This window comes from Lycium ferocissimum, chromosome 1 (genome assembly GCF_029784015.1).
Source record: "Lycium ferocissimum isolate CSIRO_LF1 chromosome 1, AGI_CSIRO_Lferr_CH_V1, whole genome shotgun sequence".
NCBI classification, from domain to species: domain Eukaryota; kingdom Viridiplantae; phylum Streptophyta; class Magnoliopsida; order Solanales; family Solanaceae; genus Lycium; species Lycium ferocissimum.
Genome location: NC_081342.1, coordinates 12443813 through 12508298, shown reverse-complemented (window position 1 = coordinate 12508298; position 64486 = coordinate 12443813). Strand labels below are relative to the sequence as shown.

The 64486-nt window shown below is 33.9% G+C and overlaps 5 protein-coding genes across 6 annotated transcripts; 3 read left to right on the top strand and 2 right to left on the bottom strand.

Annotated features, from left to right (window-relative positions):
* Positions 1-19786: 19786 nt before the first annotated feature.
* LOC132068718 (monothiol glutaredoxin-S2-like) lies at positions 19787-20428 on the top strand. The gene has a single exon (XM_059462399.1). It carries the CDS (start codon positions 19853-19855, stop codon positions 20159-20161), a length of 309 nt encoding a protein of 102 aa, XP_059318382.1. The 5' UTR covers positions 19787-19852; the 3' UTR covers positions 20162-20428.
* Positions 20429-23486: 3058 nt separating this feature from the next.
* Positions 23487-24676, top strand: LOC132048584 (NAD(P)H-quinone oxidoreductase subunit T, chloroplastic). The gene is made up of 2 exons (XM_059439334.1): positions 23487-23916; positions 24193-24676. The coding sequence occupies exons 1-2, from the start codon at positions 23585-23587 to the stop codon at positions 24611-24613; spliced, it is 753 nt and encodes a 250-aa protein (XP_059295317.1). The 5' UTR covers positions 23487-23584; the 3' UTR covers positions 24614-24676.
* A 162-nt stretch (positions 24677-24838) lies between these two features.
* On the bottom strand, positions 24839-27980 carry LOC132048600 (uncharacterized). Its single transcript, XM_059439335.1, has 2 exons — positions 27907-27980; positions 24839-25196 (listed from the first exon to the last, which is right to left on the bottom strand). Exons 1-2 carry the CDS (start codon positions 27960-27962, stop codon positions 25004-25006), a joined length of 249 nt encoding a protein of 82 aa, XP_059295318.1. The 5' UTR covers positions 27963-27980; the 3' UTR covers positions 24839-25003.
* A 9370-nt stretch (positions 27981-37350) lies between these two features.
* On the top strand, positions 37351-41829 carry LOC132048558 (BTB/POZ domain-containing protein At1g03010-like). 2 transcript variants are annotated; one of them, XM_059439331.1, is made up of 4 exons: positions 37351-37709; positions 39104-39170; positions 39510-40709; positions 41109-41829. In XM_059439331.1, the coding sequence occupies exons 1-4, from the start codon at positions 37618-37620 to the stop codon at positions 41643-41645; spliced, it is 1896 nt and encodes a 631-aa protein (XP_059295314.1). In that variant the 5' UTR covers positions 37351-37617; the 3' UTR covers positions 41646-41829. The 2 variants fall into 2 exon arrangements, with proteins under 2 accessions (XP_059295314.1, XP_059295315.1); XM_059439332.1 differs by lacking the exon at positions 37351-37709 and adding an exon at positions 37817-39020.
* A 1681-nt stretch (positions 41830-43510) lies between these two features.
* Positions 43511-49060, bottom strand: LOC132048542 (zinc finger CCCH domain-containing protein 32). Its single transcript, XM_059439330.1, is given in 8 exon segments — positions 43511-43789; positions 43792-44035; positions 45875-46192; positions 46641-46931; positions 47012-47131; positions 47279-47341; positions 48402-48550; positions 48703-49060. Coding segments are annotated over 8 exon segments (1335 nt in total). The 5' UTR covers positions 48779-49060; the 3' UTR covers positions 43511-43715.
* Positions 49061-64486: the final 15426 nt, after the last annotated feature.

Sequence of the window (64486 nt, the reverse complement as noted above, 5' to 3'; positions counted from 1 at the left end):
GAAGGTGATTTATCTATTTTGCCCGACACACGTTGCACTAAATGCTGGCCCTATGACATATTCTCTACTAATTCAGAATCATAGGAGAATTACGATCTAATAATTCACATTAAACAATGGAATGAATAGTATTATATTTGCTCTTATCATCATGTTATTCTTTTGATCGTTTCAATATGCTTACATAGGCATTTCATTAGGTCGGTTATTTTGTCGAGAAAAAGATATCCACCATTCTTTTCATTATAAAGCTTCATATTACTTAATTATATTTTAATAACTAATAGTTGCAAGATTAAAGATTCTTTACCTCTTTCAGAGGTTATGACTCAAGAGATGGAGACTTGAAATTTCTTTATTGCTTGGAAGGTGCCCCTTGTTTTGCTTTTAGCATATGAAAATGGCTAATTAAAATTGTAATATATTGTTATGATTGAAATTAAGGGATATATCTTATTTTTAGGGTAGAAAGGTAGTCGGTAATCAGGCGCCTTCCATTTCCGTTTTCAGAGTTTTAGCATTATTCTTGTATTTTCTTATTTTTAGATTCTTTACATTTTGTTGCTTTTTAACTGCGGTTATCTTATTATCTTGCTATTGTTTCTGCTTGTTGTTAATGCGGTGCCTGCTTTTTGTATTATCTATGGGCCGAGGATCTCCTGGAAATAACCTCTACCTTCCCAAAGTAGAGGTAAGGTCTGCGTACATTGTACCCTCCCCAGATCCCACTTATAGGATTACATCGGGTATCCTTCTTGTCTCTTAAATTGCTATATTTGTTTCCTTTATTATGCCTTTTATAACATGTCAAACAAAAGAAACGTCACTTTAAAAGTATTTTGACAAGATTTCTTATGGGTCAATTTGGACTACATACCAGCCCAACTTTCAAATGAGCTGAATTTTGGATGGGTCAAAACATTTTTTTGCATGGATTGGCCTTCAAAGGCGCTGGTCTTTAATTTTTGCCCCTCAAATTGCTTGTAACACCCCGTACCTTTAACCTAAACTTTGACCATGATTCCAGACTTAGAAAACCCGATAAAGAATGTGGGAATTGAAAATTTCCTCTTCAGTTGTAAGATGGTCGTTTACGCCCATGAACAAGGACCGTATTTCAGTATACGGCCCGTATTTCAAGTCGTAAATCGGTACCAAAGATTTCGAGCATTTGGAATTTGACACTTAGAGGTTACATCGTTAAAAACAGACCATATTTCAAAATACGGCCCGTATTTCAAAACGTATTTGGAATTTGGGAAAACTTCCTTGATGAAAGTTGTAGAGCTTTGAAATACCTTTCCAACGGTATATTATAGGGGTAAAACAGACATATCAGGCAAAGAGTTATGGCCATTTTACTGAAGAGACGCAGCTGCAGTCCATTCGGAATACGGACCGTATTTCAAAATACGGCCGATTTCAAAATACGCGCATCGTGGCCGGATATAAACTACAATTTCCCGAACATATATATTCATCCATATCGCTCAAAATCATTATTTTTCATTCCTTCAAGCCCTAGAACAACCTCCTACCCTCTTCCATCATCAAGAATACCAAGGTAAGCCTACTCTAATTATTCCAACTCAATTCTAACATATACTCTAATGATCTAAATAAGAAATCATCATTCCTAAAACTAGGGTTTTCAAGAAACCCATCTCAAGGTTCAAGAATTCAAGATTTTGGAAATCTCTTCAAAGCTCAAGTCTTTAATTCAAGTTTTGGAGTGACTAAGGTAATGTAGAACTTCCATCCACGTGTGGGAATCTCTACGTTCTTCCCCATGCTCCGTTTCTTGATATCCATGAAGTTCAAACCCTAGGGCATTAAACCCAACATATTAGTTGCCCATAGTTATGTATTTATGTATATAAATTTTGTATCTACATTCGTTATTGTATTCCTAATCTTCCATTACGGTTATTAGGAACCCTAGCTTAATTCATGAATCATGAATTCTTCCTCATGTGTTCTCATTATGTTTATATGAAATTTTATGATTTTATGTAGCAAGTTACAAGCATGTTTTCAAGTCAATTATATATATAATTATGAACTATTGCTATTACTCATGAATCAAGAACATGTTTGCAATACTATGACAAGTTATCTTATGAAACCATATTACAAGATATTTTATGAAACCATGTTACAAGTTATTTCATGAAATCATGATTACAAGTTATTTCAAGAAAATCATGGGCTTCTTAACCAACTATATCATGTTCATGTTTTTGGGATTGCTTAGTTAACCGAGAATGCTCGTATAGCTCGAAACTACGTAGCCACCGTAGGATAAGGGTTGTCGCAAAGCGAGGCAACACCTTCATTATGCATTGATCCTTACATGCTTATTATTACTTAAATCTCATATCCCCGGCAAGGTGCGAGTGTTCTCCGGGTAGACGCAAGTACCGATCATGTTTGCCTGTTACACTATAGCATTCCCCACGTTACAAGAAGTTTTATATACATGTATTTTTATTGATTTACTGTTTTCGAACTTTACTCACGTTTCATGCTCATGTTCTAGTTACATTATCCGCCCGTTCATGTCCCTATACCTATGTTGTGCCATGTTCTTCATTTCGGCAGGTTTTACATACTAGTACTATTCACCATGTACTAACGTCCCTTTTGCCCGGGCTCGTACTTCGCGGTGCGTATACCGATTTTTCGTAGCATACGCCCTCGCGCAAAGAGATCACCTCGCTATCGCCTTATCGGTGAGCCCCACTCCTCTCGGGGTTCAACATGGAGTTTGCATTAGTATTCGCTTATGGTAGTCCGTGGCCATGTCCCGGTAGTTAGTATTCGTACATGTTTTAGAGGTTTCATAGACTAGACAAGTCGGTATGTCATGTCACACTTTCGGAGTCGTATAGCCATTTTGGCTCATTCATGTTATTTCCACACTCACGTTTAAACAAGTATTTTGATTAAGTATTATGACTTATTGCATTTTATAAAGGCTCATCATGCATTCACGTTGTATTTCGCTCATGTTACGCCTCATGATGATTCAAGAAGTCAGCGTGGTTCGCTCGGTCACACGCAAAGAAGCACCGAGTGCCGTGTTACGTCCGAGCCGTGGTTCGGGCGTGACAAAGCTTGGTATCGAGCCCTAGGTTCGTGTGTCTTAGGAGTCTATGAAATCGTGTCCAAGCAAGGTCACTTTTATATGTGTGTGGCGCCCACACATATAAACAACACCACCAAGACATTTAAGATTGTCTCACTTCTTTCAACTCTAGATCGTGCAATAAAGCTATGTTCTCAGAAACTCGGACTCGTGTGTTGTTTCCCGTTCTACCGAATACGCCACGTCTCAATGGATGAGAAAGATATAAATCTAATCGTTATCGATGTGTTGCTTTCAGATGGGGTTATCATGAATTATTCTAACTCGTGCCATGAAGCTTAGAGCAGTAACATTCTTTTTCCATCGAATCGAACGTATCAAATGTGTAAGCGGCAAGAAGAAAATTCGAGGCTCAAGACTAGCTAAATAACGGGTGTGTTTATCGTGTGATAGTACCATTTGAAAGGAAAGTTTCGATATGGTAGTACACGTAGGTTATATACCCTATAGAATAAGTTTATTTGGACTCTTTGACCATAGAACTATAATATAAGGATGATAGTTCAGATTTAAGATCCCACGAGGTAACATGTTATGAAGTTAACCACGAAAGCAGTATAAACTTCCACGTAGTTTTTGAGCAGAAATAGCCTAAGAGCCAACCACTTGTAATACTAGAAAGTCTCGACTTTTTCTCAAGGATATATATATATATATATATTTTGCCATATGATCTATGCACATCACTAGGAAGGGACTGATGCGATAAGAAAACCAGGAGCAGACGATATTGAATTTTTTTAGGGTTAGTTTTAAATTATTTCAGCTTATTCAGATCAGACCTAGAGAGTATGACGTTAGTAATCTACTAAAAGAAGCAGATATTACTATGAGATAAAAGATATGACAATTCTCTCTTAGGTTATGTGATTAAATATTTATCCCCGATGTGTATAGTATGATATAAATTTTGAAAGTGTATAGGGAGTTTGGGGTTAGTTGTTCCAATTCCTTGTTTGAGACAGATGAAATTTCCCTAAGTGTGATCTATGTCTATAGTTTAGAAAGATAGTCTACAACCCTTAATAGAGTCGATAAGGAGGAAAAGTTAGAAATAACCTTATGCTTCACTTTAGTACTCGAGAAGAATTAGAGAATATGATGCTAGCAAGTGGTTAATGTAAGCATAGTAAGTAAGTTTGAATAGATACGAATTAGAAATTTTCAGCAGAGTTAGTAGAAGTATGATTTGAGTTACTTAGTCAAGTTAGCACTACTAAGTGGGTAACTGTCTGAATATACCGAAGGCGTGTTAGAACCCAAAGGGTTTAAGTTAAATTTGAGGTATAGAAATTGGTGAAAGAAGAAAATCATCTAAGCAGTAAGAGAGCAAGCTACAGAAGAAAAGCCTTTAAGTGTTATCAGAAAAGAGTTTTCCTCAAGACTGACAAAGCTAGTATGCCAGTTATGTACATTAGAAACCAGTTCATTTAAGTAATCTAGTTTTCCCAGTAAGTAAGACTTGCTTGAAGTAAGCCAAAGAAATGAGTCGTCAATATGTTAGAAGAAATTAGCGAAACCACTAGATGACCACTTATCGCTAACTCAAGGGATCCACAAAGCTTTAAACGTCACTTTGAACTAAGAGGAGATCGCGCGATAAGGTGCCGATATAGATTATGTGTTTTTTAAGTTGCTAGGTTAAGGAGATTATGTCAGAGGATCACAATTTCATATAGCCAAGATAAGGTGCGTAGAATGCGATTTTTGTCATGCCCGTTGAGATCGAGTACTAGGTAATTATGTTATGAGATAAAGTTCTAGATCGAATAGCGGGTTTCAAAGGTATAACGGTTCCAATTCCAGAGTAATTCATGTACTATGTGGTATTAATTCCCAGACGTACTCTACTCGTGCCTTTCGTGCCCATGTTAGAGCTTAACACTCCACGTTTAAGATACAAGAATTAAGACTACACACGATAGTAAGCTATGCAAAGGAATGTCCTTTCATGTTCCGCACATCAGGTTGTGCTCATGTCTAAAGTTACCACACTCATGTCCCACGTATTTATCGTGTTTTTATACTCATGTCCATGTTCTGGCATCTAAGTGCTTTTCAAATCTGATGATGATCTTGACCCCTATGATTATGTTATCCATGTTACCACATACTCGTGCCCTAATTCATTTCGCTATGCATCCCACTTATAGCGGTATCGTAACAATGATTTTGTTAGATAATAATGAAGGTGAACCAAGATGGATGTCCTACCCATGATTCTATGTAATTTGCGCTTATGTTTCTTGGGCTAATGTTTTAAACCATCTCGTAGCTTGGCACAAAGGATGCCCTTATCTTTTCCGAAGTACCTATGCCATTTTTATGTTCAAAGTGACTTTCTACCCATGTCTTAGATGCTCGAGGAACGAATTATTCATGCCTATAATCTATTTTTTTTCATGAGCCTTATTTATAACAAGGGCAATTACTCACAGTGATAAGAGTAAGCTATGTTGAATCATGTCCCATCATTTCAAAGTATCTAAGTTCTAAAGGTAATACTTTATCCATGCCTTACGTCTATGAGTACCCAAGAGTTAGCCTACAATTGTACTCCACGCAAGTCACAATTATGCCTTATTATTAGCTCAATACTCATGAAATCAGGTCCAGATGCCACGATATGCATTGATGATGTACTCATGGAAATGTCAGGTTGCTCATGGTCCCATGCCCCATGTCATGCTATTCACGTTTTATGCCATATGAATCACGTTCCCATGTACGCATGTTCCACGTTACGTCCTCCATGTACAATGCACCATGTCATGTGTTCTCTAAAGCAATGTATCTCATGTGAATAGTACCAATAGTTCCTTTTCTCTCAATCCTCTATAATTCGCTCACGAGAATGAGCAAAATGAAATAAGGTATTCATAATCATGATTAACAGCTAACAAGATAATCAGAAGTAAGGTGCATTCCTATATTCAAATGGATAACTTTTCATATAACTTGTGGTACTTATCTCAAGAGTATTCTACTCAGATTCAACGTATTCATGTCATGCCTATGCTAGAGATTTATGAATACCTATGTTAGGATCATATTCTTGTTATACGACTCAAGTCTGTCGCATTCGCATCGAGTTGCGCTTACATTCAAAGCCTAAGTCATATTCAAAGCTTAAAGCATGTCCCTATCTTATATTACCATGGTGATAAATGAACGTCTATGATTAAGTCTCTAAGTATCCAAATCCTACCCGCGCTTAGTATTCAACCCTTATGTTGTAACAATCATGTTTTCGATATTCAGATCCCATGTTACGATATCCATGTTTACACGTATTCGTATTTCTCGACGCTTAGCACTCATGTATTCATGTCATCCGCCTTCGTGTATTTATGTCCCACGTCATGCATCTCACGCCCGCATAATCATGTCATGTCCGTGCCTATTTTCAGTACTCATGTCATTCGTGCCTACGCATTTCTTCCAAACCCCATATATAGTAATCATGTAATCATTCAACCAATTTTCGTGTGTTCAAGCCACTCGATTTTATGTTAGCTACATTCAAGATTCGATAATCACGTTATGTCACATCACGCGTATTAAGATGCTATGTGAGTTGTGTGTTGGTACTTTAGTTAGTGACGTGCGTTTGAGAAATGTCGTGAGGGTCCGACCATGAAGGAAGTCCCGCCATAAATTTTGTAGATTCCGAGTTAGTAGCGATTCTTAACCACTAGTCATAAATCGAGGACAAATGTTTCATGATTCTCATTCATGTAGCGCTACTCGCTTTTACGTTGTTCCCCATGTACATGTTTCCATGTAATCACGTATTCGCTCATGATCCATGACCATGTTCCCACGTAACCATGTCAAGCTCTTATGTTTTACGTCATGTTTCTTTCATGTTCATGTATTCATGCCATGTCCAGCCATGTTCTTAACCATGACCCATCATTCGAGGACGAATGATACCAAGGGGGAGATGTTGTAACACCCCATACCTTTAACCTAAACTTTGACCATGATTCCAGACTTAGAAAACCCGATAAAGAATGTGGAATTGAAAATTTCCTCTTCAGTTGTAAGATGGTGGTTTACGCCCATGAACAGTGACCGTATTTCAGTATACAGCCCGTATTTCAAGTCGTAAACTAGTACCAAAGATTTCTGAGCATTCTGGAATTTGACACTTAGAGGTTACATCGTTAAAAACGGACCGTATTTCAAAATATGGCCCGTATTTCAAAACGTATTTGGAATTTTGGAAAACTTCTTTGATGAAAGTTGTAGAGCTTTGAAATATCTTTCCAACGGTATATTATGGGGGTCAAACGGACATATCCGTGCAAAGAGTTATGGCCATTTTACTGAAGAGACGCAGTGGTCCATTCGGAATACGGACCGTATTTCAAAATACGCGCATCGTGCCGGACGTAAACTGCAATTTCCTAGAACAAAGATATATTCGTCCATATCAGTCAAATCATTATTTTTCATTCCTTCAAGCCCTAGAACGACCTCCTACCCTCTCCCATCATCAAGAACACCAAGGTAAGCCTACTCTAATTATTCCAACTCAATTCTAACATATACTCTAATGATCTAAATAAGAAATCATCATTCCTAAAACTAGGGTTTCAAGAAAACCCATCTCAAGGTTCAAGAATTCAAGATTTTGGAAATCCTCTTCAAAGCTCAAGTCTTTAATTCAAGTTTTGGAGCGACTAAGGTATGTAGAACTTCCATCCACGTGCGGGAATCTCTACGTTCTTCCCCATGTCCGTTTCTTGATATCCATGAAGTTAAACCCTAGGGCATTAAACCCAACATATTGGTAGCCCATAGTTATGTATTTATGTATATAAATTTTGTATCTACATTCGTTATTGTATTCTAATCTTCCATTACGTTATTAGGAACCCTAGCTTAATCCATGAATCATGAATTCTTCCTCATGCGTGTTCTCATTATGTTTATATGAAATTTTATGATTTTATGTAGCAAGTTACAAGCATGTTTTCAAGTCAATTATATATATAATTATGAACTATTGCTATTACTCATGAATCAAGAACATGTTTGCAATACTATGACAAGTTATCTTATGAAACCATATTACAAGATATTTTATGAAACCATGTTACAAGTTATTTCGTGAAATCATGATTACAAGTTATTTACAAGTTATTTCACGAAAATCATGGGCTTCTTAGCCAACTATATCATGTTCATATTTTTGGGATTGCTTAGTTAACCGAGAAGGCTCAGATAGCCTGAAACTACGTAGCCACCGTAGGATAAGGGTTGTCGAAGGAGGCAACACCTTCATTATGCGCTTGATCCTTACATGCTTATTATTACTTAAATCTCATATCCCCCGGCAAGGTGTGAGTGTTCTCCTCGGCAGGACGCAAGGTACGATCATGTTGTCGGTTACACTATAGCATTCCCCACGTTACAAGAAGTTTTATATACATGTATTTTCATTGATTTATTGTTTTCGGACTTTACTCACGTTTCATGCTTATGTTCAAGTTACATTCGGTTTCGGTCATGTCCTATACCTATGTTGTGCCATGTTCTTCATTTCGAATAGGTTTTACATACTAGTACTATTCACCATGTATACTAACGTCCCTTTTGCCGGGGCACACTTCGCGGTTGCGTATACCAATTTTCGGGAGCATACGCTCGCGCAATGAGATCACCTCGGGTTATCGCTTATTGGTGAGCCCCACTCCTCTCGGGGTTCAACATAGAGTTTGCATTAGTATTCAGTTATGGTAGTCCAGGGCCATGTCCTGGTAGTTAGTATTCAAACATGTTTTAGAGGTTTCATAGACTAGACAAGTCAGTTATGTCATGTCACACTTTCGGAGTCGTATAGCCATTTTGGCTCATTCATGTTATTTCTACACTCACGTTTAAACAAGTATTTTGATTAAGTATTATGACTTATTGCATTTTATAAAGGCTCATCATGCATTCACGTTGTATTTCGCTCATGTTACGCCTCATGATGATTCAGCAAGTCATGTGGTTCGCTCGGTCACATACGAAGGCACCGAGTGCCGTGTTACGCCCAGGCCATGGTTCGGGGCGTGACATTGCTGGTCTTTAATTTGTGTCCTTCGCTTAAAAAAGTGGCTGAAAATACCCCAAGGTTCTGGGTACTAATCGCCGCTCAGTCAAAAAAAAAAAAATTGCAAGGTAAGGCTTCGCAAAAATTTTGCCTTAAGACAAAAGTTTGTCTTGCGGGATTTTTTTTTTTTTTTTTTTTTTTTTTTACTCTGCTAGAATTCTACAAAAGTTAGACCTTATCCGAATAGGCCTAATTTCCTATGAAATTATGCCTTTCAATTTATTTTTTTTTAACTGAGCACAGATTTGAACCCAGAACCTCGGGGGCGAAAGGCAAAAATGAAAGATCATCCCCAAATAAGGACAATCATGCAAATTGCTCGGATCAAAATGAGTCAAGTTAAAAATAGGCCAGTTGGGCAGGTCATGCTTTCATGGGATAATTTTGCAACCCCTATCTAGATCCACCACTAGTTGAATCAAGTTAAACGCAATTCCTTAACAAGGTTTCACACAGTGATGGGAATAACAACTTGTGTTGTTGATTGTTTCGGCTTCACAACTTTAGTCCCATTTTATAATTTATAGCCAAAAAATATATGGTCTTTTGTTAAATAGACCATCAAGGATCAATGAGTTTTTTCGCTTATCCGTTTGTGAAGCAATAAAAAGAACTGGCAAGCAAACTATCTGTAAACGTTATTTCAGTTGTATACCATAAGAACTAGGACAGGTGAATCTATGTATGAGCATGGGGGTGCTAAATTAAACGCGTAGGACATACAATATCACCTTCTTCTAGTCATTATTGAAGATTGTAGATACTTACTGAAAGTGAACAAAGTCATGATCATACACATTTGGAGGAGGCAAATCAATGTACGAATTTTCTGATGAAAGAAGACCACAACATGATGAGAACATTTACTAATTTGGGAAGATGCACTCAAAGAATTGGAGTTTATTCTCCTAGCAGACTTAAGTCATATAGCTTATGAAAGATATTAAGCATTTTTAAAATTATTCCATTAATGTACCATAAAAAAATAAGGGCTGATAAATATAAAAGTTAGATACAATAAGGTTAATACATGTGATGTATGAACCATAAAAATATCCCGAAAATTCAGTTTAGAAAAAACCCAAATTGTGATTGATGTCATAAAGTCTGGTAGAGGATCCAATTTAAACGTGAAATATTCCCGTTTTCCAATTGAAATTATCACCAGAGAATTAAAAGGATGCATCAATACCCCTAGATGCGATTACTGACATACAATTCTACAAGGCTAAAATAAGTTGACTTTCAGTATGTATTCAATTCCCTTGAGATGCCAATTCCTGACATATATAGAGCTCTAGAAGACCTAAGAGAACTTCACTTTTATCTATCTACTCTATTTTTCTTCCTAAAGATATGAGTACTAGTTTATTTTTTATTTTTTAATATTCGACTTCACTCACCTGGCTGAGCCTTAAATTTAATCTTACTTAAAGTAGATGTGAAAGGAAGTTAACTACAGTTCACCAGTGACTTAGGAAAGACTCAAATTGATCCTAAACGCTCGAATTATGCCATGTGGCACGTTAAGTCAAATAAAAAAATATTGAAACAACTCAGGTTGAATACTGACGTGGAACGATTAGTCAATTTGACACCAATCAAAACCTTAAACTTCAAGTGCTCTAATAATTTATCGATATGTGTATTATGATTAGTACGATGACTTTAGCAAACCAATTACCAATAAAGGAGGTTCAAGAAAATTTGAAAGTGCTACTATCGTGACGAAATTCGAGAATCTAAGTTCAGAATCAAGCTACGTTTCAAGAGGATAGACCACTTATTGAAAAAATTGGCATTCGCTCAATCTGGGAGTACAACATATAGGGAGCTCCAAGGGGATGAGTTTGTTATATTATTAACTCACAAGCTTTTAAAAAAATTTATATTAATTTCTTGATAAAAAGGAAATATTTAATGTAAGTATAGACGGTGGCGGAGCTAGCATAGGATTTGGGGGTTCGGCCAAGCTCGGTAACTTAGGTTCAAACCCTGTATTTATCTTGAAAAAAATCATTAAATATATATAAAGTGTTACTTTAGAACTCAATAACTTTTTTGAATTAGAATCTCGAACCCACAAACTTCAAATCATAATTCTGTCTCTCACTATAGAAGTGACTAAACACTACTTAAGTTGTAAGTTTTGAATTCTACGCATGTGCGGAAGGGTTTTTTTCAAACCCCTTAGCGGAAGAATCAAACCATAAATATAAGGTAATTTTTTTTTTTTTGGAATAATATAGTAAATAATGAAATTTTTAGTGAAAATTCTATCTTCACTATAAGTATAGTATTTTGGTTTTTAAAAAAAAAAATTGGGAGTAGGGAAAGGAAAAATAAAGAGGAGATTACAAAGTAGAAAATTGAACCATCACTAATAAAGTAAAAATCAAGATAGTCAAGCAATTAAACTATCAAGACTCCCCTTAGTTGAAAAGAAAAAAAAGTATTTTGGTTTTTAAATTAGCGCAGTCAAACCTCAATCATAAAATCTAAATACAAGGTTAACACGTGTTATTTGATGTAAAGTAGTGCTGTTTGACACGAAAGTGCAATAGAGTATCCAAACTAAAGATGAAACATTCCTTAATTCCATTCGATCAGTAGGTGGTCACATAAATCTGAAGTTATCACCAAGACAAAAAGATACGATGCATCAATACCCTGAGATGCCAATTGCTGACATAGAACTCCTTTAAGGCTAAGAAAAGAAAGATTGACTTTTGTCTACCTCTTCGTTTTTTTTGTTTTTTTTTTTTCTTCCTTAAACTACTCATTTCTGTGCTTTCCTTGAAAACTCTCAACTTCATAATAGTGAGGCTTTGATTGTCATTCTGGATATTGAATGATTAAGATGTATAAGAAAGTTTTAATATAATTAAGATATTATACATGCAAGAATTTTAGTAAAGATGATATTTTACCATTATCTATTCGCTTTCATCGCTTGTCATTATCGACGCTATTCGTCACTATTATTGATTACCACCATGCATAATCGTCATCCTTAGTCACAACTATAGTTGCTGACTTGCTATCAAATGTCAATTACTGCAATCAGTCGAAACCACTAGCCACGTTTATAATCATCGCCACTAACCACCGTCATTCCCATAACAACCATCAATCACTATTGATGACCACATCATCAAACACTACTATATATCACTAACCATCGCAATTAATCATCACCACCACTATTAGCAATCAATGTCATTCACCACAATTATCAATGTCCACAATCCACTACTGCCATCAACCACCATTGTTGGCTACTACCGTCAACCATCATTGTCACAAATTTAGCATTCACAACCACCACTGTTAGGCATAACCACCACCATCCGACATATAAACTTTTTTAGAAAAAAATTATTGATAGAGTATTAGATTAATTAGTATTTTATATTTATTAATTTTAAGTAAAGACTTAAAGATAAGTTCTATGCATTCAAATGCTAATAAAATAAGTTACTTCATTATTTAGTATTCGGATCTTAATGCAACATCTTAATATGTAATTCATATGTCTATTCAAATTTAGATGTATATTTAAATTTAGATATCTTTTCTAATAAAAATAAATAAGGCTCATGCTTGAAGCTCCTTAGCAGAAAAATTTAAACTATGTATATTACTACTATATAGAAACTTGTAGTAAAAACTGGATCGTCGTCCGTTCCGAAAAAAAAAGGGTGGGTCCCATACTAAACACCAAGCAATTAAAAAAAAAAAAGTGCATCCCATATTAAAAAATTAAACAATATTCATGTAATTTTTAAAGTATCCCAAAAAAATAATGATGGATTCATTGCCACGTACGTATCAAAAAAAGCAAATGAAATTATCAAAAAAAAATATGGACCCCATATTATTGCTTTTAAAATATTTATATTTTAAAATAAGATAGAATTTAATTACTTTTTCATTTTTATTCTTAATCTAATAAATGTGAAAAAAGATTAATGTCGTAAAAGAAAAAATAATATCAAATGGAGATCAAATAATGAATAAGGTAAATTAGTCAAATTCTAATTCTAATTGACGTTTCCTTAAAAAACCATGCAAAAGACAACATGACAAGTAAAATGAGCTAAACCGAGAATATTTACCAAAAATTAAAAAATAATAGTTCTTCGTTTAAATAGAAAATCAAATTTCTACTTTGTTTCGTTTTAAACATGTAAAATTAATTTAACAATTTGAATTAGAATTATCCAAATTAAAATTTGATAAAAAATAATAAGTATTTTACATCTTTAAATTAATCGAATTAAAATTTAAAGTTTTTAAATATTGCATAAGAGGGAAAAATAGTTTCTTTTTAAACAAGTATTCTCTTTTAAAAAAGTATTAACTTTTTCATTTTGTATTCTTAATCTAATATAATAAAGTTTTAGATACGAAAGAGATTAAAAATGTTATATTAATCGTATTTTGAGCATAGTATATATAAATATATTATCACTATCCAAACACAATTACATACACATAGATATATTATAATTCAAAGTGTTGGGTCCGTGCTGCCGTCTAGTGTGTGTGTATATATATATATATATATATATAGGGGTGTACAAAGTAAACCGACGTTTCAAACCGATAAACCGAGTCAAAAAAAAAAAACCCGATGCAATAATTGGTTTGGTTTGACAAGTTTTAACTAAAAAAGTCAAATGAGCTAACCAACCCGACATTACATGTATTCAATTTTTAAAATATTTTATACATAAAAATATTTATTTGTAAAAATTTATAAATATTTCTTTTTTTCGTAATTTTTTTATCTATTATCATATTATTCAAGTTCGAACTTAGAATTTTGAATTCAATAAGTTTTATATCCTATAGACGTTAGTAACTCAAATAAAGAAATAATTTAAATGACAATTTTGAATATCTATTCTTTAGTTTTGCGAATTGATTTAGAGAGTAAAAATACATAACTTAAGTTTTATTTTCTTTGTCATGTAAAAATTTTAGCATGACTTAGTATTTTTAGATTATGGTCATTTTCTTTTATGGCTTGTTAATTATATTTATTTTAACCGATTATATTAGATTTTATTGAATATTTTAATACAATGTCATCTCTTCTCACATTTTTGTGTTATTTTCTTAAGAAACACCTTAATTATATAATTATATCTTACTAGGACATATTTGAAGTAAAAGTTAATGTTTTGTATCAAGACTATTCCGAAAAAAAAACCCGAAAAACCTAAGAAAATCGAAATAAAAAACCGAGGTTTTTTATTGGTTTGGTTTGGTGTATAAATTTTAAAAAACCCGACGCAATTGGTTTGGTTTGGTGTTTAAAAATCCGAAAGCCGCAATGTTGGACGTATATATATATATATATATATACACTACTATACTATAAGTGGGGATAAGTTAGCACCTCTGGGTCAACATGCTTGCCGACCAGAGGGTAACTGTGGAATTTCATGAAAATTATGTTGCTCTATGACGCACATAGCCGCAGAGAAATTAAGTTGGACTGTTGCCAAAGTTTGACACAAAAACCAACTGCCTTTTCATTTATGCCAGATGAATCCCCATTTTTAGGCAGCTTTTTGCTCCTGGTTCTTCATTTTATTGCATCATTGGGGTTCATGCTTTTTAGTAAATACTGCCAAGGTTGATGGCTTTTAAATGTTAGTAAAAGGTTATGACGTCAGGAGCACAGCTAATCAATGCAATACAATAGTTAATTCTAGTCCTGCTTTATTGCTTTGTTACTTTAGTTATCCTCATGCATTTTAGAAAATTTGTTCAACTTTGAAGAACTTTTTAAACTCCAACTGTATAAATTGATGATGTAAAGATAAGATTATTTGTCAATAGAGTTATGCCGTACGGGGAGTTAAGCACGCGAAGCCTTACGAATTTAATAAATTTATCGGTTTTCTGTTAACAAAGTTATTGATTCCTTGTATTACCTATATTAACTATTGTTATTTAATTTACTTTTTATGTGAATTGGTAGTATATTTTTGTTTGTGGATTATGTCGGTTCGTAAGTTGAACAGATGCATAGTTTTTTATGTTATCAAAGTTGAAGTTATTTTTCTCGAGATCAATTTGTTAATACTCCGGTCTCTTTATAACAATAAATTTTTAAACTAATATTTCATTAAAATGAACAAGTTTTCCTTGAAGCTGATTTTTTTATGTTATATTTTACCACTTTATAAATATACTTTTTATTTATTACAATAATATTCATCATTATAACAGCATACTCTTTGTAAAATTATATTTCTATAATAATTTAATTCAAATATTTATATCTTTATTAATTATTTCATGACGACTAAAAAATAATTCATTAATTATATTTTTGAATACATAACTATAATAGATTTGTACATATCTAAAATGTCGAAAACTACTGTGAATTTGAAATAAGAGAAATTAAAAAGACGAAACTAAGGACCTTTTGTATTCTACAATAAAACATGAATATCTTTGGAGATTTTTAATTTTAAAAATCTTTTATATCATAAAAATTTGAGAAAAATATTTTTCTCAATCATTTTTATCTACAACAAGCAAATAAAATCGAAATGTCAAATGTCGTTTCAGGTGTAGCAGCTGTCGTTCCAAAAAACTATGGTATTATAAAGAGGTTTGACAATATTAGAATTCATAATTTTGTCGTACCGTGTAGTATATGCTTTTATAGTACATTACTTTTTAATCTCATAATATGATAAATTATATCCCTTCAACACAAATTAGTAATGGACTTCGAAGTAGATTCAAGCAGTCTAATTTTTATTATAACTTCGGCATGAATTTTTAAATTTTAAAAAATAAGATTTATATAAAAAAAATACATAAAATAAACATGAATTGTTCTAAACGAATTAGAAACACGGAGATAAATATTTTTCATGTCTTTGAATATCAAAATATTTTTGTCAAAGAAAAACTTCCGTAAAGGTTTAACCAGTGTTATATTTAGCATGGGATAAATTGGATATACTAATTACAAACAATTAAAGCTTTACTTGGGTTCGAGGAAGTCCTTTCAGTGTAAACTTCAGAGCATTGGTTCCAATTTTTCCAGTAAGAAGAGAAAGATGTGTGGAGTGCCTTTTTCTTTCTTTATAAAAAGGAAAAGGAAAGTCAAAAGTAAGGAAAAAAAACGTCTTCAACTTTTCAAAATATAATTTGTATATATGGCATCTGGAAAAATTACTACCTTCCTCAGACCCCACTTTGTGGGATTTCACTGAGTATGTTGTTATTGTTTTGTTTGTTGATATGGTAATTATTCATGACGGTTACCAAAAGAAATTACTATGCATTATCAAAAGTTTAATGTTGTAACATACAATATTTTGATTTTTTTTTTTTTTGGTTTGGTAGATACTTTTATTTATAGATTAAGGTGGAACGTACACCATAGATACATTTGCACTATCAGTGATAGTGACAATGCTAAGGTTACCTAAAGTAGCTAGGCAATTACCAAGGGCGGATTAGATCATTAGATGGGGGTTCTCGGGAACCACCATACATTCGCGCGGATTAGGTGTTTGTATTAAAAAAATCCAGTAAATATATAAGAAATACAAGTTGGGAAACCATTAACAAAGTGTGTTGTTGGTGTAGTGGCAGAGAATGGACCCTTTTAACCCTTCTCCTCTTGATCAAGGGTTCAAATCCCCTTGATCACTGTAGGCCTTTGTTTTTGTCTCTTTTTATTTTTTAATTTGAGATTGTTTTTGTCTCTTTTTATTTTTTAATTTGAGATGGGTGGGAACCCACAAACTTTAAATCCTGAATCCGTCTCTGGCTATTATTGCATACAGAACTAGAAACCAATATATAGTTGGTTTCTAATATTGATGTTTTCTACTGTGCATTTCTATAAAAGAAAAGAAAAGTTTAAGTAAGATAAGAATAGTAACTTTCTTCAACTTCCTATATATCATAAGAATTTAATTTACGCTGGAGCACTATACCTTTGAGTACCATGAAATGTAACGAGTATAATATTTGTTTTGCATACCAAAATATAAAGTAGAATGAATACGATTTTATATTTTAAGAAATAGTGGTCCACATATGACAAAAGTTAAATTAATCTTTTCCCTAACTTAACATAATATTGCAATTCAATAGAGTATGGGTGGAGGGAAAATCCGATTTTTGAATGATTGTCCTTCAATGCCACCATTTTAAATTTTGACCCCATTAAGAAAAACTTTGCAAATATAGGGTTTGCGACCAACACCAGGGAGAAAAATCCGGACAAATTATTAGATTTTATATTGATAGATAAAATTTATCTTGTCACAAAAATCGTCAAGATCTATAGACAAATCCAGACGGATTGCTAGAATTTTAGCAACAAAGTCTGACAATTTTCAAACTAATGGCGAAACTTGTTTTATCCCAAATCCTGACGGATCATTGGGATTTGTAATCAAGTTCTAATGAATCGCCGGGGATCGATAATACTAACTCAATTGCGTACTCAATTTCAACCATAAATAAGTAACGAGTCTTTAATTTTCTACAACACATTGAAGGAAAAGAAGAAGAGAAAGAAGAACGGAGAAGGAAGATGATAAATTCTGGCAGAATGCTATTGTTGCACAAATTTTCTTAATATGATTGAAAAAATATATACCCGTATTTATTACGATCCCGTAAAACACACTCAAACGTTTGTATAACTTATGGACGTTTGACTGGTTATTTTTCTACTATTTTAATGAAATATTGTCACATAAAACATATATAATATAACATAACATGAAAACTCGATTTCAAAAAAAATTAGTGAAATGTTATTACATAAAATCACTGTTATAGAAAGGTCTAACTGCATTTGTCTAGTATGTGAACATTGGGCCCGTACTGAGTTGATGAAATTTATGCCTTCGACACTATTTTAGTTTTAAGATATACATTAGCAGCTATTCTTTTTCAAAATTTTCAGCTGCACCTAAAGTTGCAGGGCTAGAATCTAATCACCGTCCACTTATACAAGTCCAGCCTTTTCTTTTTCGTTGACTTATCTAGGGATGGAATTTAATTAGCTTTATTAATATGCTAAAAGCAAAACAATGGGCTCCTTCCAACCCAAAAAAGAAATCTCGAGTCCCTATCTCATAAGTCATAGTCTCTGATTGAGGTGAAGAATCTTTAATCTTGCAACTACTAATTGGTATTAAAATATAATTAATAATTAAGTAATATGACGCTTTATAACGAAAAGAATGGACATCTTTTTCTCGACAAAATAACCGACCAAATGAATTGCCTAATTAAGCATCTTAAGACGATCAAAAGAATCACATGATGATAAGAGCAAATATAATATTATTCATTCAATTTTTATTGTGAATTATTAGATCTTAATTCTCCTATGATTCTGAATTAGTGGAGAATACGTCATAGGGACAGCATTTAGTGCAACGCGTGTTAGGCGAAATAGATAAATCACCTTCTTATAACGAATAACGACCATTTGCCTTAAAAGGGTACATCACTTTTTTTGATCGTTATTTCAAAAAATTGAGATGGAGTTTGACGAGAATACCATTAGAGGATAAAATCAAACATCCTTTTCCTCATCACTAATTACACCGACATGGGTCTATCACAAACATTATCAATTTTATCATATATACTTACACATTTGTTCTACAACAATTTAAGTATATTGATTGCAAAACCCATTTGTTTTTGAACAGGAATTTAAATGTTATTACGTTATTTAAGTTGTGCACCTCAATGAAAATATGTGTGATAATGAAAAATGTACTATGAGCCTGTTTGGATTGGCTTATTTTAGGTGTTTTTAAGCCAAAATAACTTTTAAGCACTTTTAGAGCGTTTGAGTAAAATAAAAAAATGTTTTTAAACACTTGTTTTTAAGCCAAAATGACAAAAATAAACCAAAAGATGACTTTTTTTTATAAGTCGTCAAGCGTACCATCCAAATCCAATGTGCTCTATGTCTCATATTCTCCTCAGAAAGAGCTGTCTTCGGTGGAGAATTCAGAAATTCTAACAAAGGAATTCAAAAAATTTAAATATGTTATATTTGATTGGGGATTTCGCTTATACTAAAGGGATTCAATGACTTATATAATTCAAATCTTGGCTCCACCTCTGCTTCCATAACTTTAGCACCACCCTTGCCCTCACTAAGTGCATAAAACTTAAACTCTTCCCCATATAACATATTCCTAATTGAGAAAAAACATCTAGATATTGTAACAAAGTTCACATACTAACCTACTTCCATACTTTAAAGTGGATTGCATTTTTATGGACACTTTAAGAACAGTATCAAGAACCTTGAGTGCCAGAGTACACGTAACAGTGTCAACGCCTTATCTTAAAACCTAAAAATTATTCTTACCTTTCTCTTTCTTTTAATTAATTAATTGCTGAGGGTACAAAAGAAGCATATTGAATCTACACTAGTCCCTTTCACTATGATCAGTACATAAATAGCTTCAAGGGGGGTTTCAAATTCATCATCACTTCAAGAACTGATCAACTCACATCATCAATTCATCACTCTTCCTCTTATTGTATTCATCAATTTTTCATTAATTATAATGGAGTCAGTGAAGAAATTGGTAGCAGAAAAGCCAGTGGTTATGTTCAGCAAAAGCAAGTGTTGTATGTGCCACACCATAAAGTCACTCATATCAAGTTTTGGTGCTAATTTAACTGTTTATGAAATTGATGAACTTCCCAATGGCCTACAAGTGGAGAGAGCATTGCTGGTACTAGGCCGAAGGCCTAGTGTTCCAGCAGTGTTCATTGGACAAGAATTAATTGGTGGTGCTAATGAAATCATGAGCCTGCATTTAGAAGGAGAGCTTATTCCTTTGCTCAAGAAAGCTAAAGCTCTTTGGTTATAACTTATGTATATAGTACTTTGTAAAACTTTTTTTCTTTTTCTTGCTTTAGGTATCTGGTACTCGAAATCTACTGGCATGACTAGTTCGGACTCATGTCGAATATGCTGGTAAAATTACAATCCACGATGTTGAAAGTTCGTATAGTCAATTGAGCATATTTTATGTAACATGCTCAATGAAGACTGTTTCTTAAATCTCAACACAAGTCCTTGATGTTTCTTAAGCATTGTAATAAAAAAATTATATATAACGTCATTGACTCTTGTCTATTGTGACTTCAACTAGACTCATCGTTCCTAACATCACGCTCCTTTAGTTTTCCCTTTTTAAAATTACTTATTGTGAAGCCATCTAATTGGGGAAAGGAGGTTGGACTCTGACCCCCACTCTGTATTAAAAGCAAATAAACCAAAAAATAACAAGATCGGGGAGGGGGTTATTGGCGTCGTATATATAACAGAAAAGGGCCAAATATACCCTGTACTATTAGAAAAGGGTCATATATACCCTTCGTCATAGAAAAGGGTCATATATACCCTTCGTCATACTTTAGGTCCAAATATACCTCTACAGTTATACTATTGGTTCAAATATACCGCTCCACTGTTAAGTTTGTCCAAGGTGGAAATCCAATCCTATGTGACATTGACATTTGATGAGGTGTATGCCACATGGCATGCCACATCATCGCCCTAACCCATTTTACCCCTTCTCTCTATTTATTCTTCCACCACTAAAATTTTCTTCCTCTCCACCGCCATTACCGCCACTATAACCATCTCCATCTCTAAAAAATAAAATGAGTTCGTACAACTAAGACAAATGAAATTTTAGTGCTACCTAAGATATCCACTATGAACAAGCTTTAACCCGTACCCCTCAATCATAATTGCAAGATATTAACGAGTTCAATTTTAGTTTCTATTGAATCCATACTTTTTAAGAATTTGAATTTAGAATTTAATTGTATCAAAAAATTATTAGATTTAATCGGATCAATCAATAAAGTCAATCCATCCTCCATCGAATGTAAACAGTAATAGGAAAAAACATGAATGCACAACTTCCATTTTTTCATTTCCTCTAGTTTCCTTTTTTTTTTTGTCCATACTTTCTCATTGGCTCGCCTTCATCTACCACCCATCGTTGTTTCCCCTCTATCAATTCCTATATCTTGATAAAATTTCATAAACGTGGTGCTTAACCTAAATCGGATAAAACTTCTACAAAAACAGTTCACAATGTTTAGCTAAGCTATTCACAATAGCAAGTAAATGTTACTAGGCTTAAAAGTTTCATCTTTCAAGTTAGATGTCATGGTGGCGGCCGGCGGTAATGGTGATGGAGGGGTAGAGAATTTTAGTGGTGGAAGAATAAATAGAGGGGAGGGTAAAATGGGTTAGGGGCAATGAGGTGGCATGCCACGTGGCATCCACCTCATCAAATATGTCGCTTAGCATAGGATTAGATGTCCACCTGACAAACTTAACGAGGAGGTATATTTGAACCAATAATATAACTAGGTAGATATTTGGGCCAAAGTATAATGAAGGGTATATATAACCCTTTTCTGATAGTACAGGGGTATATTTAGCCCTTTTCCGTATATATAACTCCTACTATGTCATTATATATAACTTCTAAATTCAGTATAATTTAACGGATATCTATAGCCTTTACATTGCGGTTTGTGAGCTATGAACTAAACAAGTTTCACAAGAGTTTCAAAAGCGACCAAGATCTGATTTTTTTAGCCTCTTGCATAGTACTCCTATAGTCCTATTAGATTTGATTGTGACAATTAATGTTGTTTCCGCACTTTAATGCATTCGTTTTTAGAAGGAATTCGAACACTTCTTTTTCCTTCCTCTTGTCAAAGGCAGTGAACAAATTCTTCCTCGAAACCTGGAGTTTATTAGTCAAACCCATCTTAACCACATGCGTCCTGTATTCTTGCACATATTCCACTTCTTGATTCTTCACCACCTCTTCCAGTTGATCAGTTTCCCAGTTCCCATTTGTTTGAACTTTGAATGCCTAGTTTCTGCTGTGGTGATATTTTACTTGAGTACGAACCAAAGCCGAAATCACATTTTTTAGTTTATGGGTTCTGAATCATAATTTTTTGTTTTTTTACTGAGTTTTGAATATATTATTTATACATATCAAACAAACGAATCCCTTATCATAGATATAGGATTTAAACTAAAGCTTTTGGGTTCTGCCAAATTCATAGCTAAAGAGCGGGTTCTGCCCCTGGTTTGCACTTGAGACTCCATCGGCCCTCGTCATGCTACATATGCCACTCTGTAAGGACACTAACGTCTACACACAAAGGCGAATTCAGGATTTGAAGTCTGTAGATTTAGGATTTAAACTATATGTAGTTCAAACCAAAAGTAATTATTTTGGTTGAATCCGCTGAATTCACTCTATATCCATCTCTGCTAATACAAAAGCTATGTTTTGATCGTTTCTTGAACTGAATCACCTTCCTAATAATGGTGCATTAACATGTAAATATGTAATATGTGTATAAAGATCCTGCCTTAGGAATTGAAAGCAAGTCAGATTAAAAAGGGTCATACAAATACTTTTTTTTTTTTGGTAGAGAGAAGAACTTGGCTCTCTTTTACCTGCTACATAAAGATCTTAAATTACATCATCCGCCTGTCCTGCTGTTTAAAACCAAGTGAGTATGTGAAAAGATTTTCATTCCAAGTACTAACATATAGGAGTATTTCTTTTTTTGGCCATCCAATCCCTAAGGAGTGAAATTGTATTACTTATCCCCTAAGATTTAGTAAGAAATAGAAGTATAGAGACCACACAACTCATTATATGTGGGCCAGATGGCTTTGCACTCAATATTTTGGACCTTCTGAAACTTGATAGAGACAAACCACAACTAGAGTGCCTTCACATAGGTGTTCTCAAAACTTAATATCGGAGTAATTAATTTTATTTGCTAACTTGACTGGGTCTTATTTATAGGTTTTAACTTAAAAGATTTCTCTCTCCAGTCTTTCTAGAGGTACAAGATACACGGAAAAATATTTTACACTATTGATGTATTTTGACTTATTTTAGCAAGATTCCTACTTTTATTTTCCAAGTTACTAATCCCACTTTTTATACCCTTCCCGTTGATTGTTGAGTCAACTTTGATTTCATGCTTGAGACAGACCCTAAAACCGAAGGACGCCAACGAGAGGACTTTAATGTATTTCAATTTCTGGCATATAAAAAGTCTCTTAAACTATTAGTGTCCAGAAGTTAAATTCCAACATTATTGATATTTCACAATGTAGACAAAACCGAAAAAAAAAATGCTCAGTTAATTCCTCAGCCACAGAAAAACAAGGTGGGGAGAACCCCCCTCCTCTAAACTCCTCAAGTTGGACACAAACAACTTTCTGTTCCATGGCCTCTGCAACAGCTCCACCAGCTCCATTCACCTTCCTTTGCAGGAACCAAAGCACTCATGAGCACAGAAATGATGGCAGATGGTTGACAACAAAACAGAGAAGCCACCGTGTTGTCTTCCAGGTTTATGCAACCCAAGAAGGTCCAAGTGGGCGAAAACGTGCTCCTCCTGGTGTTGACACAAGAATTCACTGGGAGAACGACGATGAAGGATGGGTAGGAGGAAGTAAATCACAGTCAACTCAAGGACGAATCAAAACAGACGAAAAAAATCTCCTTGATGAAAAATTCTCGGAGCTGCTCAACAGTTCAGCTGATTCTCACTACCAGTTAGTCTTCATTTTCTAGTTTCTATCTTCAGAAAATCTGCTATCATCTTATCTCTTAATGTGTGGCTCTCATTTTCAGTGGAGAGTTTCAGTTTGTTGGAGTTTCAGTTTGTTTCTTCTACTTTCCTTCAATATCTGGATAAGACAGGGATATATATACATGTAGTCGCCTGTTCTAAGAAAATGTACACATGATATGTCACAAGAGATAAACAGCCATAAAATTCCTTTTATAACAAGGAAATACCAGTGATCATTCTAAGTTTGTCAATTCAGGTTCTTGGGAGTATCTGCAACAGCTGACCTGGAGGAAATTAAATCTGCTTATAGGAGGCTATCAAAGGAGTATCATCCAGACACTACTACCCTTCCCATAAGAGTGGCATCAGAGAAATTCATGAAACTAAGAGAAATTTATGATGTCCTGAGCGATGAGGAACAACGTCGATTCTATGACTGGACACTAGCTCAGGAGGCAGCAAGCCGTGAAGCAGAGAAAATGAGAATGAAGCTGCAAGATCCACGCACGCTAGAAGTAGAAAACTGGGAATCCGTCCCAGACATGGTGGATCGACTTGGTGGAAGGAACATGGAGCTGAGTGATCAGGCAAAAACTGCCCTCACATTCGATATCTTGATTATTATCTTTTCGTTTTGTTGCATTATATATGCCGTATTCTTCAAGGAACAATATTAGCAGGAACACCTATCCATACAATTGCGTAATGCATTATACAACAACAACATTCTATACTGTCAATACGCTACATGACTTTCTTCGAGTTTCTCGATTAAGTACTGTGCAAACATGTCAAGAAACTGAGAATTCATGTATAAGTCAAAGCATGTATTAAGTAAAATATTTGCTACCCCTTTCAATTGTATTCAAACATAAGGTTACCATAGTGGTGTTAAAACAGAATGGCAACAAAATAACACAGTTCATATTGCAACGGAAATGGGTCGGCAAACAGAACAACTGTAGCTTTAGTCATAAACATAACTATAGTTTATTTTTATTGAGCTTACAAATTTACATTATTGTCTTTTCATCAGATTATTGAAAGAAAATGAAGAAACAATTCTCTCATACATCGATAAAATCTTTCATGATGGGGCTATGTTTCGCAATGTCAGCCTGCCTTCGCCAATTACTCACTGCCTGCTTAACAGTATCACTGGCTTTCTGTATTTCCTCAGCAGAAAATTTGTGTTCCACAATGCCCAGTGGACCAGGTTGTAGTACCTTAACTACAGTTTCCATATCCAGCTCCAGTTGCCTGTTAAAACAAGCACCAAAATGTGAAAGACTTAAAGAAATGCTGAAGTCTTAGAAACTCATAGTCAACAATTTGAGCTCTGCGCCTCATTCTCATCTACAAGAGCAAATTATGACAATCCAATTGAAGAGTGCTTTAAGGCGCATGCTCCTGTCAGTCTGCAGTCAGATACCTACTCTTCAATCAATAATTTAGTAACAAAGAACCGAAAAAAACTGCAAAGATCATGCTAAATAAAAACAAGAGTTTATTGTTTCCTGATAAGCCAATTCCATAATTCTCAAGTGTTTGACGAGTTCTAAAATTCCACTCACTCTTCCAATATCAAATGAATTAACTAATGTAATTCTACCAGCTGTTAAGTATAAATGCATAGAGAATTTAATATATTAGTGTAAGGAAAAGACAGTAGATGAATTATCAGTTGTGTTAGATTTCATGGACATTTTGTGTTGAATGTTTATAATGCATTTTGGAGACTCTTGTAATTCTGTATTTTCCTATCTTGCAGTACCTACTGGGTACTTGCTTTATTAAAGTTTACTTACCTTATCAAAAAAGAAAAAAGAAAAAAAAAAAAAAAAACTTCTCTCAACCAAAAACAAAAAGAATACTAGTGTTATATAATTAAACTGCCATAAACATCGGTTTCTGTATGATATAACTCCAACACTTTGACCATTTACAAGGCAATGTAATGGAGTGCTAGCTCTCAGATGTTCTATCTTTGTTAATTAGTTGCTTAACCATTATAATATAGGGAACAATGCGTTAAGAGACCGTGGTGAGGGCTCAAAGTCAAGTATCACAAGATATAAGGATCAAAATTCAAAATCAGATGAAGCTCGTTGCTCGCGCAATATCAATCAATTTAACTATGCCACCATCTCACTCTAGTTTGAATCGCCCATATGAATCCATTTGGCTACACTGGGGCTCATTTATTTCTCAAGTCTCTTATGTTGCTCATTTTGCTTTTCAAACGGAAAAATACAAAGGAAAACTCATGAAGGAAAGTCTTACAAATTGTGCACATGAATTGGCTGAATATACTTCAGCGGATCTCAGAATTGTGTGAGAAAATACAGCAAAAAATGCAGTACAACCATCAATTAGAGTTACGTGACCAGAAATCTAGTACAACATGAACAGAATATCACAGAGAGAAAATACTTGCATTTGCATAGAGCTTCAAAATGGGAATTTTTCCCAATCTCACCAGAACTCTAGCATACAGCCAGGGTGTGTTTGGTAGGGAGGAAAACATTTTCCAGAACATGTTTTCCAATTTACCATGTTTGTTTGGTTAAAATGTTTTGGAAAACATTTTCTTCAAGAAAGAAAGTTCCTTAAAATTGAGAAAAGTGACTTCCCCAATGGAAGTAGAGAAAACAGTTCCATAAGTAACATTCCAAGTTCATTGTCTCCTCCCCCACCCACTCAATGCCCCAACCCTCACCACTTGACCATCACACCCCCCGCCACTCACAAACCCCACTTCCCACCCCTATAGTGTTTTGCTAGATTACATATAAATGCTCTTGGGATAATATATTTTTTTTCTTACTTACCAAACACTAGAAAATGAGTAAGAAACCCACTTATTTTCTAAGAAAATATTTTCTACTAAACATTTTTCTTCGTACCAAACACACCCTTAGTATAGAAATAAATCCTAAAATACCATAAGAGATGTTCGCTACAAAGATAAAAACAAAAAAAGGTTTAAGATAGAAACTTTGATTGGTTCCAAACTTTCAAGAGAAAATCAAACACATTACCTGAAAATAATGGTCAAGGAACTAACAATCAAATGGTCAAGAAACCCCAAATATAGACTCATCAAGAAAAATGGAAAAAATAAGATTTTAAAGCCTATATATCAATCTAGAATCCAGATTAGTTGGATTCAACTGTATAAATCATTTGTAATCATTCATCTTTATTCAGGTTCATTTCCTTCCAACGCTACAATATTTCAGTAATCAAATATTCATCATAGTTAAGACTATTCTTTTACTCTAAATCTCAAGTTAAAGCAACCCTTATCCTTTATCCCAGCCTAGAATCAACTATACTATACTAAACTCATAGATATCGAAGCATAAATAAATGAATAATTTCGCTCTTTCTTAACGATCAAATATAACAGTGAAAAACCCAAATTAACTAACATTCGATAATCATCCCAAGCAAAAATTATCTTATTCAGACACGAATATGGAATGCTAAATATTTCAGTAATCAAGATTCATCATAGTTAAGACTATTTCTCAAGTTACGGCAACCTTCTCCTTTAGCGCAGCCTAGAACCAACTATACTAAACTCATATATTTTCAAAGCATAAATAAAAAATTTCGCGCTTTCTTAACGATAAAATATAACAGTAAAAGACCAAACCAAATTAACTAACATTCTATATCATCCCAAGCACAAATTAGGTTATTAAGACGCGAAAAATGAAAAAAATAAGATTCAAACCCTATTTATACATAAATCTATTATCCAAATTAGTCCAATTGAACTTTATGAAATCCTTTGTATTCATTCATCTCTATTCAAGTTCATTTTACTCTAATCTCAAATTACAGCAATTTTCTTCCTTTATCCTAGCCTAAAACCATATACATCTAAACAGATTAGCACTATAAATCTTTTATCTTAACAATCAAATATCAAATTATACAAATTAGCAAAATGTAGAATTACCTGAAGAGCCTTGAAAAGGGCAACACATTGCCGATTTTCGAAAGCGAAACAGTCATTTTTCTTGTGCCTATTTGTATATACTAAAAAAGCTCATAGATTCCTGAAACACAAATTGTGGGTCAAATCAACGATGTTCCGGGTTCTATCTTAACAATCTTTTTTTTTTTTTTTTTTTTTTTTAAATGTAAAGTCAGTAAATATTTTGTTTGAAAACAATTTTAAAAAAACGAGATTAACTATCATTTCAAAACATTATTAACTGAAAATAATTCTGTTGTCTTTGTCAAATACGTCAATCTTATAAGAATAACCATTTTTACATCTTTTTATATTCTTTTTTTAAAAAAAAAAAAAAGGAAATGACACTCTTTGGTGCTGAAAAGGCGTCTTAACAAACATTGACTAGCATGATTTTCGAACTAAGAAACTGATTTCACACAATAGATACTTTATATCTAGGGGTTTACAATAGATACTTTATATATATAGAAGTAAAAATGTAAATATGATTTTAATCCCAAAAAAGCTGAATTGATATGTTTGATATAAAATTTTAATCCATTCAAACCATTAACCCGATAAAGGGGCAACAATCCATAAGAGTTCGGGTCGGAAAGGATCCGACTGTTCCGGGTTCTTCAATGCCTTAATTAATTGCAAGCTATTTGTCTTACCTTTTTTTTTCTTGAGTTCGAAACTTTTTTTTTAATATCTAAAGTCACATAGTAATATTTTGTTTTATTAATATTTTTATGTATTCTTTGGCGATAATTATATATTTTTCACAAACGATAGTTCAGTTTTCTAGTTGTTATGCTATATTTTTCTTTTATCTTTCCTTTCATTTTTTTCCCAACGAAATTGATTAAAACGATTGTAGAATCAAATGAATGATGAGTTTTTTAGTAATACATCATTATATACTGAAAATAATTTTTTTTTAGTTATTTTAAATATATCAAAAAATAAATACGTCAATCTTATAAGAATAACCATTTTTTTTACATATTGTATTTTGTTTCTTATATATATATATATATATATATATATATATATTTTTATAAAAATGACATTCTTTAGTGCTTTGTAAAAGGGGAAATCATTAGACAAAACAAACAGACTAGCATGATTGGAGTCATATTAACTAAAAACCTGATTTCACACAATAGATACTTTATATATATATGAAGGAAAAAACAAATAAATATGATAAAACTTTAACTCGATTAATATTGGGGAGGCATACCGTAGAATAATGGTGTGTTTTTTTGTTCAAATTGAAGTTCATCGATCCGTTTCCAACGCAACAAACCGTTCGTCAATGTGGCCCGATTAACTATAAAATTTTAATCCATTCACCAACCATTAACCCGATAATCCAATAAGACACCATTTTGATTGGGTTGGTTTTTACGGGTGGGCGGATTTTTAAGTTCCGCTTTATATAATTTACTCCACTTCATTTGGACATTTCATTTTACCAAATCGATCCAAAGGCTCTCCAAAACCCTATCTTCCACTAAATAATCCAAGCCATATAAAACTTAAATATCAAGAGGCAAATGCAATAAGGATATATTGAATAAAATGAATTCTTTGGATATTGAAGCTAGGGATTTTATATAGAGATAGCTTTCCAAAGCTCATTCTTATGAGATAAAAGGTTAGCTAGTTATTACATGTTATCAAGAATGTTTAGTTGTTAAACAACTTGGGTAGAAGAAGAAAGTAGAAAATGAGTTATAAATGTAGTTTTTATGATGTTCGAAACTTGCTAACTTGAGTTATGATTTTGTTGTCTTAAAACTTAAAATATTTGCACCTATGGGTATGAAGTAGATAGGAGAGGTTTGAACGAAGTGTGATCACTTAATTAATCACCAACCTCTTAGAAGTTAAAAAAGCAATTTACCATTCAGTCTATAGATATTTATGTATTCTTTGGCGATAATTATATATTTTTCACAAACGATGCCGTTGTTTTCTAGTTGTTATGCTATTTTTTTCTTTTATCTTTTCCTTTCATTTTTTTCCCAACGAAATTGATTAAAACGATTGTAGAATCAAATGAATGATGAGTTTTTTAGTGATAGTTTGGTGCATTATATACGTATAAAAAAGCGTTAAAATATTTTTTTTAGTGAGGTTATTTTAAATATATTTCAAAAAATAAATACTCACAAGAAGAGTTATAGTAATATATGTGAGTTGTGTTTTATTTATATTGTATTTTGTTTCTTTAATATAACTTTATAGTGCTTTATTTATTTATTCTCAATATAAAATGTGACACCGCTTATAAAAAATTTCGTGTTGCCCAATGAGATTAGCACTATAGCGCGATGCACATGGTTTAACGTGAATATGAGAGTACGATAAGAGACGATTTTGAACGGCCCTTCCCACCTTGTAATCTCCTTCCTCATTTCTCTACCCAAATATTTTTATTATTTTATTTTTGAAATATTACGATATTCAAATCAGTATGAGTTCTTCTTAGATCAAGAAGAAATTGCATGGTTTGTTCTTCAAATGGGCTGGTATTTAATTTTGTCCTTCAAATAAGCTGATCTTTAATTTTTTTCCCTTAGCAATTGAACTTATGTTTAGCGGGTCATAAGTTCTTTAAGGGTGCGGGATATAACTTATGGGATATAATAATGCGAAAATATAAATTTATGCCCCTCGAAAAAGTTATTTTCCTTGAGGGGCAAAAGTTAAAGACCAACACAAAATAAGGGGAAAAGTGCAAATGACCCTGAAGCAATGTGTCTTTTGTTCAAAGTTGTAAGCAAATAAGAGTGTTATCCTTTCATGGTACATATAGAGAAGTGTTTGCTTAAACCTTATTTTCACATTATTTCCAAGTTATATGTCACATTAAAAATTAAAAAATGCATTAAATGAGAGGATAGTCGTCGCATCTATTATTTTATGTTTATCTAAAGTATTTGATTTTGACATCCTCCGACTTATCACATAAGTTTGATTTCAAATTCTGAATTTCTGCATCTAAAACTTTTTTCCTTCTTTTGGGGTTTGTGATTTCATACCCATATAAAAATAAATGGCTATATAATGGGTATACTCCTCTACACGATTGTGTGACCACATACAATAAAGGGTGGTCAGTTGAATGCTCTTTATTGAAAGTTTATAATAATGCATATAGAAAATTATACTAGGTATATAGGTCAAAAAATTAGATATATATATTAAATCAGAAAAGGTCCAAAAATACCCCTAACGTATGGGAAATGGCTCAAAAATACCCTCCATCCACCTATTAATCCAAAAATACCCCTCTATCCACCTATTTGGTCCAAAAATACCCCCAATCTATTTTTTTGGCTCAAGAATACCCTTTAAGCTAACACCCTAATTTTGATGATATTTTTTCAATTTTAAAATGCCACGTGGCTTGTTTTGATTGGCCACATATATTATTTAAGTTTAAAATTAAACCCCACCCATTTTGAAACCCAAACCCGTTGATCCAGCTGCCAGGCATTAACAACTGGCATTTTGGTGCCTATTTAAAATCGGGTAGGTGTTGTTGAGCTAATTAATGTCTTGGACAAGTTTTTGTTCCAAATTGTCCGAGATGTTGCATATAACCTTTTATGTTAGTGCATGATGATAAAAAGAAGTTGTTGAAACTGAATTTCAAGTATTAATTGTTTTGATAAATAATTCATCGGAAATGATGTTCCCGTAAGTGAGCTAGTTTGGGTATTATTTGATAGTCTTCTCTCTTGTGTTAGTCTCTGAGGAGAGTAAGTTTCAAACTTTCATGTGGCATTAGGGGGTTTCCTTCTTAGGAGAACTAGCTACTCTTCTCACAGTAACTTTCAGCATCAGATATATATATATATATATGTATTAGATTAAATGGGTGAGGTTTAATTTTTAAATTAAATAATATATGTGGCCAATCAAAACAAGCCATGTGGCATTAATTGGAAAAATACCATCAAAATTAAGGTGTTAGTTTGAGAGGTATTCTTGAGCCAAAAAAATTGGTTGGGAGTATTTTTGGACCAAATAGGGGGATGAAGGGGTATTTTTGGACCGTATATTAAATCTCGAACACCTTGAGCAAAATTCTAACACGACTACTGCACACGAGAATTAAGCTTTTGAAAGAAATCCACTCATAAGCTTTTGTGATAGCTATAATTATTAGCGTATTTCTTTACACCTCCTTTTGCAATTGCCGTTTTGACCACACACCACCAAGGCATCTTAATGTTTGAGTTGAACTTTAAATAATAAAAATAAAATGTACCAATCAATCAAGTAGATATTAAGAAAACTAGGATGGTTCAAAATTGATTCTAACACCACTACTGCACACGAGAATTAAGCTTTTGAAAGAAATCCACTCATAAGCTTTTGTGATAACTATAATTATTAGCGTATTTCTTTACACCTCCTTTTGCAATTGCCGTTTCGCACACCACATGACCACACAACACCAAGGCAGCTTAATGTTTGAGTTGAACTAAATTAAATAATGGAAATAAAATGTACCAATCAATCAAGTAGATATTAAGAAAGACTGGGATGGTTCATCGAGATTGATTCTTAAGATCAAGTCCTAATCAGAGGCGTGTCTATTGACACCTATCAAAGCTTTTAGCTTGCACGATTAAATGATGACTTTTCAGATTTTATTCATTTTTTTCTACAAAAAATCATTCATTCACTTTGACCGGCCTTCATTCCTCGTCAACCTATAGCCTCACCTAGTTTTCTAGAGCCATATGAACTTACACATCAAAAGAAACAAAAATATATATATATCACTCACATGAATGAAATATATATATAGTTTGTCCGCAATATGTATGGTTATTTGTATGGCTACAACTCAAAAAAGTACGCGTGGTTACTTTTGATTAGTGTATGAGATATCGCAAGGACAATTATATATATTTTTTTTACTTTTCAGGAAACTTTTAATGCCTTAGTGTCTTAAAACAGAACTAAAAGCGTTGCAATCTTAGTTTGTTAAAGGTAAAGGTGCCCATTACGTGTAGAAACTCGAGAAATTTTAATAATCTGTTGAAAAGTTGATAGATGACTTACTACTTACCAACCATAATCAAGGCCTCTATGGAGCATAAGGTCCTCAAAAACGCGTGCCAAGAGAAAATTTGACTTTAAGAGAGAAAATTTGACTTTAAGAAAGAAGACTCGAGACAAGGCAAAAGAGAAAAGAGGACCTCAAAAAATATTTAAAAAATTTAAAAATTATTAATCATTTCTCGAATAATGGTAAAAAAAAAAAAAAAACTGACATTCTTGGGCTACAACTCAAAAATACGCGTGGTTACTTTTGATTAGTGTATGAGATATCGCAAGGACAATTTTTTATTTTTTTTACCCTGGCTCTTGAAGAGAGAAATTACAATTGAAAGGTAAAACACCTCCCATTCTTAAATGATAGTGGACCGTGCCCAAGGCTCATTCTACAGCAACGAAACTAATAAAAACGAATTGATCATTCAGTGTTCTAGAAGTAGGCAATAATGTCAAAAAAGGATAATGAATTTACGTTCTTTTCGAGTGACAAATACTTTTAATTTCCACTACTTTACTTTTTCTTATGTTACTACATTTAAACAAAAATTCTAACAATTCAAAGTTCCTGAAAGATCTGATGATCTAAAGCTATTAATTAGCATTCATAAAAGGTGGAGATCAATAGGATGACACATAAGGACTTGATTAGAACAAGTAAGATGTATTTTGGTTAAGGGGCCAAAGGGCCATGCAGCAGCATTAATTATTTGTCTAATGTTTCTTGGATTTCCTTTTCTTTTTTTTTTTTCTTCTTTGAATGTGTTTGTGTGGGGTTGTATGTTTTGTGTACGCCATCACTGTAGCCACGAGCATTTGATCCTCTAGCTTGTTCCAATTTACAAATTTCTTGTGGACCTAATTTGAACATTATTTGATAAGATCCCTTTTGGCTGCTTTTGCATGCTCTTAATATATTCCTGAACGATTAACAACCCCTCACAAATTAAATTAAGAAGGAGAAAATAAAGGGTGCGTTTGATATGGAGGAAAACATTTTCTTAAGTTTTTTATGTTGGTTGGTCAAAATATTTTATATTTTAGGAAAATAATTTTTTTAAAAAAATAGAAAATTAACTTCCCAGCTAGAAGTAAGGAAAACAAGTCTCGTAAGTGGCATTCCATGCTGATTGCTTTCTCTCCAACCCCGCCCCTGCCTCACCTCCATTCCTCCCTTTTCTCCCCTATAGTGTTTGTCTAGATTATATATAAATAATCTTCTGACAATATTTTCTACTCATTTCCCAAACACCATAAAATAAGTAAAGAAATCACTTATTTTAAAGAAACATTTTCCTTTTTATCAAACACATGCACACCCAAAACTGAAAATTGTTGAGAGCTTTTGTAAAAATCTTAATTAGAAGAAACATTCAAGTTTTGACAAGAAATTTATAACTATAAGCAAGTTTCCAATTTGACTAAACAACCACAGATTTGTTCATGTTTCTTGGAGTACGTAGGCTAACCACGTTCTTTTGAAAACTTTTTTTTTTATTTAACTGGAAAAAAGAAACTAGTTAAGTTCAATCATTTGTTTTTCTTTCTGAATAGCTACATTTGTCGAAATATTCCCTTAAATCCAAAGTATCTGTCTTTTATGATTTTTCACACTTCTTACAAAAGATATTTAATAGTCGTAATCAGAAAAAGTATATATTTGAACCATCATTTCATTTCTCTTAATCGTCTCACTTAATTAACACTCTACCAAATATAGTTAGAGTAGATTTGAAAAAGAGAAGTATTACTAAATGACTTTTCGTTTTTTAGAAACAAATTCAGCATACCAAACGACTAACATTTGGGATTTCTTTTTTTTTTTTTTTTTTTTTTTTTTTTGGTATTTTTTTGCTACAAATAATAAAAGATGAAGAGATTCATATGTATATGGACATTTTTAAAATGTACTGCAATAACACTAGAGATCCGAGCTCCACTTTCATCTCATAATGAAAGAGTAAATATGTCATGATTCATAAAAGCTGCTGCAACATATTTTTTTCCAAATGAAAGTTAAGGAATGATCTTGGTTTGCTTCCTTGTTTGAAGAAAGCCTGCAATGTGGTCCTGGACAACCTTAATACATTTTTATATTAAAAGAAAAAGGGACCTCTCCAGTTCCGTAAACCTAGATTATTAGCAGATCGCATCATGTTATCGCAACCTGGTAACCACAGCCTTTGCCAGCACAAACAAATCTTTTTACTGAAAGTTATATGGTTTACGACCGCTATAACAATCATATTCTATAATAACATTTCACTATAACGATAGTTTTCTTGTACTATAATTGATTTCTCATGTTATATATATTATGTTATATGTTCTCTACATTTGGCGCCAAAAAATATCCAGACAACGATGTCCTTATAGCTAGAGCTTTGACCGTATACATTAATAACATAACAATTTTTTTAATTTTAGTTTAATTTGTTATAGTAGACAACTTACCCTTTTTTTCATATCATCTATCGATATAATTATAAAAGGGTTACGTAGCAACATTTTAAGTGATCTTATCATATAAATATTCTTTATACCGTCCTACAAGGAATTAATCTCTCGATAATTTGGTATTGATGGGGTCATCATATATCATTGCTCCCATAGCATTTTTATTTTGGAGTAAACACACAAATGGGGTCATGCCATGATTGATCCCAACAGTACATTTCCACTAAATATTACCCTTTCATCTCAAATAGAATATAATGATGACATGTGGAACGTACAGGTCATAATATCTAATTTGCTGTGTGAATCTGAACCAGGGTTCTTAAGTTAATCGAACTAGAATTTACAAATTTTAAATTCACATGAAAAATGCTAGCTTCACTAAATCGAAATAAAAAGAGTAAATCCTTATGCCATTATTAACGAAGAAGAATAATGCTTGCTTCAATAAATGAAGGCGTGCACGCATCCAATGGCCCAGTAGTCAGAAAGGAAAAAGAAAAGCAAAAAGAAAAGCTTGTTTGGATTAAACAATGAACAATATTAGGTTACTTAATGGTGGTAATTAGATACTATTTTAATCATCCCCAAAAGGATGATAATTTCACTGTATGCGGAGCCAAACATTGTTTATTAGGATAGTTTAAAATTCATTTATTAAGTTTTTCATAGTTTTTATATAGTCAATTTTTTTTTTAATAATGACATCGTTGTCTAAATATTTTTTGTCTACTATAGCAAAATGCTATTGTAAAAAGTATTTAATATAATATAACATGAAAAATTAATTTCAAAATGAATTTAGTTGTTATAACGAAATGTTCTTATGGAGAATGGTTGTTATAGAGAGATATGCGCGTATGACTTTGTCTAAAATAAAGTCATCGATATCTGAATTCACGACGAAAATAAATGTGTTGATTGGTGTGTTGTAAACTAGCATTTTTTTTTTTGGCATGGTAGAAAAGCAAAAAATAAAAAAAAAAAAAATAAAAAAAAATACAAAAGTCATGAAACAACTATATTTGCCCTATCCACTGTGCTTCTGCACGTAAAAAGCATGGATTAATCCAACTAATCTTTGCATTTTTCCCTACTTTATTGAGCTTTAGACATGATTAATTAAGTTGGTCTTTAAAAAGACTAATATTTTAAGGGACGTAGCTTTCACTAGGCATGATTACAACCCCTAAAAGCATTGCAAACGATCGGGAATCCAGCCATTTCTAAGTAAACAAAACAAAGTGAAAAATAAAAAGTCAGTACTCGTCCCACCTTTCACCGAAAAGTAGCACCAAGTTTAGTAACATATTCTTGACTTTTTCACCAGACAAAAAATTGAAATCACTCCCTGAAGTATCAGTGTTTCAACTCTTTTACGAATTTATACACTGTCAAATTGGCTTCATAGCAAGCCGGATACGATAATTGAGAATCGATCGCAAAATCAAGATTTAAATTTGATAGGTTCAATCTTTAGGTTTTTACCATCAAATTATGGGACCAATTTAACTCGTTGAATATATTGATACATCCGACATTGCCTACTGTCATAGGTGAGCTAGAATTCTAGCTACGAGTTCGGTCAGTAGCTTTGACCAAAATCATGTATTTGTCTAAATATTCCATTGAATATACAACAACAACAATATACCTAGTGTAATCTCACAAGTGGGGTTTGGGATGTTGTTGTTGTTGTATATTCAATGGAATATTTAAGACAAATACATGAGACTAGTCAAAGCTACAATAAATTACCTTATCAACGATTCAGAACTCATAAACTCAAAATTTTGAATCCGCATCTACCTACGGTGAGGTTAAAGTGATACTCTAGTATTAAACTTTTACCCCATTATTTTATTAAATATAACTTAAATTCAATGTTTTTAAATCTCCCCTCATGCATGGTTTCATGTGACTTTTTTCTTTAACTCCGCCTTTCTAGCCTTTCTACTCACCCTTCAGGCCTTCACACACACACACACACACACACTCAGTGACACAGAGAGTGTTATACATGCCAGCAAATAAAGTGTCAGCTTAAATTAGGAGTATTAGCTTTAATGGGTCCTTAAAAAGCTATTAAAAGCATAGTGATTTGTTAAGAAGCTGGTTTAATGGTTTTGGGAAGTCGAGATTTTTTTAAGGACTAATTTGGTAAAGAAGATGGGAGTTGTCACTGTTGCTGAACTGAAGCCAAGCATATCTGGGAAGAGGTCTTTTCGTCCAAGTTCTAGTGCCAGACATATTACTGAATGGTATATATATCTTCTCAATTATTCCATCTTTTACTATATCACTAATATGACATGTTAGTTATCAGATTTTTTGGATACCAATCAATGTTTTCCATAGATACTTGGTTCAGTACCATATTAAGTGTTTCAATTAATTCTTCATACAGCACCTACCACGTTTAGAAGTCCATATTAGGTCTTTATTGGCATGGGCGGAGCTAAGGGGGCGTAACGAGATTCATCGGAACCCCCTTTGTTAGAAAATTACATGTAATATGCAAAGTCGAAATTATTTTGGTTGTATATATAATAGATGTTGAATCTCCGTCGCTTATTCGTGTGTTTTCTTCTTTATATTTTGAATATCCCCTAGTGAAAATCTTGCCTCCACTAATGTTAAATTTTGGTACATTTAGATGGTAGCATGAATTCTTGTGAGTTGGGGACTTGTCAACTGAGATTGTCAGTTTGGCTCTGTTCTGATAACAGTCAAAGTCCTTAACAAAGGATACCACTTTCTTTAGAATCTAGAGGACCTGAAATCTCTCAGTTAACTTTTCTTATTGTATTTTTCCTCAGACTATTTTTATCAGACTTTAAAAGGGATTTTCTGCAACTTATCACTAAAATCTCCTGTTAGAAGAAGATGTTTAGTGATAACAATTAAATGGATCACAGAATAATTAATACAAGAAAAAACAAACTCTACAACCACCAAAATATCTGAATGATAATTGCATTTATGATAGACCATATTCAAGTGCTGACTTAGTGAAAATGGCAATACTTATAGCTTTTAAGGAATTGATTATGGTGGAACTTACCTTAAAATCTAAGCATCTAGAGTTTCTATCAGATCATTAAGTTAATATCATAAGCAGTTTCTAAGGCTTCAATCATTGAAAATGACAAATCAAATATCTTACTTTTTAACATCTAAGTCCAATGTGTTCAGTTTTCTTGTTTCAAGATGTGGTGTGAATGGTGTACACAGCTATAATTATTTCTTTAAGTTTCAACATGTGTTTATTACGAGGGCCCTCAAACAAGTACAGATGAGTACAGACCACAAGATAAATCAAAACTAGGAACAACTTTCAAAGACAAAAGAAGATGTCTGTCGCTTGCTAAATTGGATCTAAAAACAGAAAAATACAGAGTACTATAACTCTGTTTAATCTTTGTATCCATTCAAGCTATTTTCGTTGCGCTTTTCCACTCAGTGTTTTATGATCAGGCTGACTTATTCTCCCTGAAGCGTTAAGGTTTCATCTGCTTGATTTTCCATAGCTTTAAGACTCCATATATCGAGCAATATTGCATTCTTGAGATGTAAGTTGCGTGAAATCTTAGGCTAAAATATAAGCAGAAAGTCTTTCATGGCTTTAGATCATTGACCATATATTCTATTGCAGGCCAATATCTGATGTTTCTAGTGATCTTACAATAGAAGTCGGATCAGCCAGTTTTGCTCTTCACAAGGTACAAAAATGAAGTGTTCAATCTTTCTTCTTCGCATGTAAATTGATCTACCGATCTTTTCATCATCATGGGAAGGCTAAGTCTATCAAAAGCAGAAGTTGTACAAAAAAATGGATAGTCCAAATTAGCTTGAAAATGAATTATACTGTTATAAGTAGGCAACCAATATAAAACAGTCGCGTTCACACTGAATCTTTATTTCATGTGTCAAAATAGGGAGAGAAAAGAAAAGTAAATAGGTAGAGATGCAAAAATAGAAACACAGAACTAGATTAAGTTATGAGTTCTAATACCTTGGACACATTTCCAATGTGATTAGTAATTTGACATTATTTGCAGTTTCCTCTGGTTTCTCGAAGTGGAAGAATTAGAAAGCTGCTGCTAGAGGCAAAGGATACAAAAATTTCAAGGCTCAATCTTACTGGTCTTCCTGGTGGATCTGATGCATTTGAACTTGCTGCAAAGTTCTGCTACGGCGTGAATGTTGAGATTACCATATCAAACGTGGCGTTACTGAGATGTGCAGCCAGGTTTATGGAAATGACAGAAGACATCTCCGAGAAAAACCTGGAATTTCGTACTGAGGTATTTCTTAAGGATACAGTATTCCCAAACATATCCAACTCGATATCTGTTCTTCATCGCTGTGAAATGCTACTACCAGTATCCGAAGAAGTCAATCTTGTTAGTCGGTTAATTAATGCAATTGCAAATAATGCTTGTAAGGAGCAGCTAACATCTGGTTTGTCAAAGCTGGAGCATAATTTCCCACCAAAACCTGTTAAATGCCTTGATTCCGAGACACCATCAGACTGGTGGGGAAAATCGCTGGTTGTGCTAAATTTGGATTTATTTCGGAGAGTTCTTTCTGCAGTAAAGACAAAAGGTCTCAAACAAGACATTATTAGCAGAATTTTGATAAATTATGCCCAAAATTCTCTTCAGGGGCTATTCATCAAGGATCCTCAGTTGGTTAAAGGAAGTTGCATGGATTTGGATTTGCAGAAAAGACAAAGGATCATCGTCGAAACAATAGCTAGCTTACTACCAACACAATCCAGGAAAAGCTCAGTGCCAATGGCTTTTCTTTCAAGTTTGTTAAAATCTTCAATAGCAGCATCCGCTTCTACTTCTTGCAGATCTGATCTAGAGAGGCGCATCGGTCTGCAACTAGATCAGGCAATTCTTGAAGATATTCTCATCCCTGCAAATCCACATGGAAATAATCACAGCCCTCTCTATGACATAGATTCTATATTGAGGATCTTTTCCTATTTCTTGAATTTAGATGAGGATGATGAAGAGGACAATAATCCCCTAAGAGACGAAAGTGAAATGGTTTACGACTTTGATAGTCCTGGATCTCCCAAACATAGCTCAATTGTTAAGGTGTCAAAATTATTGGACAATTATCTGGCAGAAGTTGCATTAGATTCCAACCTAACACCATCAAAGTATATAGCACTAGCAGAGTTACTTCCAGACCACGCCCGTCTAGTTTATGATGGCTTATATCGAGCTGTAGATATTTTCCTCAAGGTAAGCTTCTTAACTTGATCAACATGATCCCACTCACCTATTCAAAACAATTAGGGGTCGTTTGGTTGTTGGTTAGAGTTATGCAGGTATTAATTATGCAGGGTTTAGTTATTCCATCTTCTACCCTACAGATTCCCTCATAACCCTCATAACTTACACATGTATTAATTATGCGGAATTATAAACTGGTAACCAAACAACATGCTTGGTGTTTTGAATTTCATACATAGCAACTAAAATGCTACCAAATATGGTATTAGTTATGCTGGTTTTAATACATGAATGATTCACTTCCTAACCAGCAACCAAATGACCCTTTAGTGTTCTCATATAAGGAGTTTAACAAATGTATTTTCATGTTGGACTGTTTTAAGATCATGCATGACATTCTCATGGCAGGTTCATCCCAACATTAAGGACTCCGAACGCTACAGACTCTGTAAAACTATTGATTGCCAGAAAATATCGCAAGAAGCTTGCAGTCATGCAGCTCAAAATGAACGGTTGCCTGTGCAAATGGCGGTCCAAGTACTATACTTTGAACAAATCAGACTGAGAAATGCGATGAACGGGGGCCATAATAATCAGTTCTTCGGAATGAATAGTCAGTTCCCTCAGCGTTCAGGCAGTGCAGCAGGAAGCGGATGCATCTCTCCAAGAGATAACTATGCATCAGTCAGGAGAGAAAACAGAGAACTGAAGCTCGAGGTTACAAGAATGAGAATGAGGCTTACAGATTTAGAGAAAGATCACGTCTCCATGAAACAGGAGCTAGTAAAGTCACATCCTGCCGATAAGTTATTCAAGTCATTCACCAAGAAACTAAGCAAGCTCAACGCACTGTTCCGAATAAGAGATTTAAGGCCAATAGGGGGGAAAGCTAACTCAGAAAGTCGGTTACTATTTCAGAAGAGAAGGCGCCATTCGGTTTCTTGATGTTGAACACTAATGTGAATAAGAAAGAGTATATAGTGTTTTCATAGTGCTGAGTTTGATGGATGTTGATGTGTTGAGTGAAGTTCTTTCTTGCATTCTCTTTTGATTGTAACCTTGAAAGAAGATATTCACTCAAACTTCTACTTTAAAGGTATATAAACAAGTGTGAGGTTTTTTAGCTTCATGGGAGTTTGCACCTATTGCATATTCTGCCTGCATTCCTAAAAGAAATATTACTATGAAAGCAACTTTAGTGTTTAAACTTATGAAGGAAATACAACGCGAGCGTCATGCTGGAGTCCATCAGATACAGAGTTGTGCTGTCAGTTGGCATTAATCTGATTTTTACGTGATCAATCCACAAGAAACAGAGATCATATATTTCCCTCATCGACGTTTGATATTCAAAGGATTACAGAAGAAGAAATAGGGAGTAGATTGAGGTTGAGTTGTCAATTTGTGCATAGCAGTACTAGGAGAGATATTCAGAATTTTTGGGCGGTTTTACTTGAGATCCAAAACATATGTTCTTAAGCTTCTTGTTGAACAATGTCAAAATGGGATCATAACAATCTTCCTTTTGGGGGTTATCAGTCAAAAGTCATATTCAAGTTTTGAAGTTTATAGGTTCCTATAACTACCTCAAACTAATATATAATAAAAATTGGGCTCACAGTCAAATATTAATACAATATTTAGTGGATTTCTTATACATATACAAGGTCTAGGCAAAAGTTATTGGGTTCACTTGAAACCACATATTATATTGTGGATCCGCCCCTGGTTATCACTCAGGGTGGCTTCAATTGAATTCTTCCTCCTATTTTTCTGAGAGTTTAGAGGTTCATATTTGCCTTCGCAATGCTTTCATTCACTTTAATTTTTTTCGTTTAACGTGCTGGTTAGCTTAGACAATCGCCAAGAATTTTTTTATTATATGATCGATTGGTCCTTCCCAATATTTATTATTATACTCTATCTGATACTGCATGTAAATTGTCATAACGCACTAGTTATTGTTAGTGTGTACGAGAGCTTCATAGCTACTTGGTATAACTAGTGCCATCACGAGCTCCCGAGCTACAAGCCTTCAAAGTCTTCTCTGGTAGGAACTTTTGTGGCATTTCCAGCCCTGGTGACGGTTGATGAGTTCATCTCGAGGCTGTTCGTGTTCCAGCTCCTTGGATTTGGCTCCTCCTGAGGAAAAATGATAATCCCAACCCCGTTACTCATTCCGTCAATAGCTCATCGATTTAAAAACAATGAGGAAATTCGGCTAATCATCTTATTGTTGATTCTCTTTTACTGTTGGACACTTTTCGTGTTAGCTTGATCCAATAGATTGACTAGCTTTGCCTGCAACATTCATGCTGGCAATTTCTGAGTTGTTAGATTAGATCTTGCTGATTTTACGTCATTGTAGATGGCTTTCTAGATCAAAATGCAGATCATGCTAATAACTTAAACATCAGTTGGGCGCCTCCGGGAAAGGTACTGCCCCTTCTACCACATGTTCTTACAATTATTCCATGTTGATGGAATTCACCTGAGGCTCATTCTTCTCAATTGGCCATAACTTGCAAGGTTCCAACCGTTGGGTTCATAATGTACCGCGACTGGCCCTTCAAAAAGCGCCAGTCTCCCCATTGTATCTAGGAGACCTACCTTCGGCAGGAGCATTTATTTCTTATGATTAGAGTAGGGGTCCCAAGTGTTCTGCCCTACCATACTCAAGAACTTGTTATAGTCACAACTATTGTCATACTCAAAAGGTTGAAGCTTTTAACGAAGAAACTTCACTAGGAGGGGGAATCCTAGCAAACATATAAAACTAGCAGTTTAGTGATAGTAAAAAATATAAGAAATTTCAAAGAAAAGCATGGATTATTACTTCACAAGACAGATTTTGCCTCAATCTCGACGAATGGGAATTCCATGCCAAACAGTGGGAAAGAGGGATTACAAAAAACTTCAATTCCTGACTTTGAGTAACATTAAGCTCTCTACTGATAGTATAACAGACAATTAGCAGGAGAGAATAATACATAGTGCTCCGAGTTTACTTTAAATTCAATGGTGAACTTCCCGACTTGACAACTGCATATCAGAGAGTATTAGGTTAACTGTACCAGTTGTACTTTCAATGAAGAAGGTGCTCTAGATAAAGAAGCGTCCATCTTTGACCCTGAAACAAATCCAGCCTGTAACTCTGGCAGCAAAGTAGGAGCCAACGTGAAGGAAGACCGCAGCATGTAGGGGGCAATTGGTAAATCAGGGAGAGAAGAAACTGATGAACTATATTGTACTGTTCCCATAGGATGATCAAATTTACAAGCGCGACCAAACTTGCAGTGTCCTTTCAGTAGATAAAATGAACAAGGCTTCACCCCCTGCTTTAAAAATGTAGATCAGTGGAACGCTCAAACATGAAGACTTACAAGAAGCAATACTTTCAGAGAGTCAACCAAGACCATTTTCCAAACAAACGAGAGAATATAAACCATCACATTTTACATGGGTTAAGAAACAGTAGCGTTCAGCTGACTCCCTCTCCTTGAAATACACAAATTTTGACATCATGAAAACTCAAATGCAAAGGCAGTTGAGCATGGGCAATTCTGTGTGCGCGTGATTATAATGATGGTAGTTGAGAACACAAGATGCTAACTCCCTCCCAGTTCAATATATAGTTCCAAATAATCCTTTCGGAATGACTAGGAAAAGCTTGCTATGAAGAAAGGAATAAATAGATCATACCTTCCTTAGCCTACAATTCTTACCTACTGTGCACAAAAGAAACTGCTCATGCATCTGTGCACTGGCAACAAAATTCTTAGAAATGGAAAGCCTAGCGAACAACCAACTAGATTCATCAATTTCTTTATGACCAAACAAAGGCGAGAACATTCATCACTCTCTAGACGTAGAAAAGCTTGGTTAACTGTAAGTCCAAATGCACACAGTTAAGTTCATTAAATTTTAACTAAATAAAAGAAAAACAATACTGACGAACTTGGAATTCACTTCATGGATGTAACAATACTACCGTTACTGTAACAAGGTTAATTTTTTTTGTTTAAATCCGAGGAAGCTAGGACAGAACTGAACTCACAGAACGTCCGCTGCCAAATGCCAACAAGAATAACCAATAAAAACACAACAAACCTGCAATTTCACTGGTTCATGCACAGCATATTACACATCTATTAATTTTCTTCATGTTAAATAGAGACATTTTCTATGACATCATGCAATGAAATGAGAACAGGTCATGAACAAACTTGACAAACTCATGGTAAACCCTGGTTAACCTCTTAACATATGGTAGTGCATTTATACAAACACATCACTTAAGTTACAGAAGTCTCAGGATAACTGCATGGACTTTTAAATAGTTAAGAGGAACTAGACTATGAGATCCTCCTCTTCAAAAACAGTGGTACCTCGAGAAGTTTATAAGATGAGAATATTACAGTGATTCAATAAACATGCAAAAATCCAAACACCGTCTCAATTCATGCTATTGAGTTTTAACAATTGAGACATAATCGTGAACCAGCAATTATCAAAATGAAGGCGAGACAGCTAATGCAACTGTGTGAGATGTATGGGTTAGGCGCACATCACAAGGTCGAACTATGTTGCAGAAAAAAGCATGGCATTTAAGTTGAGATGGGTAGGAGAGGCAGGACTATTATCCACCGAGTTTCGAACTGTACGCCATTGGACCCTCGAGAATTTCTCGGTTATCCAAAAAGGAAAATGAGACAGCTAATGCAGCTTCATTAATCACAAAAGACAGCTAATGCAGCTTCATTAATCACAAAATTACAACACGAGCGCACCAAATTTAAGCAAGACAACAATCATAAAACAATCCTCTTCCTGTACATTTCTCCCCTCAATCTTGTATCATCGAATTCTGGTCAGATCCATAAATAAGGAACTTCAAAGTCCAGCATATGTCACTATCAATAACAAATCAGCATGCAATTGGCAAAAATCCTCAAAAGGAAAACTACAACATAAAGTTCCATATAATCAAGTGTCAGAACAGAATGTAGATAAAAAAAATTCAGACACAAAAAAAAAATCTAATGGCAGCTCAAGAGCACAATGAGGCCAGGACAAGAAGACTTAGCAATAACAGTGTACAAGTTTACCCAGGTTAGATTACAAATCATCTCGTCAAATCAAACAAAACGGAGAAAGAAGAAACATTATCATACCGGACGCAAAGGAAGGCCTGAGGGACTGAAAGCACAATTTGTCTTTGATGCGATCCAATCAGGTGGATGGTGATACCTACAAGATGATCCAAACTTACAATCCCCAGTTTTCATGTAGTATTGACATACGGGTTGCCCAGGTCTATCTGGAAAACCCTTTTCCTTTTGTGTTTTGCTTGAAGGGCTAGCAGCAGAGAGTGATGGGGAGTAAGGTCCCGCAAATGCATGTGTAGAAGATGCTAGCTGTGATATCCCATAGATAGATGTCATCCCAGCAGACAGTTGGGCACCGGGAGATAATGCAGGACTTACTGGTCCCTGCAACAAGTAAAAATAATCACCACGTAAAAAAGACATTACGCTTGTTTGGCCAAGCTTCGAAAATCAGTTTTTTGAAAACTGCTTTTCAAAAATGTACTTTGGTTGAGAAGCAGTTTCTGATGGCTAATCAATTTGAAAAATACTTCTGAGCAACAATTAGTGTTTGGCCAAGCTTTTAAAAAATGCTTCTAAGTGCATTTTTTCATAAGTGCTTTTCAAAAAAGTACTTTTGGAGAGCAGCTACTTTTTTCAGCTTCTCATAAACAGCTTCTACTTCTACTCAAAAGCAATTTTTCGTTTCCTAGAAAGCTTGACCAAACACCACAACTTTGAAAAACAAGCACTTTATTTTGAAAAAAAAAAACACTTTTGGCCTTGGAGAAGCTTGGCCAAACAGGCTATACATGATTGTAGAAGATTGATAGAGAAAAGATCTTTATATTACCGAGTAAGGGCTCCAGTTCTGAATGGTAACCACTCCTGGGTGAATCAGCACTGGACCATAAGCACTAGGTACATATGGCCCAGGTAAAAGTGAAGGCCTTGCTACTCTAAGACCAGTTGATGGACTGTTATATTCCTCAGGAGGAGCAGGAAGAGACTGCACTGTCGGATAAAATGGACGTGCAGGTGGTGCTGGCGCCAATACTCCAGCAGGTTGAGGGTGATGGTATTTACATGTTATACCAAATTTGCAATGCCCCGTTTTCAAATAATAGGAGCACTCAATTTCCCCCTGTTGTAGTAGTAGAAAATTAGATGGCTAGCACAGAAAGATAACATAAGTTCACACACATAAAACCATGAGACAGTTACCGTGCGTAATGGATATCCATAAGAATTTAGTGGTATATTGCTCAAGGATCCACCCAAGTTTCTAGGGTGGTGGAACTTGCAGGATGCACCAAATTTACAGGTCCCTGTTCTTAAATAATACTGCGCACGAACATTACGCAGTCAGCAACGAAATCAAAACTATTAAAGATGCTATAATACACTCGGGAAAACAGAAAACCTAAACACTTTAGAGTTTAAGCTTTAGAAGGAACAACAACACTCTGTCCTGCACTGAAAACAGAATACCTGGCACGTCGGTTCTCCCAATCTTTCCGGGAACTCAACTCCTACCAACTGCATCTTACCACCCTGAAAACAAAATCACTCAGTCAAATAAGGAATATAAGCGTTCACACTTTCCCAAAGAAAAATATACTCCTTTTGTTTCAATTCGTTTGTCTTACTTTGCTTTTTAGTCTGTCTCAAAAAGAATGCACCTTTCCTAATTTGGAAACTCTTTAATCTCAACATCCCACATGGCATGTTCAGACCACAAGATTAAAGGCCAATTTTGGAACACCATACGTATCTTTAGTTTAAGAACACAAGATTCAAAAATCTTCTTTACTTTCTTAAGCTCCGTGTCAAGTTAAATTATGACAAACAAACTGAAACGGATGGAGTAGCATATGTAGGAAATTGAGAAAGCAAATGAAAGTAGTCCAATTCTACATCGTCTATTTTAGCAAAGAAACGGTGGGTGCAATGTACTCTACACACGCTAACTTAAAATCTTGAATCTGCCTCATATGTCACTTCCAAGTGAAAAACTCAGCGCATCAATGTGACCAGCATTCGCGTTGATAACAATAAACATAAGCTCCAATAGATATACAAGAATGGAAAATAATAAGCTTAACATGAACCACCAAAGGATATGGTGGATGGTAAAGGTTTTAAAGCCTCGAGTTCAAGCTCTGAGAACGTAGTCCCAAAGTGCTAAACCCCTCATCGTGAGCTTTCTAGGCGTGAATCCAGATTAGTCAGGCCCAAATCCCAATGACAAAGCCACATAGACCAAAGGGTAGTCAGTTAAACACCCTTCACCAAAAAACTACACTACAAATATATGTCGAAAATTATTTTTTATACATACTCCTCCCACCTCAATTTAAGTGTCTTACTTTCCTTTTTGATTTGTCCCAAAAATAGTGCCTCTTTCTATATTTAGTAAGTTTCTCAATACCAACATTCTACATGACAAGTTTAAGGCCACAAGAATTAAAACACTACACGCATCTTTAATTTAAGACTACAAGAGTATATACTAAATCTTAAACACCCTTGACGAAATTCCTGGCTTCGTCAGGCCAGTGTAAAACAAATTAGCTTAACATGAGACCTAACTAAAGAAGGATAAACAACTTACATAGCCAAGATCACGATCATAAGGATGGTTAAAGCGACAATTGGCACCATACCCACATGACCCAGTTCTCATATAATATGAACAGTCAGGTACACCTGGCCTTTCTGGGTAAATTTCCCTACCATATAACCCCAACCTCTGCATTGATCCTACATTACCAAAAAAATAAACATTATCATCATCAAAAACCCTAGAACAAAAAGAAAAAACAAAATACCCACATTGCAAACAGTAAAAAAAAAGTAAAAAATCAAAACAACAGTGAAATTCAAATATGTTATTAAAAGTAGAAAAAACATACCATCAAGACCCGTTTCTTCTGACTGATGATCAGATTGTGACCCGTTACTACCTGTAGACCGTCCGTACATCTCCATATTTTTTTGTAATTTTTTTTTTCTTTTTCACAATATTCAGATGATCATAACCAAAAAAAAAAACAAAAAAACAAAAAAAAAATAAGAATTGGTAAGTGGGGGAGAGTAGAAAATAGAAAAAAGAGAATTGTGGGTAAAGCTTGATCACAAGTATATATGTACAGACATTAATGTTTGTTGCTATTACTTTACTATACTTACTAATGCAATAAGATGGGAAAAGAAAGGGGGTTGGGTTAACTGTACGTACGACACCAAACAGAGAGTGCCAAATGTGAAACTAAATTAGTGAAAACAGTCTTTTGGTGACACTAAGGTTTCCTTTTCTCTCTTTTTTTTTTTTTTTTTTTTTTCTCACTCTATACATAATAACATACACTGTCCGTACAGTGTGCATGCTTCGATTTTTGTTTGTATATAATCGGGTGCGAACCAACCTAACGTGTCAAAATATTAAAATCAAGATTATTAAAACGAGTTAATTTATTATACTAATTAGTGTATTTTAATACTCCTTCTGTCTCAATTTTAAGTGTCTTACTTTTTTTTTGTCTATCTCAAAAAGAGTGTCTTTTTCTAAAAACACCTTACATGACAAATTTAACACCACAAGATTAAAAGATATTTTAGTACATTACATTTTATTTATTTTTAAAGATTTAAAAATATATTTTTATTTAAATTTTGTATCTTTTTTAATAAGTGTCATTAATTATTAAAAAAAAAAATGTCCCAAAATCAGTGTCATTTTAGAAATTCAAGACCAACAAAAGTAATTGTTTTCAACTTTACTCTTAATATTAAAGTAATCAATCAGTCTCGACTAAAAAATTCTTACCTATTTTCTTTTATAAATATACGTTGCATTTATTATTTTTTCAATGGACGTGAAATGAGTTAAAGCTTCTTTTATTTTATCGTGAATTAACAAGTTTTTGCCTTGTACAATCTTTAAGTTTTAACTGAAAAACAATTTATCATCTACTTGTTATTAATTTTTAAAGTAAAAGGCACAATAATTTTTTTTAAACAAATTAGCATAAAACTTAATAAAAAGTCATTGCCTTTATGCCTTTGGCCTTGAAATGACTATTTCATTTACAATTCAAACATCTTACATGACTGTTTTTTTTAACACCACAAGATTAAAAGATATTTTAATACATTACACACATCTTTGATTTATGACCAAAAGATTTAAAAGTCTCCTTTATTCTTTAAATTTTGTACCTAGTCAAAATAAGTGTCACTTTAGCAACAAAAAAAAAAGTTATCCCAAAATAAGTATCACTAAGACCAACAAAAGTAATTGTTTTCAATTTTACCCGTTATATATCTATTAAAGTACTTCTTTTAATGAAATATGACTGGATTCATTTTTATTAACGGGCGATGAATAAATAACTTAATAATGACATCGTATTTATTATTTATCTTAATAGACGAGCTAAAGCGATATTTATTTTGGGACGAAGGGAGTAACAAGTTTTTGCATTGTCTATTTATTTGTGTATTTTAACCTGTTATAGCATGTTTTATCCTACCAACTTGTTATTAATTTTTATTATTATGAACGACTAAATGCAGTGATCTTTTATGTGATATATGTATTGTGTAATATATAAAAGTTAAACTTTTGTTAAAAAGAAAGTTCTTGGTTTTATGGTTTTAGTTTTATTTGATTGATTTATTGTGTTTAGAAATCTTTTACTTTCCATAACTTTTGTTTGGAAGAGAATATTTAGAGGAAAAATTAAAAATAAAATATAGAAAAAGAAATGAGCTTAGAAATTAAATAATTAAGAAATAAATGATGAGTGATGAAGATAGTTCCCGCAACATGCTTTGATAATTACGCATAAAGACATCAACATATGGCAATTCCCTTTGCAAGAAAAAAAAAAAACATAAGAAAGAAGTTCTTCTAAACGAAGATACTCTAAATTCATATCTTAATAATCAAAGGACAACATTTTTCTCAACAAGTGATTATTTATAATGATGAAAAATTGAAACGTAGTACAAGTATTTTCATACTAGGATTCACATCAATTGTTGTCTCTCTAACTGATTCCTCAAGATAAACTATTATCAACCGACACTTGTTTTCCCTTAACTGATTCCTCAAGATAAACTATTATCAACCGACACTTGTTTTCCCTTTATTGTTATGTCCTTCACATACTTGTATTTTAGTTTCTTGTTTTTTGTTTTTTTTAATTATGAAATTGATACACGTGTTAGATATTTTATCGATCTTACCAAACCAATGAAATGAAATAAATAATAATTACTCTATATAGCTCGTGATTCGTGAATGTCCTACATCTAGGTGTCTTAAGAGGCAAATAAAAGAATTCTAACTCGACTTCAACTATAGGAGCGACTGAACTAATTTTTTTAATTCAATTAGACGAATTACGAGTATGTGCCAAATGGCCAAAAACTCACCAAAGAGGAGCAATTATTCTTTCTCTTGCATAAACTCTACTTTTCTCAGTAAAGAATAAAATCGTGGGACCAAAAGTAAAGAATATTAACCTGTCATTGAGATGACGTTTAAGAATTTAGATATTTAATAAAAAGGAATTCTTTTGGTTTTAGATAGAGAGATAGAGAGTACTTCCATTTGATAAGTACCATATTTAGTTTATACTAGAACTAGAATTGAACTAATGTTAACATCATGCCAAAATTTATGGAGAAAATTCAATTCATATCCTATCAGACTTCTATATAACGGTTATCCTCTATAATAACGTTTTACTACTACCTCACGTGTTTAGTGGAACTCATTTTTTATGATAATTAGTTACATTAGCCGTCAAAAATATTCAAACAAACGACATTATTATAAAAAGAATTAATTGCATCGCTAGAATCCTTTTCTAAAAGAACACAATACATAAGTTGTTGATCACAATAATTAGGTGGCATTTACTTAAAAAAAATATGTGAATTTTTTCTCAATCAAAAGTTTCAAACACCGTAGAGAAAAGCTTTTTTTTCAAAAACTACAGAGCTTTTTCCTAATGATGTTCGGTTGATTATTTTAAACACAAAGGTACAAAACATTCGAAAAGATCTTTTTCCCTAACAAATATCTATGAAACACATCATCCATGGTAACTTGCCGGTCAAGAAAAGTCCTGCTTTAAATGATAGTGGCATAATCGATATTATGAGATAACATTAAGGGCGCTTTTTCACATCTTTTGCAGAGAAAAAGGACAGAGTACTACTGGTCCAACCAATTATAGACGAAGACGCGTCATCCCCTTTTAGATAGTTTACGATCCCAAATTAATACAGGCCCCCTAAGTTGTTTGGCTCATTCAGAGAAAGAATAATGAATTTTTGAATTTAAAAATAATACTGTTCAAAATTTTAGAACAACACAAGAAAACTATAGAAAGTGCAATATTTCTTGTATTCATGTGATAAGAACACACTGAGAAAGTCTACAAAGATTAGGGTGAATACGTCGGTAGCCTCCTAAACTTATTAGTTTATTTATTTTGACACTTAAATACAATAACAACATATCCAGCGTAATCTCACAAATAAGTCTGCCGGTCTAGGAAGGGTAGATTATATGTAGACCTTACCCCTACCTTAGCAGGTAGAGAGGTTGTTTCCTGTAAACCCTTGGCTAAAATAAAAGCAAATGAAAGCAGTTCAAAAAAGAGGTAACGACAATGAGAAAAAAGCATGTCAAAGCAATCTAAAAAAATTAACCGTAGCTACAACAGAATAATACGAAAGTCGAAGTACAAGAAGTAGTATATAATAACATAAATCGAAGGACAAAAACTACAAGTGTAGTACTACAAAGACTACTGGTATGGAAAAGGGCACTCAACTAGGTACTAGCCTTCTACCCTAATAATTTGTGTCCTCCACAACCTCCTATATAAGGTCATTATTACACCTCGCATTTTTGTACGTTGAGTTTCCCCGAGTACTAGTTGTCCTAATCTTGGGAAGTAGGACAAAATTTTCGAGGTCATGAGGATAGATATGTTCATCTTGGATATATAAGAGAGCAAAACCATGTTTAGTGAGCTTCGGGAAGGTTTAAGACTTGTCGGATCATCGGAGTTAAGTTTCAGCGAAAGTTTGACAAAGTGTCACATTATGGCGCAATATGTGGCTCTCAGAGCACAACATGTGGGCCGCAAAGCACGCTTTGAGAAGACGCAGTTGTGCAAAGATAGTGTGACAGTGAATTTTGGTGATGTTGCGAGGTCTGCAACACAACATGCGGCTCTCAAAGCGCGCTTTGCGACGCCGCAAACCCCGCTGCATGCTGTGTCGGTCCAGAATTTTCTCGACTACTATAAATAGACCCATTCGACCCCAAATCATTATTTCACCATTTTTGGACCTAGAAACTTCTAAAAACTCTCTCAACAAGTCTTCTTATGATCCAAGACCAAAATCAAGGGCAAACCAAGTGATTCTAACATAAAGAAGTCCATGATCATCATTGGATTGTTCTTCCTCTTATGGTATTGAATTTGGAGACTTCTTGGAGGTGAGGGAATTTTGAATTTAGAGTGATCCTTGTGATTGAAGGTAAGATTATCACTCCATCTTCATATTTATAGTATTATTTTGCATTTATACAACTTATGGGAAAGAGAAATTGTGAAAGTAAGGTTTAAGTTGTGCTAGAACTTGTTCTTAGCTATGTTTGAGTTATGAATTGTTCTAGACTTAGCATGGTTGTGAGGTTGTTGGGCTGGTTTGTGCAAATAAAGTTGTAATATGAAGTCGTTGGATTGTTAAGTGAGTTGTGGAGATGAAAAGGAACTAGTGAAGGATTGATGGTACCGAAATATATATAGGATTGAGTGAAACAAGCTATATGAATCTTATGCACATAAAATGTTCGACAAAATGTCTAAATGAGTTCTCTTATAAGTTATGAACCCATCGTTGATACGGATACTTCGTTTACTGTAGATAATCATTCATAGAGCGTACGAGGACTCGTGGGATCCGTATACTAAGGAGACAAGGTATGTAAGGCTAACCCTTTTCTTTCTAAAGGCATGACTCCTTAGTTGTGAACCTACACATGGTATCCACAACATCCCTATTCCTGGAAACACTAGAAGCTCATAATTTTCATAATTCTTATGATATTGTTGATAATGTTCCTTGTGATGACAATAATGATGATTTGAATTCTAGAGATGCCAAAGCTTAAAGTTCTTAATGTTATCATGATACTATTGAGCTTGTCACATGATTATCGATTGTATCCATTGTTGTTGATCTCATCTTATAATAGTTGTTCTTTCAAGGTGAGATATAACGATGATGATGATGATGATCTCATAATAAAAATCGGAGGTTTACCGACCTTACGTCACTCCGATAGAATAGTAACGTTTCATTTGGGCTCTCATGCATGCTTATTATATATGTGTATGTATTTTCTCACACCGCGCCATGCTGTAGCCGGTCGGGCAAACATATAGATGTACACACCACTGCAGTGGGCAACTTATGGTATCATCCCGGAAGCAGGATGCCCGAACGCGGGATACTGATGATAACACCGTGCCTATATGGCCGGGCATTATACTATACATTTGATGATAACACCGTACCTATATGGTCGGGCAGTTAACTATATACATATGGATGTTGTTTTGAAAGGATAAGTTAAGCATGCATGATATCCGCCTTAAGAGGCAATCACATGTACAGGTTATCTCTTTTATTGCATACTTCTTATGTCTTTATTATGTTGTTATTCATGCCTTACATACTCAGTACATTATTCGTACTGACGTCCTTTTTTTGTGGACGCTGCGTTCATGCCCGCAGGTAGGCAGGGAGACGGATCAGACCCTTAGGTGATTCATCAGCGGAGTCTCAGGGCGCTTCACTTACTTCGGAGCTGCAGTCTATTGGTATTTCCCTTTTGTGTACTTATTTGGGGACGGCGGGGTCCTGTCCCGTCCTTATGATTTCTTGTACTCTGTATAAAGGCTCGTAGACAGGTGTGTATGGTTAGACTATGGTTAGACATCTCATAACCTTACCGGTTCATCTTCTGTATATTATTTTTTTGCAGCCTTAGCTTGTCGGCTGGGCTATTACTTTTGTGAATCCATGCCCTTTTTTATTATGACATTCATGCGTTATTTTTCATGGTCCACCTAGAATGATGATGAGAGGTATGCTAAGAGGTGCTCGGTAGGTTAGCTCCGGGTACCCGTCATGGCCTCCGGTTGGGTCGTGACAAAAGTGTCCTTGTTAAGCTGAAATTGCGTCATGTCTTGCCTAATCAACTCTCCCCAATACTTCTTCGGCCTACCTCTACCTCTCCTGAAACCGTCCATAGCCAACCTCTCACACCTCCACACTGGGACATCCGTGCCTCTCCTCTTCACATGCCCGAACCTTCTCAGCCTCACTTCGCACATCTTGTCCTCCACGGAGGCCACTTCCATGTTGTCCCGGATATCGTCATTTCTAATCTTACCTCTCCTAGTACACACAACATCCTCATTTTCGCAACTTTCATCTTCTGAACATGAGAGTTCTTGACTGACCAAGAGTAATATTTATTGTATGCTAGACGTATATAGAATAGTTAATTTTTGACACTTAAATCAAGAGTAATATTTATTGTACACTAAACGTATGTAGAATGGGTTAATATTTTTCATATTCATGTGATAAAGTATACAACGAAAGTTTACTAAAATTATTTCATTTTTCTATCAAGAAACGAAATTTTAAGGGAGAACACTAATACCATTACAAATTCGGACCTTTACAAAAGTTGAAATCTCATTAAGATGTTTGACTACTCGAACAAAATATCTATATAAGTACACTTAGCTGATTCCTGATGGTATGTGGGCCACAAAATGCCACTACGAAAAACTAGGTGTATATATAAGAATAAGAATGATCACGTGAAAGTGTTTAGTGTAGGAATTTATTTTTACGGGAATTTGTTAAACGTTTTTTTTTTTTTTTTGATGAAGTAAATTTCAAGTCAATTTGCACGTCAACATCTGACTCCTTGACTAGTAAGACACCGAATTCTACTTTTCTCGTAGACATTCTCTATTTAGAAAGATTTTACAGGCGTTTGGACAGTATTTAAGTAATTGAAAAAGCAATTTGTAAGGTTGAATAATAATTTTCTGAGCATTGAAATTGTATTCGAGAACGAGTATCACCTAATTTTTTTATAGAACTTAAAAGCTTATGAATAAAAACTAGTATCCCTGTTCAAACTTCAAACCTGTATTTTGATATTCATTGTAGAAGTTTAAATGCCGAAATTAATTATCTACAAATGCTAAAATTTAGTATTGACAAATAGCATAAAGAGTGATTCAGACTCAAACTGGTCCCGCAACTCAATTAACACGTAAAAGGAAATTACTATAAAGTGGTCTCTGCTGAATATAATAGAAGTTTGTTGTTTTCTAGTCTTACATAAGGAGATTACGGAAGAAAATTGGTAGTGACAGTGGAAACCTAAATAGTGTATTAGGATACTAAGAGCTGGTTTGGATAGGCTTATAAAATCATAAGTTACGAATTCTAATTTATGATTCTTGACTTATTTTTATTATTTTAGCTTAAAAACATCTTTTTTATTGTACTCAAACACTAAAAAAAGTGCTTAAAAGCACTTAAAATAAGTCAATCTAAACAGGCTCTAAGCCATGACGCGGTTTTGTTTTAACACCAAAATAGTACCTTTTATTAGCAAATCAAATTGGGTACAGAAGTGAGGGACAAAACCCCTAAATGAGAGACCGACATGCCAGCCTCTATTCACTTTTGTTTGAATCCTTTGAGAAATTGAAGATTTGAACAACAAAAAACATGATGGATCTGATGGGTTTCCCCTTCTCACGGTGGATCGAATTGAATTGCCGCCACTTTTATTTGTCGAACTCTGCATGAAGTTATCCGCATCCGATCTAATTGTAACGGGCCTTTCACTAATCTTGGTAGTTGCTCAAAGCTTGCAAAATTGCTGATAGATGCGTGTTTATCAGTTCAAACAAACAAACAACAACATAGTGTGAATCTATAAGTAAAATTTGGAAAGAGTAAAGTGTACACAAATCCTACTCTTACCTTGTATGAGCTGGAGAGGTTATTCCAATCGGTCATGACTCGATTTGTTCGACTAAAATTTCCAATCAGTCATGACTCGATTTGTTCGACTAAAAGTAAATTAAGTATACAAAATTATTATATAGTAATCAATAATAAATGTATTACCTTTGCTATTATGAGTGAAGAGAGTGTTGCACTTGAATTAATTATTCTAAAAAGACATTTTTGTCCTTAAATAATTTAATACATGCATTCCTACCAATTTATATTTAATCCCGGATAAAAAATCTATATATAATATAAAATTAGGCATAGAGAAGGTGATGTGACACCTCTCTATGGCTAGCATTCATATTTATCTTTTTTTTTCCTTTTTTTGGATTTTCTCTACTTTTTATTTTAATTTATTTTTCTACTACTTTTTATGTATCTCGGTAACAACATTAAATGACTCAATAATTAAGTAATTATCAGCCTTCTTAGTGGATAACAACCGTTTTCATTTTTCAATTAAAGCCTTTAGCAGTTTCCCTTTTTTTCATCCTCTTTCATTGTGAATTAAATATCAACATTTGGCATGTTAAATATGTGAAACATAGAGGAGAGTAATTCTATGATTTGCGAAGGGTAACTTATGTAAGGTTGGAGCTTTCAAGAAAGGGGAGCTAGGGAAGATAAGGAAAAGATTGCTCTCTTAATTGAAGGAAGTAAATTATGTTTGATTTCTTATTTCTCTGTATTACCTTTTGTTTTATTTCTTTTTTCTTCAGATTTGGCAGAGTATGAGTTTAAGCATGAGAATTCCGGTAAAACATTTTTTTTTCTTCCCATTGACTATCGTAGTATGTGTCTTGTGAGTTGCTTATTTTTCGTTCCATTGACGGAGTAGTTTGAATTCTTTATTTTTGTCATATGCCTTGACTGCTCCTATATATATGATCATCTCGGTCTTTCTTCCTTTGTGTGTTTCCACTGATGAATTCATAAGAAAGTGATGTCGAGTTCAAAAGTAGGAGAAATTGTTTTGAAAAAAGGCAAAATTGTGAGAATTTGTTTAGTGAGTTTAGATGAGATTAAACGAATACGTTGAGAAAGAGACGACAGCTAGAAAATAATAATACGTCATAGGGAAAGGAAGTAAGAGGAAAGAGAAAAGATAAGATAGAGAGAGAGAGAGAGAGAGAACATGAGAAAGTAAAGAAAAGATATGACACATTGTAGGAGCTTGGTATACACTTCATCACGATTAAGTATGTGATATGACAACTTCTTTTCCCTTTTTCTCCTTCTTTAAACCTTTTCTCTAAATGAAAAAAAAAAAAAAATTAGCTACAAAATAAGACAAGTTAACTAGAATTAAATATATCTAAAAATATAGGAAGTAGTATGTACTATATTATTTAGCAAAATTCAAGATTTCTCAAGTTGTACGAAAATATGAAACATACTGTTTTTTATTTCTTTTGTAATGAAATAAGTCCTAAACACGACTTAAAGCCCAAGATTAGCAAAAATACTGAAAATGAAATGGGTCAAAATTATTTGTGTGCGTCCATAATACGCGAAGCATTTTCTACTATCTACTATATAGAAACATGTTTCTATATAGTTGGTCCTCAGTTATCACTTAAAAAAAAAAAAAAAAAAAAATATATATATATATATATATATATATATATATATATATATATATAAGGTGGGCCCTAAACTTCTATAATAGTGGAAAAATTATAAAAAAAAAAAAAAAAAAAAGTGAGGCCCAATCTTCTATAATAGTAAGAATGAAAAAAAAAAAAATTTAAGGTGGGGCCCACTCTTTTATAATAGTAGAGATTAAAAAAAATTAAGGTGGGGTCCGCGTGAACAATTAAGAGACAATTGCAAAAAAAAAAAATTTAAGGTGGGGTCCACGTGAAGAAATAGGAGACAATTGCAATGAAAAAAATTAAGGTAGATTCACGTGAAGAAGTACGAGACAATTGCAAATTGTTAAAAAAAAAAACAAGAAAAAAAAGGTGGGGCCCAAATCTTCTATAATAGTAGGAATGAAAAAAACAAATTTAAGGTGAGGCTCACTCTTCTATAATAGTAGAGATTAAAAAAAATTAAGGTGTGGTTCGCTTGGAGAATTAGGAGACAATTGCAAAAAAAAAAAAAAATTAAGGTGGGGTCCACGTGAAGAAGTAGGAGATTACAACAGAAAAAATAGGATATTTAAATAATGATAATAAGTTCAGAAAATGGTAAAGGTACGCTTAGAGAAAATGTAAAGAAGAGAAGTTCGGGAAAAAAACAATAACGATTTAAATTGAACACAAAAACTGCTAAAGAAGTTATAAAACCAAAAGATTTAAAACTTATACCTTTGGGTATAAGATTAGACACATACGTCTCAGACCAATAATGAAGAATAACATCAAGAAGACGAAATATAAATGGTCTTCTATAATAGTAAATTTAAAAAAAAAGTGGGGCCCACTCTTCTATAATAGTAGAATTTTTTTTAAAAAAAAATAAGCTGGGGCCCACTTTTTTGTAATAGTACAAATAAAAAAATTAAGGTGGGGCCCACTCTCCCATAATAGTAGAGATAAAAAAAAAATTAAGGTGGGATACACGTGAAGAAGAAAAAAAATAGGACGTTTAAATAATGATAATGACTTCAGAAAATGGTAAACGTACGCTTAGAGAAAATTTAAACGTACGCTTATAATTAAATTACATTATTTTTAACATATATAAGATAAATTAATATATAATTAGGATATATATTTGAAGGAGACAATTAATCTTCACGTTAATAATAAACGTTAATAATAAATATAAACGAATATTTTCTCTACTCAAAAATAATCCTTAATTACTCAGTAATGCATAATTTTGTAAAATATAGTAAGTATGTATTCCGAAATTTACAAATGATATTTTATACTATATTTAGTATATTTTCTAATGATATTAGCCCAAAAATATCAGATGTGGTCGTTTCTTAGCTTTTTTATATCAATCATATAATATTATTAATTGTCAAAAAGATTATGACAATTATTGGTAAAAAATTTAGTACATTTCTAATGATATTAGCCAAAAAATGCCAGATGTGATGGTTTCTTAGCGTTGTTATATCAGTTTATGTCATTCATATAAAATTATTAATTATCGAAAAACTATTATTTTATTATTGAGTTACTCCTTTCTTCCCAATTTATGTTGCTAAGAATCATTTCATTAAGGGTAAAGTGAGAATTTCAATATTAAATAGTTTCTAAAATAAAGAAATGTGACATTCTTTTTGGGACAGACGAAAAAGGAAAGTGTGCCATATAAAATGGAACAACAAAAGTAGTACAGGATGTCCAAAAAGATATTAATACAAACCATACAATGCCTAATAGCATATAATATTGTTAGGTTTAATTGATAGATTGAATGGGAAATGGAGGGAAAAGAAGTGCAGGGAAAATGAGTTGTTCCCTCTTGCTTTATAAAATAAGCATTTGTCCCTCATAGGTGGTGGAAAGAAAAGTTTTCCTACTTAAAAGTAGAAGCACTCCTTCTTGTTGCTAAAGGTTCAAGAAGAGGGTCTCCCCTCGCGCCGTCATCGCTCGGCTTCGATTTCGGTCAAATGATCTGAGGGAAAAGAAGTGGAGGGAAAATGAGTTATTTCCTCTTGCTTTATAAAATAAGCATTTGTTCCTCATAGGTGGTGGAAAGAAAAGTTCTTCTACTTAAAAGTAGAAGCACTCCTTCTTGTTGCTAAAGGGTCAAGAAGAGGGTCTCCCCTCGCAGCTTCGGCTTCGGTCAAATGATCTGATTGATTGATAATTTTTTTGGACCAAACTGTCCTTATTAATATTTAATTAATGATTATTTATTTAATTGACTAATTAATTATCCAAATAGTGACTGACCCGGATCCGTGTACAAGACCCGCAACCCAACCTTTTCTTTTTCGGATTATTTTAAATTTCCCAACAGTTGTAACAGATTTTTGTGAAAGGTTGCAAGCCTTCCACGAAAAGTTGAAAACCTTTTCCCAACCAGTGCATTAATGGCTATAAATTCCAGTTAATACTCAGATTATTACTTACGAATTTTCTGATATTCTTTATTCTTCTACTCTCTTAAAAGTTTTCTTCTGTGTGATCTACTGCCGTTGAATGGTTCGCCTGACATCGGAGTTTTTGGTACCAATACACTGGTGAGTGAAATCTTTCTATCCTGGGAGGATATATTTCACATTCAACCTCGGGTACTTGAGGGGAATAATTTCCTCAAGGACACACTGTGCATTCAGTGGGCTGGATTTCTGTTTCTTAAAAATATTTTCGTATACTTTTTCTGATTGTTTTTCCAGATTCTGTATTATATTGATTTATACTTTCTGATTTTGTAAAGTTACTGGTTTCTGGAAATTTTACTAAGTTACTGTTTTGTAACACATATTACTAACAATATTCGATCCAAACAAGTTTCACATCATTGATAAAATCAATATTGAAGGACTTTATTCGAATATTAACTCTTGTTATTTGGAGGTTAATGTAATTATTTAATTTGCATACAATCACTAATTTTTAACTTTTAAAGAATGTATAATTCTTTATATCTCTAATAAATAACCCAACTAAATTCACAAAGATAAAATTCTCAAGTAATTCTCTATGTAATAAAATCCCCAGGTAAACCTCAAAGGCTTAATCCCCAGCTAAAATCGCAACAAACTAAATTCCTAAGTAATTCCCTAGGTAATAAAATCTCCAAGTAAATTCCCAAGTTATAATCCCCAGCTAAATTCGTAGAAACAAAATGCCCAAATAATTCCCTTGGTAATACGATCCCCAGGTAAATCCCAAGAAATAATTTCCAGCAAAATTCGTAGAACAGAATCCCCAAGTAATTCCCTAGGTGATAGAATCTGCAGGTAAATTCCCAAGAAATAATCTCCAGGAAATCCGCTAGTACCATTACATGTGGATTTTCCTACGAGTTCACAGAAGAAATATATTTTTTAGATTTTTGGTTGTTTACCTGCGAAATAACCTACGAAAATGATATTTGGGGATTATGTTTCCAAATAAATTCCCAGGTAATAATTTGGCTCTAAATTTACTTTCAAATTTACATGGGGAATTGTATCTGCAGGAAAATATTTTAGAAATTAGGAATTTTTAGATTTTCACAAAAATTACATGCGAAAAAAATTTTCAGATAAAATCCCCATGTAATTTGAATTTTTCTATTAGTGTCATCTTTTATGATAACTTTGAATAGAAGAAAATAATCTTTTAAATTGCTTGTGTGTTATTTTGAAATATCGTTTTTGGCAACCAATGTGAATATTACCACTAACCAACAAAAAACTTACAAAATTAGAGAGCACCTATCGTACATCTACCTTCGAATGGTGTAATGATCAGATAGGCCTCAGGAAAAGATCCAAACTACATACAAAATTTTTGCCAAAACTCTCTACATCTATGTGCCCTCTTAGTTATGCTATAAAATTCTATCCTCTCTACAATTTCTGTTATGATTCTACTTACTATATTTGTATGCTATACACTTCTTCCTTTGATTTGTCTTGAGTTCCTTGTCTTCCATATATGATAACTCATTGCATTCCATAAGGCAGCCACCACATCTTCCTTAAACTTTTTTCAGTGTTTTCTGTTGATGATTCCCATTATAGTCTTCAAATCACCAGTAGGCAAGTATATATTTTGACCATTGCATCAGATTCTTCTCACAACAGCAGCAACACACACAATCAACAATTTAATGCTGGCTAGTCTCTATTGCTTGTGATTGGCATAGACAGCAGCTTGCATCATCCACAGGGATGTGCAAGTGTATAAGTCTTGCTTTGGTAAGTAACCTTTGTTTAACAGTCAACCACATGATGAATCTATGTTTAGGAGATGACACAGAGTTCCAAATGAGTTATGTATTTTCCAGTGTATCTCGAGAGCCAATCAGATCCAAATAACCCCTTGTTATAGAGCACTTCCCATTTGTAGTTAACAAGAACTGATCCCTGAGTGTACCAATTCTTCATCATGTCCTATAGGGCATTTAATTTCCTCCAGTACCAACGGCTATCCAAAAGTGCTTGGTGAGTTCAAATTGTATCTACTTTAATGTAAATCCCATGTATCCATTTTAACCACAGAGATTCCTTATTCACAGAATCTATGCCGGAGACAGCAGACTTTGCCTTGTAAGGCAAATTTTGCCTTAAGGCATGTTTTACCCCGAAATCGGATAATAAGTTGAATTTGTAAATGAGGTATAGGATATGTGGCACTTTAATCTATTTTTTGGTAAACAAAGTTGTATATGTATATTTTGCTTATGAAATGGCCTAAATATGAGTTCGTGTGCTAAAAACTGGATAATGATATTGGGAATTATGTGTTTTATGTTAGATCTTATGTATATTTCAAGCAATGTTTGAATGAAGTGGTTCAATGAATTATTCAAGCTGTAAAACCGGACCAAAGTCTCAGGAAACCAAAGAGGAGATTTTTATATATAAATATTCAAAGCACAAAGTTCTTGGATCTGAAAAGCCAACCCTAAAAAATGAGAGAATGCCTCCTATTTATAAGTTTTTACGGGCCTCCTATACATCATGGGCCCTTTTAGGATAAAGAAAACCTAATATGGATAAGGTTATGTCGTACGGTCCGACACCCGTACGACCGTAAGAGGTGGCGCATTCCCACACGTGGCGAGCGAATAACCGATTATCCGACCAACGGCACGATCGTAACGGTCACGAAGAAACCGGCTAACGGCCACGGCCGATTTCGGCTACTATTCGAACCGGCGAACGCCACAATCAACTCTACTACATAGTGGATCGGACACCGGACCAACCACGATAAGGAGTTATCTCCGGATACAACGAATTCAAGCAAAGCTTCTTCTGGATCGGTGCACTGCACCGTTCGCTCTCTTCCTTTTACCGATCCCGAGTTTCACCGACAAACTTTGCAGTTTTTACCGTATACAGATAGTCCCCACACTTTCCGGCCGAGATCATATCGAGTAACGGGAAGTGGATGAATCGTGCAACCGGGGATCACATCGGGGTTCGTTCTTATCTTTTCGTTTTGGCGGGAACAGCCGTCATCTCCTTCCGCCATCCGGCCACGTGTCGTACCCCCGACCGGTCCGAGCTCAGAACCGCCGTTACGCACGTCCCTTCAAATCACGTCCTCATTTATTACGGACACGCGTGGCGCTCGCCGATTGGCCGGATTTTTAACCGCCCGATCCCACGCGTGTATATATAACCTTCCATGTGCTTCCTTCTTCGTTTTACTTTCTCCATTTTCATCATCTTCATTTCAAACTTCTTCACTCCACTTCTGTTCTTCATTTCATCTTCTCTAACTTCTTTTTCATCGTTGGTTCTGTGATCTCGTCACCCATATTTGCCACCTAAACTTTGCTTGCAAGGAAACCGTTCTACCTTTGTTGTCGCTCGTTATTTCATTTTTCCATCCGTGCTCCATTTTATTTGCTTCATCGTCTCCATCTTCTTACCTTCATCCCTTTATCAAATTTTCAACCTCTCATCCATTGCAATGT

Excerpts from the sequence above, each read along its gene's own strand:
- LOC132048558 (XM_059439331.1), top strand. The coding sequence starts at position 37,618 with ATGGGAGTTGTCACTGTTGCTGAACTGAAGCCAAGCATATCTGGGAAG. Across the intron at positions 37,710-39,103 it reads GCCAGACATATTACTGAATG|GCCAATATCTGATGTTTCTA; the intron begins GTATATATATCT and ends ATTCTATTGCAG. Across the intron at positions 40,710-41,108 it reads CTGTAGATATTTTCCTCAAG|GTTCATCCCAACATTAAGGA; the intron begins GTAAGCTTCTTA and ends TTCTCATGGCAG.
- LOC132068718 (XM_059462399.1), top strand. The coding sequence starts at position 19,853 with ATGGAGTCAGTGAAGAAATTGGTAGCAGAAAAGCCAGTGGTTATGTTC.
- LOC132048600 (XM_059439335.1), bottom strand. The coding sequence starts at position 27,962 with ATGACTGTTTCGCTTTCGAAAATCGGCAATGTGTTGCCCTTTTCAAGG. Across the intron at positions 25,197-27,906 it reads CCCTTTTCAAGGCTCTTCAG|GCAACTGGAGCTGGATATGG; the intron begins GTAATTCTACAT and ends TTGTTTTAACAG.
- LOC132048584 (XM_059439334.1), top strand. The coding sequence starts at position 23,585 with ATGGCCTCTGCAACAGCTCCACCAGCTCCATTCACCTTCCTTTGCAGG. Across the intron at positions 23,917-24,192 it reads TCAGCTGATTCTCACTACCA|GTTCTTGGGAGTATCTGCAA; the intron begins GTTAGTCTTCAT and ends TTGTCAATTCAG.